The sequence below is a fragment of the Rutidosis leptorrhynchoides genome, chromosome 1 (assembly GCF_046630445.1).
Source record: "Rutidosis leptorrhynchoides isolate AG116_Rl617_1_P2 chromosome 1, CSIRO_AGI_Rlap_v1, whole genome shotgun sequence".
Classification (NCBI taxonomy): domain Eukaryota; kingdom Viridiplantae; phylum Streptophyta; class Magnoliopsida; order Asterales; family Asteraceae; genus Rutidosis; species Rutidosis leptorrhynchoides.
Genome location: NC_092333.1, coordinates 125,321,525 through 125,393,613, shown reverse-complemented (window position 1 = coordinate 125,393,613; position 72,089 = coordinate 125,321,525). Strand labels below are relative to the sequence as shown.

The 72,089-nt window shown below is 32.9% G+C and overlaps 1 protein-coding gene across 1 annotated transcript; it reads right to left on the bottom strand.

Annotated features, from left to right (window-relative positions):
- Positions 1-24,126: 24,126 nt before the first annotated feature.
- Positions 24,127-70,862, bottom strand: LOC139888838 (uncharacterized). Its single transcript, XM_071871823.1, has 4 exons — positions 70,758-70,862; positions 70,542-70,677; positions 69,209-70,086; positions 24,127-24,204 (listed from the first exon to the last, which is right to left on the bottom strand). The coding sequence occupies exons 1-4, from the start codon at positions 70,860-70,862 to the stop codon at positions 24,127-24,129; spliced, it is 1,197 nt and encodes a 398-aa protein (XP_071727924.1).
- Between the last annotated feature and the right edge of the window lie 1,227 nt (positions 70,863-72,089).

Below are 72,089 nucleotides of genomic sequence, written 5' to 3'. Positions count from 1 at the left end.
ACCTCCTCGACAAGTTCAATTTCAAATTGATTTAACTCCCGGTGCTGCTCCTATTGCTAAAGCTCCGTATCGTTTAGCACCCTCCGAGATGAAGGAATTATCCAACCAACTCCAAGAGCTATTGGATAAAGGTTTTATTCGTCCAAGCTCGTCCCCATGGGGAGCTCCTATTCTGTTTGTTAAGAAGAAAGATGGTACGTTAAGGATGTGCATTGATTATCGCGAACTTAACAAGCTTACTATCAAGAACCGTTACCCGTTGCCGCGTATTGATGATTTATTCGACCAACTCCAAGGGTCAAGCATCTATTCAAAGATTGATTTGAGATCTGGTTATCACCAACTCCAAGTCAAGGAATCCGATATTCCTAAGACTGCTTTTCGCACTCGCTATGGACACTATGAGTTTTGTGTTATACCTTTTGGTTTAACTAACGCCCCTGCAGTATTCATGGATCTTATGAATCATGTTTGCAAACCCTATCTTGATAAATTCGTCATTATTTTCATTGATGACATCTTGATCTACTCCAAGAGTGAGGAAGAACATGAGCAATATTTGCGCATGATTCTTGAACTCTTAAGAAAGGAACAACTCTATGCTAAGTTTTCTAAGTGCGAGTTTTAGCTCAAAACTGTACAATTCCTTGGACATGTTGTCGATAGAGATGGAATACATGTCGATTCAGCTAAGATTACTGCTATTCAGAACTGGAAGATACCAAAGACTGCGAAGTATATTTGTCAATTTTTAGGACTTGCCGGTTACTATCGGAGATTTATAAAAGATTTTTCTCTCATTGCTAAACCTCTTACAAAGCTAACTCAAAAAGGGAAGAAGTTTGAGTGGTCCGAAGAACAGGAATCTGCTTTCAAGATTCTGAAGGAGAAATTGACCACAGCCTTGTTTACTGCGATGCTTCAAAGCAAGGATTTTGTTGTGTTCTAATGCAATGAGAAAAAGTTATTGCCTACGCATCTAGGCAGTTGAAGAAACATGAAGATAACTATACCACACATGACTGTGAGTTAGGTGCTGTGGTATTTGCATTAAAGATATGGAGGCATTATCTGTATGGTACTTACTTTACGGTGTACACTGACCATAAAAGTCTTCGGCACATCTTTGATCAAAAACAGTTAAATATGAGGCAAGTCGATGACTCGAGTTATTGAACAATTATCACTGTGAGCTGAAATATCATCCTGGCAAGGTGAATGCAGTTGACGATGCCCTTAGTCGAAAGGAAGATGTTAAACGTGTTCGTGCTTTAAACCTGAAAATCGAATCTTATATCACGAATCTGTGAAGCTCAACTGGAAGCTATTAAACCGACACTTATCGAAGGTGAAGGACCTATTGGTTTTGAGAACCAACTTCAAGTGAAAGCTAATGGTACACGGTACTTTGGCAACAGTATTTGGGTTCCTCGTTTCGGTAATCTCCGTGAACTAGTCTTGGATGAAGCACATAAGACTAGAAATTCTATTCATCCCGGTTCCAGTAAGATGTATCACGATGTGAAGGAATTCTACTGGTGGCCTAACATGAAAGCCAACATTGCTACTTATGTTAGTAAGTGTCTCACTTGTTTGAAGGTCAAGGCCGAACATCAAAAGCCTTCTGGTCTGTTGACTCAACCCGGTATTCCGCAGTGGAAGTGGGAGTGCATCACTGTGGACTTCGTTACTAAGTTACCTAAGACTGCAAACGGTAACGATACTATTTAGGTCGTAGTTGATCGCCTTACTAAATCTGCGCATTTCATACCGATTAAGGAAACCGACAAGATGGAGCGATTATCATAGCTTTATATTAAAGAAATTATCTCACGTCATGGTGTTCCTATCTCGATTATTTCTGATCGCGACAGTCGATTTGTTTCTCGATTCTGGAAAACTTTACAATCTGCTCTTGGAACTCAACTCGACGTGAGTACAGCATATCATCCGCAAACTGATAGTCAAAGTGAATGAACTATTCAAACCATGGAAGATATGCTACGTGCTTGTGCAATCAATTTCGGCAAAGGATGGGATAGACATCTACCTTTAGTTGAATTTTCTTACAACAACAATTATCACTCCAGCATTAAAGCTGCACCTTTTGAAGCTTTATATGGACGGAAGTGTAGATCTCATTTGTGTTGGGACGAACTCGAGGACAGACATTTAACTGGTCCTGAAATCATTCACTAAACTATCGAAAAGATCGTTCAGATTCGGCAACGATTAGAAACTGCTCGTAGCCGACAAAAGAGCTATGCCGACAAGAAACGAAAGGATATAGAATTCCAAGTTGGAGATAAAGTCATGTTGAAAGTATCCCCTTGGAAAGGTGTTGTCCGTTTCGGTAAACGAAGCAAACTCAGTCCACGATATATTGGACCTTTCACAGTCACTCAAAGAGTCGGTCTCGTGGCGTACCGATTAGAACCACCAACCAAACTCAGTCAAGTACATGATGTGTTTCATGTCTCAAATCTTAAATGGTGTCTTGTTGATGACACACTGGTTATTCCTTTGGATGATGTCCGCATTGATGAACAAATGCACTTCGTTGAAGAACCTATAGAAATTATGGAAGGAGAGGTCAAGCAAATGCGTAAAAGCAACATACCTATCGTTAAAGTCCGTTGGAATTCGCGTAGAGGCCCCGAATATACCTGGGAATGCAAAGACCACATGAAACGGAAACATCCCCATCTCTTCTCAACTGCTGATGCAAACGAGGAATCTACCTAAAAACTTCTAGACGAAGTTTTCAATAACGGGGAAGTACTATAACGACCCTCATTTTTCCATTCTATATTTCTCATTTTTTTTCATTCAATACTTTTCCTTATTAAATGCCCAACTAAATAATTAAACTTAACAATTAAGACTTTATTTAACGATTGTTAAGAATAATAATAATTAACTTTGTAAACGACAAGTTAATACAAGATAAAAATAATAAGCTTATTAACTTTTGTGAATAAATAAATAACTTTAAAACTTGTGTATTAAAAATAATTAAACTATGATAATTAAGGAATCATTTAAGCTAAATTAAAGTATAGGGACTTAAGTGAAAAAGATAAACCCTAAACCCCTAAAACCCTAGCCAATTTTTAGAGGGTAAAATTACCCTATTGCCCCTAAAATTTTCAGCCAAATCCATCCCCCATAACCCCCTCTTCAAGCTAACTTGTTCCCTAAGTAATTCCTAATTAAACTCTAATTATAGAATAATCCTATCCTCCCTATAAATAGAGACCTAGGCTAACCCATTCTATATACCACATCACAATTACAACTCTCTCCCAAAAATCTCTCTCCCCTCTCTTGTTTTCGGTCAAAACCGAACCCCAACACCATCATCACCATCGAAATCTTCAAGGGATTTCAAAGTGATCTTCAAGTGTTCTTCGCGTTCTTCGTGTTCTTAAAGAATCTTCAAGGAGTTCTTCAAGTTTATCAAGGCTTTGATCTTCAATCTTCATCGTGTTCATCACTTCTTTGTTAGTCACCTTGAATCTTCAAAGGTATAACATAAACCCTAAACTATTTACATAAACTTGATCTTTGTTAATTCATATTCATAATATAAACTTGTTTATTCATAAGTATATACATACACACACCTAGATCATATACATTTATATTGATCATGTAAAAAAATAAATATACATATACATACATACATGTCGACTTTAAAAAAAAAGGAAAAAGGAAGTTTGATCTTTAAAAGCTAGGAGATTAGATAAAGATTTGTTTATGGTTAATTTAGGAAACAAAATAAATATATATATACATATACATATATATCGACATATACATATATATACATGTAAAAAATATATTTATATATATATATATATATATATATATATATATATATATATATATATATATATATATATATATATATATATATGTGACGACCCAAAAATTTCTGACCAAATTTAAACTTTATCTTTAAGATGATTTAATGTTTTCGACACGATAAGCAAATTCTGTAATGATGAGTCTCAAGTTTTGGAACTATATTCATGTAATCAATTATTCTTTGACTATTCTCGAAGATGCACGAACAATATATATATATAACTTAATGTGCATATATATATATATATATATATATATATATATATATATATATATATATATATGTATATATATATATATATATATATATATATATATATATATATATATATATATATATATATATATATATGATTTCAAGTTATTTAGTAAACGATAGTAACATTCGATTATTGATTCGATTGATATTTAGATAAGTTAACTAAAACGTTTAAGATGAACCAGTAAAACACTAATTTGCTACAGTATTTTTGAATTTCTACAGTACCCGAAAAGCTACAGTGTTTTCGAAAATCACTATTTGCTACAGTAAAAAAATGTAATTGATTGTATATGTATATACTACGAGACGATAATTTATAGAAACACTATTTTAAAATGAAAATGTATATATGTATATGTATATACTACGAGACGATGATTTATAGAAGCAAATAACCAAAACACTTAATTGATTGAAGCTACACTTCGAGTATCAATGATTAAGTTTAATTTTTGACAAAGGTACGAGTCACGAAACGTAAAGTGCGAGTTTTCTCAGCGTACGAAGGGACGTTCGAAAAACCGGAACCGGGACATAAGTCGAGGGACGACGTACGAGTCATCGGAACGAAAATTACAAGTCAACTATGCACATGAATTTAATATAATATATAATTAATTATATAAATTATATATTATATTTATATTATAAAATCATGTCGACGAGAATAAAAATAAAGGATTGTGAGCTGCAAAAGGCATCCATGCGATCGCATGGAATTTGCCTTACTGAACCATGCGATCACATGGCTGAGGAAATGAGGCCATGTCTTTAAATTCGAACGTTTTCGTTTCATTTGTGCACACACATATACATCCGATATATATTACTCCCTCTGCTCTCAATATTTTTATTATTTATATTATTATTATTATTATTATTATTATTATTATTATTATTATTATTATTAAGATTCATATTATTATTATTAGTAGTGTTATTATTATTAGTATTATTATTAGTATTATTATATAAAATACTACGACGAGGTTTTGCTCGCATGTTTTCAAAATGGGTTTTATGAGCGGGATAGAGCTAAGGAAATTATGGGTTATAGCTATGGAGGTTATGGGTAATGTACGTGGGTATTATTGGCAAGTCAAACCTAGTGTTTATCATCTCTGTTGCGTCTACGTACTTCCCTGCAATATTGAATCACGATATTGATACGTGAGCATTCATATTTTATCTTTTATATATTAATTGTGTATCCATGTCTAGTGCTCGAGTATATATATATTTATGCATGCTTGTATGCTAAATTTCGTCGTTAAACAGTTTATATTGAATCACGAATTAAATACATATATTACTAGTAAAAGGTATATGATATACATGTTTTTGGAAAGCTGGCGAAAAATCAATAACTTTTCATTTAGAAATCGCGTAATTTCGATGAACGAATCAAAAGATATGATCAACTGAATTATAATTGATGTTAATTAGAATTGCTTTTGAATCTGCAATTAATATTTAAACAACTTATTTGTAAGACTGATAAATTGGATTTTTGAATATTACCAAACAAGTAAATGAATCCTTATATAAGGTACGTCTCGTTTTGTTGAACTATTGTCAAAATTGACTTTTTGAAACGACTTTGGATAACTTTTGTATGTCGATCTCGAGCATTAGGATTGTGATACACTATGACCTGACCTAGCTTGATAGACCTTTATTGAACAACATATGTTCTCTAGGTTGAGATCTACAGTTATTTGGTAATCCGAGTTTCGATCACATTTTGGTGAACGACTTTATATGCTGCTAAGGTGAGTTTTATTTGCTCCCTTTTTAAATGCTATTGCAATATATATTTTTGGGCTGAGAATGCGTGCACTTTATTTTAAACACAATGGATACAAGTACATATTAAATTCTACACTGAGTTTGAACCGAAAATCCCTTAGCTTTGGTAACTAGTAACTGCCAGTTATAAGAACTGGTGAGCGCGAGTAGTAATATATGGATCCATAGGGCTTGATATCCCCATCCGAGCTAGAGCGCTAGCCTTTTAACGGACGTATGCTATTTGAGAAGCGTACACATTGGTTTGCGTGTATTATTAAGATGATTATACAAAGGGTAAAAATTATAATACGTTAAGTTTAGTTACCAGGGTGCTCAATCTTGTAGAATATTTTGATAAACGTTTCTGGATGAAACAACTGAAATCTTGTGATCCACCTTTATGTACAGATTATGCAAAACATTAAAACTATGAACTCACCAACCTTTGTGTTGACACTTGTTAGCATGTTTATTCTCAGGTTCCCTAGAAGTCTTCCGCTGTTTGCTTATATGTTAGACAAGCTATGTGCATGGAGTCTTACATGGCATATTTTTCAAGGAAACGTTGCATTCACCAAATCATCACCATGTATCTTATTTTGACTGCATTGTCAACGGAAGTACTATTGTAAACTATTATTTACGGTGATTGTCCATATGTAGAAATCATCAGATATCGAAAACCTTTAATTTAAATATTCATTTATGGTGAGCCTTTTCAAAAGAATGCAATGTTTACAAAACGTATCATATAGAGGTCAAATACCTCGCAATGAAATCGATGAATGACGTGTTCGTCCATATAGATTTGGAGAAATCATCACAGTTGGTATCAGAGCATTGGTCCTAGCGAACCAGGTCTTGCATGAGTGTGTCTAACTGATAGTTGTTAAGATGCATTAGTAAGTCTGGACTTTGACCGTGTCTGCATGTTAAAAGTTTTGCTTATCATTTCTTGTCAGAAATTACATGCTTATCATTCTTAAGTCTAGACACATTTTCCTGCATTTATTGCATAAATAATTTATAGACAAAAATTCATATCTTAGCGTATCTGTTACTGTAAACTTTTCCTGACATCTTCCGAAAATTTCTCCGTGATTTAGGGAATTTGGTATTATATATACATATGTAAATTATGTATTGAAGAATACCAAACTAAATTCTATAATCTAATTCATATCAAAAATCATCTCCCTAATTATACAAGATGGATCCCGTATCTAGTTCAAATTCCTTAAACTCTGACAGCTATTCCGATATGGATATTCACCTGAATTCCGAAGACAGTGTAACCGGAATGGATCAACCAATCAGCCATCACCTATTCTGGATGAATTGGGGATGGGTTCGTAGCCTGCTTAGTCATTGGAGACAAGAAGAAGGTGATCCCTTCCATCCACCACATTGCCCTCTTGGCGAAGAACCTGAAGCACTTACCGGCGAACCTATTCGAGACACCATTTTCTCTCTCATTTCCAAAGTGTCTCGTCACGATTAAATATTATCTCAAATTCTAGATCTTATTCGTCCACTCGTCCGAACCGACAATCACCCCGGTGTAATAGAAGAAGTCAACGAGCGCGGAGAATGTGGTACAAAGGTTACAAGCACCAGCAGCAGCACCGGCAGCAACAGTACCACCATCAGCAACACCAACAGTACCATCACCACCGCCAACAACAACATCCGCATCCCACACCTCAACATCACAATCTGTACCTCGAACATCAACATCATATGCACCATAGATACCAAGGAATACCAACAACAATAAACGATGAAGTATTGATTCATAACTTCGTCGAAGAAATATTTTGCAGAGAATATGTAGTTTCTAAAAGTTTTAGAGATTATATATTCTAGTCCTAGTCGAAAACCAGATGAGATTAATATTATGTTAACTCATTAAATCCATGATTACATCTAAGGAAAATATATATGTAGGTATATTTTCAAAAAGATTGTAATTAAGAAAAATCTTTTGTACAAACTGTTAATGGTGAGAATATTTTAACGGGTAGGTAATACCCGAGAGATATATAAATTCACAATTAATATGTTACATTCTTCAATTCTGATTCAAAAAATCATCAACTATACTCACTACTTTCACAACAATAAATATTCTTTTATAAAAATCAAAGCAACCATCCTCATCTAAATTTGAATACATATTTTGATTTTGACAAATCAAAATCCAAGTCAAGATTTAACAAAAGACATCATTCTTAGATTCCTACATCTTTCGAAGCTATACTTCGACTTCAAAACTGTGCTAGAACATCATAGAACCCAGAAAAGTATTTGTATCATTCAAATTCCTAGAACATCATATGAATATTAACGATTACAATCTATGTTCAAATCCCTCGAAATTCCTGAAGACACTTCAAATAATGAATCATCGAGATGATGATCCAACCACATGTTACCGCAGTCTTGTACCAGAAAAACCCTCGAAATCAAAGTCATAGTTTAACACGTATCCGTGTCAGACCCTTTGGCATTTATTAGCTAAAATAACTTTTCAATCCCTTTTCAAAATAGACAGTTTTGTCACCACTCTAGCAAAATCACCTTCAATTGTTCATTCGAATAAGCCTTATTATAATGATTACCCCTTCATCATTGTTACCAGGGAACCTTTCATGTTCCACCACATTAGCAGTAAACTTATCAACAACTTCATTGATCATTAAGCCTCTCCGAAAAATCACGATAATTATTCATTGAAACTCTATCAAGTACCCATATACAACTTGTAACAACAATTGTCATACCAACTACTAGGAATTAGCAAATCAGTATTTTGAATTTCGTAGCAATTTTTTTAGCCAACAGTTATATATATACATATAACGTTTACCTTCAAGACTTACAGACTTCGAATGTGAGGTTTCTGAAAAACACCCTAAACTACGAACTAGTTCTTGTAATCTTAAAAAATGCTGATGAAGCAGCAAAAATTGTAAACGACTTTAACAGTCGAAAGTTTGATGATAAAGAGTAGTGTGTTGGAAAAGTACAGAAAAAGAGAAAATTTGGTACTGGAAAACAAATTGAGCAAACCATGAAGGAGGCTGTGGACAAATCACAAAGACTAAAATTGCCTTCAAAGAATCCAAATGATTCAGTGTCTGCTGAAATCATTAACGAATACCTTGCTCCTGACTCTAAACTTTTAAGGGCAAAATCTTCTTCATCATCTTTCGATATTAGAAATTCTAAGATATCATCATATCTTTCATTATAAATATCTTCGATGTTTCTGAAGATATCTTCATAACTAATGTTATCCAAAATCATTTACTTCTTCGTGCTATCTGTGTAAAATCATAAAAGAAACTATTTTAGTTTCTAAATTCTGAAAACTTCGAGTTTAAAATATGAATGTTTCTGAATTAGTGTTGGGAATTGAAGCATGAGTTAGTATAATATAATGACACTTGATCAACGTGATTATATTACAGTAAGTCATGCTGAGCTTCTAATGGAACGTGATAAAGGTTCACAGATTATACCCTCATCATGAACCATGTTACATAACTCTTTCATTCTATTTAATCTCTAAATATATAAAGAAAATACTTTTCTTGATGATTCGGTCTTTCCAGATATTATGGTAATTTGACAAATCAAGATCGTGCCATTACAATTTCTTTCTTAGAACAATAACTATGTTCATTCCGAAATGTATAGCTACGAATTTTGGACCATTATTCGCTTGACTTGAAGTCTGGAAGGAAAAACGAAAGCATGGAGCTCCTAAATATAAGGGAAAATATAAAGCCTGACAACAATACATATATTACAAACCATGTATATCAATGCGTATAGCAATATAAAGACACGGGAGAATGAAAAATACTATAACCCCAAGGTAATAGTAGAAGAAAATAACTTCCTCTGGTGGCAGATGAAAAAGAAGAATGAAGGATACGATAGCCAAGAAAATATCAAGAATCAGAACTGGATTAAGCATTTCACAATCTTTTGGAAGTATGAAATAAGGAAGAAGATGTAGGAGTGGTGAAAATAATGAAACGGAAGTGGTTAATTTATAGCAAAATATCAGACATAGCAATCGAGGCAGATTACGCATTTAAAGGAAATCTTAATTTCCTTAAATTTCGAAGAATCAAATCTTATTTAGATTATGAAGATTTTCTATTCCTTAAATTCCGAAAATCAATCGTAACTACGTTAAAAGTAAAGACGAATCTCTATTCTTTCATTTCACTCTTTTACGATAACTTCTCTCATACGCTTCAAGAAATCGGATTGTTTTATCCATATTATTCAACGGTGATAAAATTCTATTTACCAACTCATATTCGTCATGAAAACATTTTTATTGTTAGCCATGACGACCTCACTCAAATTTCGGGACGAAATTTCTTTAACGGGTAGGTACTGTGACGACCCAGAAATTTCTGACCAAATTTAAACTTTATCTTTAAAATGATTTAATGTTTTCGACACGATAAGCAAAGTCTGTAATGATGAGTCTCAAGTTTTGGAACTATATTCATGTAATCAATTATTCTTTGACTGTTCTCGAAGATGCACGAACAATATATATATAACTTAATGTGCATATATATATATATATATATATATATATATATATATATATATATATATATATATATATATATATATATATATATATGATTTCAAGTTATTTAGTAAACGATAGTAACATTCGATTATTGATTCGATTGATATTTAGATAATTTAACTAAAACGTTTAAGATGAACCAGTAAAACACTAATTTGCTACAGTATTTTCGAATTTCTACAGTACCCGAAAAGCTACAGTGTTTTCGAAAATCACTATTTGCTACAGTAAAAAAAACTTTGCTACTATAACTTTGCTACAGTAAAACACTATTTTAAAATGAAAATGTATATATGTATATGTATATGTATATACTACGAGACGATAATTTATATAAGCAAATAACCAAAACACTTAATTGATTGAAGCTACACTTCGAGTGACATAGTTTATCAATGACTAAGTTTAATTTTTGACAAAGGTACGAGTCGCGAAACGTAAAGTGCGAGTTTTATCAGTGTACGAAGGGACGTTCGAAAAACTGAAACCGGGACATAAGTCGAGGGATGACGTACGATTCATCGGAACAAAAATTACAAGTCAACTATGCACATTAATTTAATATAATATATAATTAATTATATAAATTATATATTATATTTATATTATAAAATCATGTAGACGAGAATAAAAACAAAGGATTGTGAGCTGGAAAAGGCATCCATGCGATCGCATAGAATTTGCCTTACTGAACCATGCGATCGCATAGCTGAGGAAATGAGGCCATGTCTTTAAATTCGAACGTTTTCGTTTCATTTTTGCACACACATATACATCCGATATATATTACTCCCTCTGCTCTCAATATTTTTATTATTATTTTTATTATTATTATTATTATTATTATTATTATTATTATTATTATTATTATCATCATCATCATCATTATTATTATTATTATTATTATTATTATTATTATTATTATTATTATTATTATTATTATTATTATTATTATTATTATTATTATTATTATTATTATTATTAAGATTCATATTCATATTATTATTATTAGTAGTGTTATTATTATTAGTATTATTATTAGTATTATTACATAAAATACTACGACGAGGTTCTGCTCGCATGTTTTCAAAAAGGGTTTTATGAGCGGGATATAGCTAAGGAAATTATGGGTTATAGCTATGGAGTTTATGGATAATGTACGTGGGTATTATTGGCAAGTCAAACCTAGTGTTTATCATCTCTGTTGCGTCTACGTACTTCCCTGCAATATTGAATCACGATATTGATACGTGAACATTCATATTTTATCTTTTATATATTAATTGTGTATCCATGTCTAGTGCTCGAGTATATATATTTATGCATGCTTGTATGCTAAATTTTGTCGTTAAACAGTTTATATTGAATCACGAATTAAATACATATATTACTAGTAAAAGGTATATGATATACATGTTTTTGGAAAGCTGGCGAAAAATCAATAACTTTTCATTTAGAAATCGCGTAATTTCGATGAACGAATCAAAAGATATGATCAACTGAATTATGATTGACGTTAATTAGAATTGCTTTTGAATCTGCAATTAATATTTAAACAACTTATTTGTAAGATTGATAAATTGAATTTTTGAATATTACCAACCGAGTAAATGAATCCTTATATAAGATACGTCTCGTTTTGTTGAACTATTGTCAAAATTGACTTTTTAAAACGACTTTGGATAACTTTTGTATGTCGATCTCGAGCATTAGGATTGTGATACACTATGACCTGACCTAGCTTGATATACATTTATTGACCAACATATGTTCTCTAGGTTGAGATCTACGGTTATTTGGTAATCCGAGTTTCGGTCACATTTTAGTGAACGACTTTATATGCTATTAAGGTGAGTTTCATTTGCTCCCTTTTTAAATGCTTTTGCAATATATATTTTTGGGCTGAGAATACATGCACTTTATTTTAAACACAATGGATACAAGTACATACTAAATTCTACACTGAGTTTGAACCGAAAATCCCTTAGCTTTGGTAACTAGTAACTGCCAGTTATAAGAACTGGTGGGAGCGAGTAGTAATATATGGATCCATAGGGCTTGATATCCCCGTCCGAGCTAGAGCGCTAGCCTTTTAATGGACGTATGCTATTTGAGAAGCGTACACGTTGGTTTGCGTGTATTATTAAGATGATTATACAAAGGGTAAAAATTATAATACGTTAAGTTTAGTTACCAGGGTGCTCAATCTTGTAGAATATTTTGATAAACGTTTCTGGATGAAACAACTGAAATCTTGTGATCCACCTTTATGTACAGATTATGCAAAACATTAAAACTATGAACTCACCAACCTTTGTGTTGACACTTATTAGCATGTTTATTCTCAGGTTCCCTAGAAGTCTTCCGCTGTTTGCTTATATGTTAGACAAGCTATGTGCATGGAGTCTTACATGGCATATTTTTCAAGGAAACGTTGCATTCACCAAATCATCACCATGTATCTTATTTTGACTGCATTGTCAACGGAAGTACTATTGTAAACTATTATTTACGGTGATTGTCTATATGTAGAAATCATCAGATATCGAAAACCTTTGATTTAAATATTCATTTATGGTGAGCCTTTTCAAAAGAATGTAATGTTTACAAAACGTATCATATAGAGGTCAAATACCTCGCAATGAAATCGATGAATGACGTGTTCGTCCATATGGATTTGGAGCGATCGTCACAATATACATATATACGAATTACATATACATATATATATAAAACCCTAATTACTTAAAATCCTAATTCATTAAACCTAACCCTAATTATTTAATACCACTTTAATTATTAAAACCCTAATCATTACTACATTAAATAAAACCCTAATTTACTAAACCCTAATTTATTAAACCCTAGGACATTAATTACTAAACCCTAGTTATTAAATACTACTTTAATTAACTAACCCTAATTAATGAAACCCTAATACTACTTATACTATTAATTAACATGTATACACTATTACTATTACTAACACCTATAACCTACTACTTATATTATAACACATAAAGATATTTTGGGATATGTATTAAAGATGTATAGATCTTCGAACTTTCTTGACGAATGGTTTCTACAAAACTCTAGGCGGAAGGGTTTGGATTTTCGATTTAAAGGGTCCTATAGCTCAAGCCCCTAGACCTGAAATGGCCATTCGAAGGGAAAGAGGTGATTGGAAGCTTATCTAATACGGCTAGTATCCTAAAATGGAAAACACTCTTAAAAGTAGAAACTTTCTAATTATAGAAACTTACTAAAATAAGAACCCTACTAAAAGTGAAAACTTTCTAAAAATGAAAATTTACTAGGAAGAAAACTTAGTAAAACGAACTATACTTAAAACACTATCAAACCTAAACATTTACTTAAATATGGGCAAAAATACTTACTACTCTTAAATGTTAATAGGTTGACTTTCTGCTCACTCATCCAACTTTCTATTCCAAGGAATAATCGTCATCTCTCTCTGCTTACTAAGGTGAACTCATAGCCTCACTCTTTATTGCTAGCAAACTTACTTACTTTTATTGGGGTTAGACACATGCTGATTTTACATTTTACACTTTAGACACAAGTACCAACTGCTAAAACTATGCTATACCCGGCTATGTCCGACTAAGTCCCTACAGTGATATTTTTAATTGCTCGTTGATTGCATGCTTAATTATTGGGGGTAGGCCTATCGGGAGTAACGTCCCCGAAACATTTGACTAAGTCTTTGTATTACTTGATAATGAAATTAAACCGACAAGGACAGACACAACTTGTCATTGGGGCAAACTTGAACGTTTAGTCAAAATATCACGCCTTGGCATAACTTTTTGATCCTGCGGGAGATCAACTTTATAAACTAAATCTTGTGGTCTAAAACAACGGTCAAACTTATTTGTTAAACCTATGAACTTCACTCAACCTTTTTGGTTGACACTTTAGCATGTTTTGTCTCAGGTGCTGTTTGATCAAGTTATTTATCTACTGCTTATGTGATGCTACTTGGACATAGGATCAAGAGATATCGCATTTATTATTATTGCATTTTAACATTTACTTTATTCCTTTGTAACGACATTTCATTTTCCGCTGCGTGCTCTCAATAAAGTTTAAATTTTATCATTTAGTATTGTTCTCGTTTATTATAATATGTTGGTTTGTTTGGTATTAAGTCACATTTCGCCCAGGTCCTAACTGGGGTGTGATAATCAAACACCTAAAATGCATATTAAACAATCCACATCCAATCATAAGAGATGATATTGGTTATCATTTTATTTTAAAAGTGTAAATTAAAATATAAATTTAGAATTAGTTTCCTTCTGCATAGCTTTTATATCTTCCCGTACTCAATTCAAAATAATTAATTAAAATAATCCAAAATTATTTAATTTTAATAATTAAAATAATTATTAATAAGATTTAATAATAATAATTAATTAATAAGATTTAATTTTAATTCAAAATTATTTAGATTAATGACATCACCCACCATGCTTAGATTTTTTTCCTTTTCTTTTTGATTTTTTCTTAACAAAAGAATTAGCTTAATAATGAAATCATCATTTTAGCATTTTAATATTAACTATAGATGTGATTGAGTTTTACAATCACATGTGATTAGATTTGACATGCTAAATTTTAAAAAAAATTAAAAAAAAATATTTTTTTTCAATCATATGCGATTGTCGCGTCACATGTCGCGCTCTGATTGATCTGTTATATTTCGAACAAATTGTTGGATTCAAGGGATTAAAACTCATGTATAATAATATATAAAATGTATTCATCCATATATATAAAATGTATATTTTATGTTTATTAATAAATATACTAGAGTATATGTTAATTTCTTAACTTCTTAATTAATATTATTTTGACTAAATTACGTCAATCATTCCTAAAGTTTATCTTTTATTTCGTCCTGAACTTTAAAGTTTATTTTTTTCATGGTAACCCTTAATGCTTTCATCTAGTTTCAATTTGATCCCTAGAACTAATGGTCGTTATGTCATATTCGTTAGTTTGTCACATTTCACCATCTGTTTTCATCTTTATAACCCAATTAAGTTTAATGTTTTAATAAACAGTTGATATACATCTAATTTCGTATTATATCATACGTAGATGTAATCATTATAATTATATTTTTGTATAAAATATTTGTATTTTTCCAAACGTTTTATATATACAAGTCAACCTATGTCTATGTTAGAACTATTTTGTAATTGTAGTAAGAACAAGTTTTTTTTTTCCTTTTGTTTTTTGTTAAGTGTTATACCAAAATAAATTAATGTTGGAGCTTCAACTCAGAATTTACGTAAATGACATATAAGTACGTGATAGGTAACTATATTATGGTTAGGTTATTTATATAATTTTTATTTTTTAAGTTCATAGTTTATTTTTATAACTATTTCAACTAGTTTCTTTTTTGATATATATTTTCCCTATAAACTATCAAAATCTAACAACAATAGAAATTAAACTTTATGAAAAATGTTAGTGCATATTTGTAATGCCTAGTTCTATGAACGTTGTTGTATATATCAACATGTAATATTGAATGTTGTATTTTCGTGACTATTGAATGTTTAATATTGTGCGTGAACATATTAATCAATAGTTAAACTGATCAGACAGTCGATCGACTGTAAGAGACGCTCAACTGATTGAAATCACTGTCGGTCGACAGTGTAAGGTCGGTGTAAGTTTATCATTGATCGACTGACCACGACAATTGACCGATTGACTGCGTCAGTCAACCGACTGTCACTGCAGACAGTATATATACAGGTTTTGGGTTTCATTGATATTTTACACACCTTACACACCTTAATCGTGCCCAACTGGTCTGCAATCGTCTCCTACCTCCAACCCATCGAATAACACATTCTAGGTGTCGTTCTTATCTAGCTTTAGGTCAAGGTTCGACTAATTCGGTCCCGTGAACAACCCGTTATTCGATTAAGCCTAGGTTTATTGTTTTCCGCCTTTAGATCGAGTTAGACTGATTCTAAGATCCGTTTTATAGCGTCTACAAATAAATATTTAACTTAAGCTTCTATAATCACCAAATACACCATTACCCAACAACGTTCGCTTTTGACTACACTGTTTATTTTCCCTAAAATAATACAGGAGTACTAGAAATATTTTTTGTTTAATCAACCATTAACTATAAATTATTAGATTTCAATGATTAATTATTCTTATTTTAATGGCAAACGCACACACCTAACATGTTTACTACACGAATATGTACACAAAGTCCTCAATAATATCTTTATAACTAGTATGTAAAGCATGTGACACAAACTAACAAAGATAACACAACGACAGTTACTTCTAGGAATGAATTTAAAATCAAAATAAAACATTAAGGGTTAGCATGAAAAAAAAAGAAAAAAAATAGCATGAAAAAAATAAGCTTTAAGGTGCATAATGAAATAAAAGATAAACTCTAGGGACGATTGTCGTAAAATATAATGCGGTAATTGTCAAAATAATTTAATAACATTGTCATGTATAGCCATATAATAATTGCTTTTTTTGAAAGAAAAAAAAAAAGGCCATATATCAATCAACTACTAGTATGAAAGGAAATCAGTATTACTCCGTATAAAATAAAGTACTCAAAAATTAGTTATTTTTTGAGTTTTCTTTCGAGCTCGAATTTTCAATTCGCTTTGTAATAATAGTTCAAGTTGCGTGAGCGTGTGACAATTAGATATTTGGGTCATGTACAAGTTTGCATCATGGATTTTATTCTGATTCCCAATTATTAAACGGATGCACGTGACCTACGCACATCAGTTTCTTATCAATAGCCACGACACTTTTTACTTTTCGATTTTATGGAATTTAGTTTTCTTGTCTAAATATAGCAATTTCATTTTGATCTCCATTTCTATTTCGTACGTCGAATCATTGTTTCATCTGTTTTGGATTATGCACTCATGAAATATTATTTACGTTTATGCTTATGTTCATAATTATACCACTACTATATCTCTTTTTACCCGAAAATCCCTATTAAGGGGCATTTGACCATTTTTAGCTTCACACACATCATAAACGTCCGTCTGTTTCTCCCATAGTGTATGGTCTAAGAGGGGTAACTAATATATCTTTTTCACATATTTTGCAATTGATTTACTCCGTACTAACTCATGTGGAGATTCAAATAACAAGAGACTTAAACAGGCTAGTAAAATTATATTTGCAACAAAAGTGTTCGGGTCACTTTGTGCATTTTAGTTTATTGCTACGGTATGTATTTTGGTGACGTAATAACTTATAACGTTAGAATAAGTCACTTAGACACTTGACATACAAATAAACATATCAAACCAGAAAAATAAAAAACAAGTTTAACACATGTTAGACCTCTCCTATCAATGGCGGAAAAACATTCGCCATGTTTCTCGCCAATCACCACACCGATGCCACAGCCTCGCGGTTCCTTCGTGGTGGTCGCATATATATTCTTATAAAATCTGCATTATTAATTATACATTGATTTAATTAGATAATACAGTGATATCGTCTAGATTTTATGTAAAAGCTGCGATTACGGTGTTAGATACGAGTTAGGTTTTATGTATATGTTAGATTTAGGTTTGGTGGTTCGTTCGTTTGTACTGTATCATTCAAGATTTCATTTTCAATCACTTTCAATGTGCTCGCTCTCTTCCAATGATATCGTCAATAGTTTGTAAGACGATTAGAGCGAGACCTTTCAATTAATTATCGTTTGTGCATACCGCCGGATCTTTATGATCTTATATATATATATATATATATATATATATATATATATATATATATATATATATATATATATATATAATATATTTTTGCCGGGAAAAAAAAATACAGTGAGTTCATTTGACGGTAAAAAAGTGTGTAATGAATGACACCGATAGCGATAGCGATAGCGATAGCGATAGCGATATGTGATGGGTGAGTTATGCATGAAAAAAGTTTGATGTGACATTGACGCGACCTTGATATGACAACGTGTAATGATGAAAAAGTGTAATAATTTATAAAAAAATTTTGTTTATTTACAAATATCTCAAACATTATCAAATATAAATAATAAAAAATAATAAGGAAAAAGAAATAACCACCTCTATTTATTTAAGGCTACTTGTTAAGCAAGAATAGTGAATTGCAACCTCAAAGGGTCCAAGTGGCCAAAGAGAGCACTACTTTTGCTAGGAGAAAATCAACTTTTCCCATGTCAGGTTTGTCTTCTATATATATAAATACTTTATTTATGTAAATTTTATTTCAGATATGCAAATTTATTTCACGGTTCTGGTATAAAAATGTAGATATTTTTTTCAAGAATTTGTAAATAACATGAGGATTGTATTTGTGCATTCCTAATGCTAATATGAAAATATTCTTTCTCAGTTTCTTATGCATGTGGCCAATAGTGATATATACACTCGCCATGTTAAATGGTTCAAATACACATTATATTCTATATAGGTTTCAAAGCATATACTCTTGTTTAGACCATCACCTTCTTTATATTGATATTTATATTTAATAATATTGGTTGTATAATTATTTTTTTAGTCCATCCAATTAACATATATTTTTTTGTATTTTAATATTTTGGTTAGGTTCGGATAACATGGATGATTGCAACAACATTTTTGTTGGTAATATATTACTCCCTCCGTCCCACCAGAAGTGTCCACTTTGACTTTTGACAGTCTTACTTATTCAACTTTGACTTTAGATATTTTTGTTGGTGTTATATAATATTTGATGAAAGTTTTACCAATGAAAACACAGTTAAAACTCAATCCATTCATATAATTTTCATCAAATATTATATAATACGAACATAAATATTTATAGTCAAAGTTGACAAATAAAGACTGTCAAAAGTCAAAGTGGACACTTCTGGTGGGACGGAGGTAGTACGTCTGTATAAAGTTGTGACTGAACAGTGGCTTATAGAACTCTAAATCTCATATATTTATCTATGTTTTGTAGTCACTAACAACATATATTTATTTATTATTTTATTTCTTTACTGATCAAATAACTAGGAAACGTGAATTCGTGTAAGCTGGATAGTTTACAAAACGAACACGACATGAAAATGGAGAAGATCAAGACGCTCAAGAATCAAATTAAAGACGTGAAGCTTCGACTAGATGAAATCAAGAACAATATCCCGAATGATAAAATTGAAGTCACAAGGAAGTTAAGTGAAAAATATAATAAATTAAGAGAGGACTATAATTTGTTACTTACTCAGGAATCTGCTAGCAATAAGCAAGTGTGAACTGATTAGGGAATTTAATAGATTAACTGCAACGTTCAATTAGTAGTCAAAATTATGCATGGGAAATATAAGTGTTGTAATTTGCATGTTTTGCATGAAAGTTAGCTTAATTAGGTGAATAAAAGTGTCTAGTGCATTTTTATCATAAATTTGCATTTATGTGTTTGTTTTTTAAAAAGTTCTTTTTTTTTTGGTTGAAACTATTTGTACGGAAGAAATACAGTATGGTCTAAAAATATAAAATATGTATACTAAAAATTGAACAGTGTATTATTTATGTAAGTTAAAATGGTTCAAGTATGAGTTATTTGTTATATTTATTGATTCAAAATGTTTAAATATTGTAAAAGTGTATTTGATGAGAGTAATTTTTGAGAGGGAATATTTTGATGGGAAGTTTTGGTGGGAATTGTTTTGGAGGGAGTTTTGTGGAAGGAGTTTTGTAGGGTGGATTTTGGAGGGAAACTTGGTGGAGTTTTAGTATAAATATATGTAGTAGTATGTAGAGAAAAGTGGAGGAGTTAAAGATAAAAATAAAGAGTTTATGAGAGTCGTTTAACTCCGTCCTGAGTGGTGGTCTCGATGATTCAATAACGATGGGAGCGAATTCCGTTATTGTAATCTACCGTTTGTGAGAGGTGTTGAGAAATACGTGATAATATTCAAGAGTGTTGTGAGGAGCGTTCATTCTTGTAATATTGTTCGTATATAGTGAAATTTAAGTGGCTTACGAGTCCCGTGGTTTTTACTCTCCCTTGAGAGGTTTTCCACGCAAAATGTTGTTCGTGTATTATTATTGACTTATACATGGTTGTGTGGTTCTTAATGTGATGGGGATCGATCTTGAAAGTGATATGTGTGCGGGTTCGATCCCAACAAACTGGTATCAGAGCAGGGTTCATGGAGAAGAATCGCATAACCGGGATGAAGTCAATTTGTGAAGAAAAAAAAATGTTCGGTTCGTCATATTCTGCGCAGCGACAATAGAATTGATGGTACGGGTTCGTTAACTGTTGGATCGGTGTGAAATTTGGACTGTAGGGTCATAAGAGGTAGATACAAGATCTGACCGTTGGGATCTTTGATTAGAGCTGTCGTTCGAGAGATATTATAATCTGAAGTGTGCTGCAGAAAAAAATTCGTCATTTCAGCGCAGTTGCAAAGAAACGGGTGCTGCAGATTCGTTAGCCGTTGGATCATCGTGATTTTTTGACAACGGGTTCAGAACACTTTGATTTATGCTGTGACCGATTTTTGTGGTGATCAGAAGAGTACTTTGGGAGACACATGTGTCTGAAGTTGTTGCTGAAATCGTACGAAATGAAGGAGTTGTTGAAGAGAGGTTAAAAGATGAAGAGGCTCGGTGGAGAGTTGATCATGGAGAGTTCCTTGTGTCGAAAGTCTTCCTAACAATGAGATTGTTTGGCGGCGTGTTCCGGTTGAGATAAAGTCGGCGGCAACAAGATGAAGATCAATAATCCACGTTCGAGATCGGGATATAAAGAATTTGAATCAAGGGAGGATGTGTTATATTTATTGATTCAAAATGTTTAAATATTGTAAAAGTGTATTTGGTGGGAGTAATTTTTGAGAGGGAATATTTTAGTGGGAAGTTTTGGTGGGAATTGTTTTGGAGGGAGTTTTGTGGAGGGAGTTTTGTAGGGTGGATTTTGGAGGGAAACTTGGTGGAGTTTTAGTATAAATATATGTAGTAGTATGTAGAGAAAAGTGGAGGAGTTAAAGATAAAAATGAAGAGTTTATGAGAGTCGTTTAACTCCGTCCTGAGTGGTGGTCTCGGTGATTCAATAACGATGGGAGCGAATTCCGTTATTGTAATCTACCGTTTGTGAGAGGTGTTGAGAAATACGTGATAATATTCAAATAGTGTTGTGATGAGCGTTCATTCTTGTAATATTGTTCGTATATAGTGGAATTTAAGTGGCTTACGAGTCCCGTGGTTTTTACTCTCCTTTGAGAGGTTTTCCATGCAAAATGTTATTCGTGTATTATTATTGACTTATACATGGTTGTGTGGTTCTTAATGTGATGAGGATCGATCTTGAAAGTGATATGTGTGCGGGTTCGATCAACATTATTGTTATTTTTATTTCTTATTTAAAGATATAGATTGTTAAATTTTAAAAGTAATAACAAAACTTTTGAGCTAGAACTACAATTACTTTATTAATTAACTCTTCAAGTTAACACTTACAATTTTATAATGTACTAGTGAAATGACCCGTAAAATCACGGGTTTGTTTAAACGAAACAGTTCAATGATATGTTTTAGGTATTAAGTGGACGTAAATACTAAAGTCATTTAGTTTAATGACCCGGAAAAACACATATTCCGACTAAAAAATTTGTCATTGTTTTTACAAACATATTGATATACTTAACTTAGTCAGAATATATGAACTACATTAATTCTCCCACATTATTTTTCTTGTCATAAAAGATATATTACAACATTTTATTGAGACATGTATTTCACATACATATGTAACGTAATTAATCTTGTAAAGAAAATCTATAATAATAATAATAATAATAATAATAATAATAATAATAATAATAATAATAATAATAATAATAATAATAATAATAATAATAATATAATACTCCATCCGTCCCACTACAAGTGTCCACTTACTTTTTACACAAAGAATTAAGAAATTCCACTAACTTCATTCTCCACCAATCAGAAATCTTCTCTCTCGAGAATAACCTCTTCTGATTGGTTGAAACATCAAGTGGATACTTGAAATGAGACAACCCAAAATAGAAAGGTGGACACTTAAGATGGGACAAATGTAGTAATAAAGTTTGCTTTAAAATTGAGTATTTATATTTTTAATAATTATTATTAGTAATAATAAATATCACTTTAATTTGTTTTTTTAAACTAAAACACGATTATTATATGAAGGTTGTAAAATATGATTCAAAGTTTGTACATGTGTTCATGATGTATTTTATAAAAGATTGTACAATTTGTTTTAAAGTTTGTACATATGATTATAGGGGTGTTTTACCATAAGGTTGTACATAATGCTTCAAATATTGTACATACAATCATATATAGGTTATTTTATCATAAGGTTACATAATGTTTCATATATTATACATTATATATAATTAACATGTTAATATTTTTATTAAAAATAATTAATTATTTTAATAATCATGAGGGACTAAGTGAAATTCAATTAACTTAAATAAATAAATAAAATATTTAATTAATGTTAATAACATCATCAAGATGACTTAGATTTTTTTCTTTTTATTTTTTATTTTTTCTTAACAAAGGAATTAGTCTAATAATGAAATCATCATTATAGGATTTTAATAAAAACTATAGATTAAAATAATACTACGTATAACTTTTAAGAAAAACACCTATACAAATTTTATAAAACAGTTATATTTGTTAATACATATATTTTCAATCAAATAATTAATCCAAGTTTCCTACTAATCTTCTAATATTTTAACATATATGATATTCCAAATATTGAACATATATTTATATGATTCAACACAAATCTTATAAGTTTTGTATATTCATGATACTAACCTTTTAAATTTTATATATGCTTTGAACAATAAATTTCATACTAACTTCAAAATTTCGATAATAATAATAGTTATTGTAGTGATAATAATAATAGAACATATATTTAATAAATTTTTAAAAATTATTTGTCTTTATATATTGTCTGAACCAATAGGAAATTTATTTATAAGTTTACGCATTTGTAGATAAAAATGTTATTTTATCTTAAATATTCAGAAAAAAATAAAACAAACTACACTAAAAATGTCTGGCAGTTTACAATATCATAAAACTTGTTAATGACAGCCCTGAGAGTTTTCGTTAGTAAAATCTTAAAGGCTAAGACCACTCTTAACCATGACAGTCCGTCATTGGATCACTGACTGTCACATCAGCGCCACATCAGCACCTTCTTCCCATCACTAACTGCTAACATCCATGACGTACCCATCACTTGGTCTTGCCTCTATTTTTTATATTAAACTTTTATTTTATTAACTTATATATAACATTTAAAATTCTAAAAATTAAAATTTTATTAATAAAATAAATATTACAAATTCCTAAAAAAATACATTACAAATTCATAAAAATAAAAATAAACATTACAAATTCCAAAAATACAATAAAAAAACATTACAAAGTCCTAAAATAAAATAAAAAAGATTACAAAGTCCTAAAAAATAAAACAAAATATTACAAAATCAAACTACTCATCGTCTTCATCTTCGTCTTCGTCTTCGTCCTCCTTCTTCCTCTTCGTCTTGGTTATTAGTTCCCGAAGGTCCTGCTTTATAACAACCCGAAATTTTTTGATAAAATTTAAACAAATTTTTGAGCTGTTTCAATTATTTTTGATCAATTCTGACGATTCACGAACAAATAATTTTAAATGAATATATAAACTTGAAATATAATACGACTTAATTGTTATAATTAAAAATGTAAAACTTTATACAAGATAATATTGTTGTTATATTATTACTTTTATTATTATATTTAACAATATTATCATTATCATTTACAATTATCATTATCAGTATTGTCAAAAATAATACTATTATTAATATTGTTATTATTATTATCAAAATTATTATTATCATTATTTATCATCTATTATGATGGTTAGTAATATCACTAACATAATATATCATTAACATTATTATTAGTATTATTGTTAATGTTAATACTTAACATGAACATTAATATAATAAAATATCATTATCATTAATATCAATATTATTATCATTATAAAAATAATACAATCTTTTATTATTATTATTATTATTATTATTATTATTATTAATATTATTATCATTTTTATAATTATAATTATCATAATTATTATTATTATCTTTATCTATTATTATAGTTAATGGTATTATTATTAATAAAAGTATTATTATTATTATTATTAATATAATTATTATTAATATATTTTTTTATCAATAATATTTAAAAAAATTATACAGACCTAATACCTAAATTAGGTCAAGATCCCTAATGCGTTTGAATTTTTTTTAATCAATCGTGACTCAGCTTAATTTTTTTTTTTTAGTTTATCTCCTGAATATTTTTAATCCCCTACTGGTTCTGATTTTGTCCACTGTTGAATCCATAAACCATTATATATAACAATCGATCACCTATTGATAAAAGCAGTCGACTTCCTCTCATCAATTATCAATTTTAACAAATATATATATATATATATATATATATATATATATATATATATATATATATATATATATATATATATATATATATATATATATATATATATATATATATATATATATATATATATATATATATATATATATATATATATATATATATATATTATTTTTAAACATCGGTCCCTCTGTTCTTGGTCCATTTTAGCCAAACCTCGATTTCGATTTTTATTTCAAAATCTAATAATGCAGTGTTGTTAGGAATATTTTGTTCAAACTATCTGGAAAATCTTAGCTTCCAATTCTTTCTAACGAATTCAAATTTTGGAGTCAAAGTTCCAAAGTAAAAAGTCAACAGATTTGTTCATCAAGAAATTCGAGTTCTAAATGATGTTTCTGATGAAATTGAGGATTCACAAAGTTTATAAGAACTATTTAAAACCTTTTTCTTGAAGAAACAATAGCCTAAAAACATCTAGAGATCGAAATTAATTATTGAGTTGTTATTTTTTTTACGACACAGCAGGCCTTTAATTTTTTTTTCCTTTCCTAGCAATCATTATAAACCATAGACGTTTGTATCTGTTTCAAGTGCCAACCAAATTCATACTCCTAAAGTCACGGTTAGAATTGATTGTTGTTTGGGGCTGTCGACTTGAATAGAGTTGAAGAAGAAGAGAAACAGAAAACATAAACTAAATAAAATTAGGATACGTATAATAACAGAAAAGCAGGGATGGAGGGATGTTTTGAGAGTGTTTGTGAGTGAATGAGAGGTCTCGGGTTCGAGCCCGGCTTGTGGCAACTTTTTTTTAGCATCTTTGAGGTAGTTTTTCAAAACCAAAAATCTTTCTTATTATTATTATTGTTATTGTTATTATTACTAAAATATAAATTATTATCATTAATATTATCATGATTTTGATTATTATTTTTATTATTAGTATTAGTATTATTATTACTAAGTATTATCATTTAGTATTATTATTATTATTATTAACATATAACATTTTATTATTATTAAAACTATATTATTATTATTATTATTATTATATTATTATTATTATTATTATTATTATTATTATCATTTGTACTATTATTATTATTATTATTATTATTATTATTATTATTATTATTATTATTATTATTATTGTTATAATTATCATTATTATCAGTATTTCTATTACCATTATAAACAAATACAACTTTTGATTACCAATATTTATATTATTTTACTAAATAAATATTATGTATATAAAAACATATTTATAAGTAATATTACATATAAGTATGTATCAACCGTATTAGCAACTTCTATATGAATATTCATAGGTATTGTAATATATTACTAATCAAAAGTAAATTAATGTAACTATATAAATATTTATCATTTTAAATACATATACACAAATTAAATATATAATATATAATATACGTTATAATATGTGAAATTTTTCAATTACGATTACATGTTTTAATATATATAAAACTTATATAGGTTCGTGAATCCGAGGACAACTCCGCACTTGTTCAGTGCCATCATACACATATTTACTACAAACTATCGTATAGTATCGTGAGTTCATTTGCTCCCTTTTTATCTATATTTTTGGGCTGAGAATACATGCACTATTTTTATAACTGTTTTACACGTTAGACACAAGTACTCAAACTTTTATGCTATATACGTGCTTTGTCATGCTAAATCCCCACCGTAATGTCGTTAATTGCTGAGGTATAAGATGCAAACTTAGTTATTGTGAGTAGAGCTACTGAGAGTGACGTCTCTAACTATTTGACTGATGGTCTTTAGTTACATAATAATGATTCAACGACACGAATAACAAGTGTCACGGGGTAACTTTTGTTTAGTCGCGATATTACAAACAACAACTCTTTCGATTGATATATTTGGTATCAATCAACTTTAAACTTAAATCTTGTGGTCTAATGCTATAATGAACTATTGATTTATGATAAACCTATGAACTCACTCAACCTCGTGTTGACTTTTTAAAGCATGTTTATTCTCAAGTACTTAAATATTGCTTCCGCTGTATATCTGCTTGTAAGGACCCCGATTTCGTTTACCAAAAATGTAGCACTATATTTTTTTATATAAGTTAGGTCCCATTCATACGTTCATATTACATAACATTTCGATACGTTTAACAATTTATAACAACCATTGGTATACAAATGACGCATTACAAAAGTATTTGTAACAATGACCCAATCATACAAAAATATGGGTTAATACTCAGTAACCCATATTTTTGTATGATTGGGTCATTGTTACAAATACTTTTGTAATGCGTCATTTGTATACCAAGGGTCGTTATAAATTATTAAACGTATCGAAATGTTATGTAATATGAACGTATGAATGGGACCTAACTTATATAAAAAAAATATAGTGCTACGTTTTTGGTAAACAGAATCGGGGTCCTTACAAGTGGTATCAGAGCATAGTTTAAGGGAATTAGGTGACCTTGGAATAGATGCCTAGTCTTAGACTTATTGACAGTGGTGTGTTATTTGCGGGACTTGTAGGAATACGGGTCGGATTGAGATTTGTTAGTGCCTTAGAGTAGGTGACTAACTAGGACTTGTGCTTATCCAATGTGTGATTATGTGGGGCCTTATTTCATGTATAAATTAGTGCCTTAGACTGCTAGTGCCTAATGTAAGTAGGCGAACTTGAACGTTGTTTTAGTGATAGTCACCTAGTGTGACGACCCGGAAATTTCCGACCAAATTTAAACTTAACCTTTATATGGGTAAGAAATGGGTCAAATGGGTAATGATTGACCTAATTGGGTGAAATGGTTATGAAATACCCTAAGTTGGTGTTAGTTGGTATTAGTAGACTCTAATCACTAGCTTTTAGTGATTAATAATGAGTCTCGACCTTTGATGAGCGGTTTTGGTGTAAATGGGTCATTTAATGCATTTGGGTCATCAAATGCTCAAGAGTTAAGTAATGTGGTTAGTTCCACTAGTTGTGTATTGAATGTGTGCTTATGTATTAGGTACTTTTCTCGAAGCATACGGAAGCATTAAATCACCACCGAAGTGTTAAGGTGAGTGGAATAATTATATGCGTGCATATATGATGTATTTATTTTTGAAGTATGAGTTGTGAAGTGTCGATCTGTTAAGACACCACTTCTCAAGTGGCGAGTGAAGTGTCGATGTGTTAAGACACCACTCGGGAGTGAAGCATCGATGTGTTAAGATGCCACTTCTAGAGATGTAGCGAGTGAAGTGTCGATGTGCTAAGACACCACTCGGGGTGAAGTGTCGAAGTGTTAAGGCACCACTCGGGGTGAAGTGTCGAAGTGTTAAGGCACCACCCGGGGTGAAGTATCGATGTGTTAAGATGCCACCCGTGGGGTTATTGTACGAGGTGTTAAGTGCACTAATGGTTGTTATGAACTCCGACAGTCCTTTAAATACCATTCCCTCGTTTGATTGGTTAACCATGGTTGTGTGTGGATTGTAGCATATTATATTGTTTAAACTATATGCTATTGTTATGCTAGCTAGTATGGTGGAAGGTTTTGTATCATACTTGTGATGGTATGATTATTTATATTGCTAGCATGCATGTGGTAAATGCGTAAGTGATTGCAAGTAAATAGGTTGTATATGTAATCTTATAATTGTTGCACTCACTAAGCATTAGCTTACCCCTCTCGTTATTTATCTTTTTAGATGCAGGTGCGGACAAAGGGAAGGGGGTTATTGGATACTAGTTCCCCGTGTTGGATTAATGTGAAGCTTTTGAAGTTGGCCTAGCGTTTTGGGTAGTTTAGCCCCAAACCATGCTCGAAGCGTTGTTTGGATTAAAACTATCATTTTTGAATGGGTCAAACTTGTATTACATTTGTTGATGGCCTTCGTACCTTGTGTAAAACGTTAAACTTGTTGTATATTCTAACGAAACGTGGGGAATGGTTTACATCATTTAATTGGCGCGTAAATGTGTATTATAAAAAAATTATCGTATGGAATACGGGTTGGGTTGTTTCAAGTGGTATCAGAGCATGGTCTAAGGGATTTAGGCAACTTGAGATAGGTGCCTAGATGTAGACTTTATTGTGTGTGCGCTTTATGCGGGACTTGTAGGGCTTCGGGTCGGATCAGGAATTGTTAGTGCATAGGTTTATGTGAACTAACCTTGCGCTATTTGTTTGGTGTTGTATTTGCAATCATCAAGCGAGATAGACATTGTACTAGTGAGTTAATGCGATGTGCTCGCGTAGTAATGACTAGCTACCATAGCGATGTACGACGATTGTTGAGAAAGATGGGGCGGTACGATGTATACGTTTATATATGTGTCAGGTCTTTTGTTTCGTTGTTTAATCTCTTCTGTTTTATAGCATGAAGATGAGAAACGGACATGACACCGAAAATGGGGGGCACGAGCGAGGACCCCGAATTCACGGCCAAAGTTGAGGCCATTTTGAAAAGTCATCATGCGTCTTTCCTTGAAGATGTTAAGAAAATATTTTTAGATACGATTAACGAGAAATTAGTCAACGTAGTAAAGGAGCAAATTAAAGTTGTCCTTCAAGGGGACAATGTCAGGAGATGAGACTTTTTCTATAAGAATTTTAAAGATGCTCAACCTCCTACTTTTGAGGGCGAAAGAGAACCGTTAAAGAGTGCTCGGTGGATCTCCGATATGGAGGGGGCTTTTCGAACTTGTGAATGCCCTCTTGATAAAAAGGTGAGGTATGGTAGTAGCATGTTAAGAGGTGACGCTAAATTGTGGTGGGATGCAAAAATCCAACTTTATGGTGAAGAACAATGTATGGATTTTACTTGGGAAGAGTTTAAGGCGGAGTTTTTCCAAGAGTACCGAACTTTGGCCGATCTTACTAGACTTAAGGACGAGTTGCGTTCCTTGAGGCAAGGGTCGATGGATTTGAACACTCTTAAATCCGTTTTCTTGTCAAAAACCCAGTTTTGCCCGGAGTATGTCAGGAATGATAAAATGCTGAAGGAAGCCTTCTATCGAATCTTGAATGACAATTACCAAGAGAAGATTAGTGTGAACGTGGTGAAGAGTTTTGATGAGTTGTTTGATATGGCCAAAGGTTTCGAGTCGCTCATCTTGAGAAAGAGTGGATTTACCTTAGGCAAAAAGAAGTTTGAAGCCACTAGTCATTCCAACTTTTCTAACAAGAAGCACAAGAAGGGCTCCGAGAGTGTTGGTAGTGTGAGGAAGGGTGTTTTCAGTGACTTTACTTATGCTTGCTACAATTGTGGGCAAAGGGGGCACATGGCTCGTGAGTGCCCAAAACCATCATCCACAACCAAGCTCACTTGTTTTAATTGCGGTAAAGAAGGGCATAAGAAGCCGGAGTGTCCCGATTTATGGGGTGATCATGTTAAGAGGTTAGAGAAGGCGGCGGGCACGGCAAAGGGGCGAAATTATTTGATGACGAATGACGAAGCCAAACAATCTAATGAAGTCGTCTCAGGTACTTTCATGGTTAACTCTAGTCCGGCACGTATGCTTTTTGATAGTGGTGCTAACTTGTCGTTTGTGTCTCCAAGATTTGTGCCTAAGTTAAATAAACCGCTAGCTAAGTTAAGTCATTCGGTAGAAATCGAAATAGCGAATGGTAAGACGGTGCTAGGGGTTGATGTTTGTAATGATTGTAATGTTGTGTTTAGTACCGAAACGTTTAAGATCGATCTCATTCCGATGACTTTGGGTGATTTCTATATTGTTGTTGGTATGGATTGGCTCGATCGTTATAGAGCCGATATTGCATGCCATGATAAATTCATTCGTGTGAAGACCCCAAGTGGGGGAGAGTTAATTATTCATGGTGATAAGCGAACAAGACTTGTGCCGATATGCACTTATGCACGGGCACGTCGTTTCTTTGTTGGTGGCGGCATGACTTTTTCTTGCCCATGTTGTTGATACTCATGATGAGCCACCATCCATTCGTGAAATTCCGGTGGTTAATGAATTTGAAGACGTTTTTTCCGGATGAGTTACCTGGTGTTCCGGCAGAAAGACAAGTTGAATTTCGCATTGAGTTGGTTCAGGGGGCTACTCCCATTGCTAAAACTCCTTATCGTTTAGCGCTGACAGAAATGCAAGAATTGTTAAATCAAACCCAAGAGTTACTTGAAAAGGGTTTCATTCGACCGAGTTCCTCGCCATGGGGTGCTCCGGTTTTATTCGTGAAAAAGAAGGATGGTAGTATGCGGATGTGCATCGACTATCGGGAGTTGAACAAAGTGACGATCAAGAATCGTTATCCATTTCCTCAGATTGACGATTTGTTTGACCAACTCCAAGGTGCAACATATTTTTCTAAGATTGACTTACGGTCCGGCTATCATCAAGTACGGGTCCGTGAGGAAGACATAGAGAAAACGGATTTTCGAACGTGATATGGGCATTTTGAGTTCGTAGTTATGCCTTTTGGTCTTACGAACACACCGGCGGCATTCATGGATCTTATGAACCGAGTGTGCCAACCTATATTGGACAAGTCGGTAATCATGTTCATTGACGACATACTTGTCTATTCTAAGAGTATGAAGGAACATGATGTAACGACCCGGATTTTTCCGATCGTTTTATACATATAAGATTAATATTTACATAAATTAAACATTATCAACATAATAAGCAATCTAAATTGTTAAGACTTATGTTTTTGAAAAGAGTTTTACACAACGTTTGACCGTCCAATTTGACTGATGATATCACGAACTATATAACATACGATAATTATACGTTTGTGTATATATATGTATTTATATATATTTACCATTATCTAAGGATGGTTTAACATCTCATTGTGTACCAATAACAATGAGTTATAAGTATACTTTGAGACTACTAACTTAAGTTTTCAAAACGGTAACTATACGTAACGTTCTTTGACATATATACCTATAACCTATAATGCTTATACAAGTATCATATAAATACGTATTTAATCACTTTTAAAGGGCTTTTATACATAAAACAATATAAGTATATTTACAAAAGATAGCTATATTTGAATCCTCGTTCCGTTTTCTCAAGATTTCTATACGTATATCTAGGGTATATGTACCCGTATCATACCCAGCTTCTATACGTATTTACTATTAGTATATACATATCAAATCAACATCCTAATCAACATTATTATTGCCCTAGATATGAGGTAATTAGGTATTGGAAGTTAGCATAGATTTTTATACAAAATAACAAACTAAAAACTTGTCTTTGTCCCCTCCCATTCACGTTTTTAATGGCTTCCCCCACCTCATTTTTAGTTCACAATTTTTACTTCCAATTACCCTCTAACTCACATACTTGAAAGCCTTAAGGAACCTACTTCAATTCAGCAAGCTACCATGAAGATCTAGCTTCAAAAACAAGCCTTAATCATCATAAGAAAACCAAACAAGAACACTACAAGATACCACTTTCATTTCAAGTTTATATTCTAAGTTTACTTCCAACCTTTCAATTCCACTTCACCACTCTTTTGATTCCAAGATTATTTCCTATCTTTTCAGTAATTTTATCCAAGTAACTTGAGGTAGTAACCTTGTCCATAATCTTTTTCGATTCATATTTATATAGCTATCTTATTTTGTGTTATAAAATTTTAACAACAAGAACATAGTTTGAATAATTTCAAACTTGTTCGCAAACTAAATAGATCCTTCTAACTTAACTTTTAAAACACTTCAAGACCTGTAATATATCATAATGATATGCTAACTTAACAAGATACAACTTGATTTTACAAAGAACACCTTAAAACTGAATCTACATCGTTGGAGTGCAACCGGGGGCTGTTTTGGGTTGGATAATTAAAAACCATCTTAAACTTTGAATTGAAAGTTTATATTCTGGAAAAATGATATTTCTTATGAATATGTTAATATATAAAAATCTCATGGTGTAACTCAAAGTGTAAGTATTTTTGTAAAAATGATCATCTAGATGTTGTTTTTACAACGGAAATGATCACTTTCATAAGATTCACCAAAGTTTGACCTATAACCTGTGATTTCGAATGCAAACTAAGGTATTTACAGTTCGTATTCATAAATAATGACTCGAACCAAGAAAGTGGCAAGTTGAACCAACAAAAACGGAGTTATATTGAAGAAACTACGGCTAAAATAAAATTGGGTATCCAAAGCTAGTTTAGCTACAAAATTAATTGGAGTAAAACTAAACTAATCATATCTTTGCTAATTAATATGATATTTTATATATATTTACTTATGATTTGATTTTATATATTTCAGGACAACCCGTAAACAACACGAGAAGATTAATTATAAGACCTCATGATTGTACGCAACACGTCATTTGATAACACGGTACTTTATGTACGCAACACGTCATTTGACAACATGGTACCATGGGTCGAGATTAATTCTGATCAATACGAATACGATGGGATCTTTATTTATTTATTGAGCAACTAATTGTGGACCACTAACATCGGACTGCTAACTACGGACTAATAGATATTAAAAGTATTATAAGTATATATGTAACGATTATTTGAAAAGAAAATATGTTAATATATTATATATATGGTTAGGTTCGTGATATCTATCGGAGATCAAGTTGTGTTAAATATCTTCAAAGCAAAAGTGAGTATATAGTCCCACTTTTAAACTCTAAATATTTCGGGATGAGAATACATGCATTTTATGATTTACGTTATGGACACAAGTATTAAAAATATATATTCTACGTTGAGTTGTACCACTGGCATATTTCCCTGTAACTTGGTAACTACTATTTACATGAGTTATTGTAAACACAAATCCTGTTGATAGATCTATCGGGCCTGACAACCCCAACCGGACTGGACGACCAGTATTCAACGGTTGCACAGTACTTCGTTTCAGTGACTACACTTGGTACGGTGTAGTGAGATTTCATAATAAAGGGAATATGTGACGTTGATTAAATGTTAAGTATGGTTATCAAGTGCTCAACCACTTAGAATATTTTTATTAAAACGTTTATGTATATTAAATCTTGTGGTCTATATTTATAACGCTGCTAGCATTAAACCTATATCTCACCAACTTTATGTTGACGTTTTAAGCATGTTTATTCTCGGGTGATAATTAAAAGCTTCCGCTGCATTATGCCGAATTTAAGCAGGATTTGGAATATGCATATTTGTGTCAAAAATAAAACTGCATATCGGAAGATTTGTAATGTGAAATATGTTGGAAATCGTATTGTTATTATCAAATGTAAAGTTTGTAAAACTAAGATTATCGCTAAATGATAATCATTATTATGCTGTTTGAACCTTTGATTATAATAAAGGTTATGGTTTGTATTATAAAAATGTATGCAGATTTTGAAAAATGTCACATATAGAGGTCAATACCTCGCAATGACACTAATGAGTACGTGACGTTTATATTCGATATGAACGGGACGCTTCACATAAACACCATTTGCATGAAGTGTTGAAGACATTGCTTCTCCTTTGACGAAGTTGACAAGGAAGAACGTAAGGTTCAACTGGGAAAACGAGCAAGAAATTGCTTTCCAATTACTAAAAGAGAAGTTGTGTCAAGCTCCGGTGTTAGTGTTTCCAGAAGGGGTAGAAGACATGACGGTTTATTGTGATGCTTCTTTAAATGGGCTCGGGTGTGTTCTAATGCAAAGGGGTAAAGTCATCGCTTACGCCTCTCAACAATTAAAGGAACACGAAAAGATATACCCGACTCATGATCTTGAATTGGCGGCGGTGGTACATGCGTTGAAAATTTGGCACCACTACTTATATGTTGTCAAGTGTATGATTTATTCGGATCATAAGAGTTTGAAACATCTCTTTGATCAACGAGATTTGAATTATCGTCAACGTAGGTGGATGGATGTGGTAAAGGATTATGATTGTGAAATACTTTATCATCCAGGGAAGGCGAACGTGGTCGTGAATGCGCTAAGTCGAAAGAGTCAACATCCGGCAATACGAGTAGGATCGTTACTCATGATCATTACTAACGATTTCATTGTAAAGCTTGGTGAGATTCAAATAGAAGCGTATGTTCACAACAAGCGTGAGGAACGAATCGTGGGGCAAACGGAGTTCATTACTTTAGGCCCGCATGGTTTGTTGTCTTTTCAAGGAAGAGTGTAGGTGCCTAAGATGGGTGATTACCGACGGGTGCTGCTTGACGAAGCACATAAGTCAAAGTATTCCATTCATCCGGGCACGACGAAAATGTACCTTGATTTAAAGAAGGAGTATTGGTGGCCGGGCATGAAACATGATATTGTTAAGTATGTTGAACAATGCGTCACATGTTTGCAAGTTAAAGCCGAACACCAAAAGCCGTACGGTAAGTTACAACCATTGGAAGTCCCGAAATGGAAATGGGAGCACATTACCATGGACTTCATTACAAAGTTACCAAAGACGGCGAGAACCCAATATGATACGATTTGGGTGATAGTTGATCGATTGACGAAGAGTATTTTGTTTCTTCCCATTCAGGAAACGATATCGTCGGAGACTTTGTCAAAGTTGTTTATCAAGGAGGTGATATCGAGACATGGGGTTCCTATATCTATTGTTTCGGATCGAGATACTCGTTTCACTTCTCGGTTTTGGAATAAGTTTCATGAAGATATGGGTACTCAATTGAAAATGAGCACGGCGTATCATCCTCAAACGGACGGTTAAACCGAACGTATAAATCAAACGTTGGAGGATATGTTAAGGGCGTGTGTTATTGATTTCGGTGGTAGTTGGGATGAGCACTTACCATTGGTGAAATTCTCGTACAATAATAGTTACCACACTAGTATTGGAATGCCACCTTATGAGATGCTTTATGGGCGTAGGTGTCGAACTCCCATTTGTTGGGGTGAAGTGGGACAACGAGAAATCGGCAGTACCGATTTGGTCCTAGAGACGAATAGTAAGATTGCGATGATTCGGGCTCGACTTAAGGCGGCGCAAGATAGACAAAAGTCTTATGCCGATAAAGGGAGGCGAACGATTGAGTTTCAAGAAGGCGACATGGTGATGCTTAAAGTTTTGCCATGGAAAGGAGTTATTCGGTTTCGAAAACGAGGAAAGTTAGCTCCTCGGTTTATTGGTCCTTTCAAGGTTTTGGCACGTGTTGGTGAGGTTGCTTATAGACTAGAGTTACCCGAAGAGATTGCGGGGATTCATAATACGTTTCATGTTTCCCATCTCCGTAGGTGTCTTGCGGATGACTCGACTTGGGTGCCGTTAGATGAGATTACGTTGAATAATAAGTTAGAGTATGCCGAAGAGCCGATTGCAATCCTTGATGAGAAGGTTAAAATGTTGCGGAACAAAGAAGTTAGAACTTTCAAGGTGCAATGGCGACATCGAAAGGGTTCCGAGTTTACATGGGAATCCGAAGAGTTCGTTTTGGTTTATTTTCCGGCTTGTCATGCGGCTTGGATTGTGAAGACGCGCTCCGATTCAAGTGGGGGAGAGTTGTAACATCCCGTTTTCCTCGAATATGACTCAAGGTGCATATTTAACCTCGTGTACATTTAATATTGCATCTATGATCGTTTGTTTATAGCTTAAATGTTAGAAAATGTTGAAAATGGTGTGATCAGGCCTCCTGTCGCGTCTGGGCACTATGTATCGCGTTTCAGCTCGTTGCGATACGCGACAGGTGAAGCTGGAACGCGACAGGTTAAAATCCTTCAACCTGTCCACTTTGTCGCATTCTGGTGAGGATTGTCGCGTTCTGATTGTCGCGTAACGCGACAGATTGTCGCGAAACGCGACAGATGTCGCTGTTTTACTTTTTTGTCCATTTTAAATGGAATCTTTTGGGGGTGTTTAGGTCTTTTTACTTATGTCCAGTTTTAGAGACTTAAAGGCTGGTTCAAGCTTATCCTAAAACATTAAACACTTTCTCAACCACATCCCATTCAATTTTAGAGAGAGAGAGCTAGGGTTTAGTGAGAGAAAGCTCATTTGGAGAATAAGAAGACCGAATCTCGCCCGAACCCAAGTTTTAAAGTTGTTCCTTACGTCTCTAGCTACACTTTGATAGTCTTGGTAAGTCTTAACTCTATGTTTTGAGTTTTAATTAGTTTATGCTAGGGTTTGGTTCATTTGGAACATGTATGACCCATTTGGAGGTTAAATGGGTGGGTTTTGGGTTAGATTGATGAAAGTAAACCCTAATAGCCATAATCTAGGGTTTGGTCTCATGAATTGAGATTTGTAAGGGTTAATTGTGTTGTTAGGCATTAAAACACTTGTTTAATGTTGAAAGAGTTGTAAATGGGTCATGTTTGACCAAGTTTGTGGGTATAAGTGTTGAAATAGGTCAAATGGGTAATGATTGACCTAATTGGGTGAAATGGGTATGAAATACCCTAAGTTGGTGTTAGTAGACTCTAATCACTAGCTTTTAGTGATTAATAATGAGTCTCGGCCTTTGATGGGCGGTTTTGGTGTAAATGGGTCATTTAATGCATTTGGATCATCAAATGCTCAAGAGTTAAGTAATGTGGTTAGTTCCACTAGTTGTATGTTCTAACTTGTTGTATGTTCTAACGAAATGTGGGGAATGGTTTACATCATTTAATTGGCGCGTAAATGTGTATTATAAAAAAAAAATTATCGTATGGAATACGGGTTGGGTTGTTTCATAAGGTGAGTGAGAAAACTCACGAGTTTGGTGCGTGCTTAGTCACCCTAAGTAGTGGGTGCACTGTTGAGATTGTAATTGGTTGTAGTTACCCATCATAACTTGAACAATCGATTAACGTGTGCGTGTGTGTGTCGAGGACTTGAATTCCAGAATAGGATGCAACAAGTCTAATGATTGTGGTATTGGGTTACACTCGGTAGAGTGTGTATGGTTAGGGAATCGTGTAAGGATTCTAGTTGTGAGTCGCCTTGGAATTGGCGAGTCGAGGAGTCTTCAGGTCGTTAAACTCATGTGAGTGAGACCCGTATGGCGATGATTGTGTTAGTGAGTTGTGGATTATAGGGTAACATTCCTAACGGAATATCCCATGTAGTTGTGGTTGTGCCGTGATGTGCGTAGGGGTGTATACGAAATAGCTTATATTTTTCTAGGAAATACTATTAAATACGATACAATTTTACACAAGTTATTTATTTATTTATAGAGTGGATATACTTAAACCTTGCTACAACACTTATAGGCAGTGTACCTAATCGTACAGTAGTGTAGTTTTTAGTAAGTTCGGTTCGTTTCACATGGATCTAGCCAAGTTTAACACTATATTTTTAAAACTATATTTGTATATAAATATACATATATATATATATATATAAGTAGTATTATTATTATAAAAGGGGGTTTTTACCGTTTAATGACCGGTTTGTCGATTTTAAAACTTTAGTCGCAGTTAAAACCTAATGTAAAATATTAAAAATAAATATAACTTAATTTAAAGCGTAAAGTAAATGACAATAATTAAAGTGCGATAAATTAAAGTGCGATAAATAAAATGACGGTAAATAAAATTTTGATAATTAAAAAGTACGATAATTAAAAGTGCGATAAATAAAATGACAGTAAATAAAAGTGTGATGAGATATGAAATAAAGAAATTATGCTTATTTAAACTTCCATAATCATGATGTTTGACGTGTTGATTTTAGTTTAGTACTATGGGTTAATTGTCCTTTGTCCTAGATTATTCGATATGTCCATCCGGTTTTTGTCTATAACAGTCCATCAGTCATAAATATAAAGTGCGAGTGTCCTCGTCAAATTATCCTTGTATCCGAAGTCAAATATTCCAACTAATTGGGGACTTAAACTATAATTACATCAATTTTCCTTGTATGTAATTCACTATTGTTTTAATAAGTCCATTAACTATTAATCCATTCTCGTGTCCGGTTAAATGAACGATTATTAGTACTTATAAATATCCCACCCATCGTGTCTGATCGAGTGTATATGGTTATTTATAGGTACGTCCAATTGTAAATCTTTATATTAAATTAATGAACTATCATTCAATTAAACAAATATAAAGCCCATTAATAGCCCATAGTCCAATTTTCACAAGTGTCGTTCTTTTGTCCAAACCCCAATTATGGTACAAAGCCCAATTACCCAATTTTAATATTTAGCCCAACATCACGATTACTTTGGCTTAAATAAGCATAATAATAACTTAGCTACGAGACATTAATTTAAAAAGGTTGAACATAACTTACAATGATTAATAATAGCGTAGCGTTACACGGACAGAATTTCAACTTACACACTTACAACATTCGCTAACATACCTTTATTATTAATCTTAAATTATAATTAAAATTAAAATATTATATATATATATATATATATATATATATATATATATATATATATATATATATATATATATATATATTTGTGTGAGAGAGATTGATGAATGGTATATGAAATTCGGCCAGAACTCGTTCCAATTTATAGATGTGGCCAGACATTTGCTCCCATGCGATCGCATGAAAAACCTTCTTCCTGGCCATGCGATCGCATGGCCACTTTTTACAGCTCAGGATCTTTTGTTTTTTTATTTGCCGACGGTTTTATTAAATAATATAATATATATATAATTTTAAGAATTAATTATATATTATATTATATTCATGTGTATAGTTGACTTGTAATTTTTAGTCCGTTGCGTCGAGCGTTGAGAGTTGACTCTGGTCACGGTTTCAGATTTTCGAACGTCTTTGCGTACTATTTAATATCTTGTACTTTGCATTTCGCGGCTCGTACTCTTGTAATTTTTAGACGTTTCTCATCAATAATTTGAACCACTTTGATTGTACTTTGCACTTTTTAGCTTTTTGGTCATTTGCGTCTTCAATTCGTCGAATCTGTCTTTTGTCTTCACCTTTTATTATTTAAACGAATATCACTTGTAAATAGAACAATTGCAACCAAAAGCTTGTCTTTCATTAGGGATAATGCTATGAAATATATGTTCGTTTTTAGCATTATCATGCCGATATGTGGAAGGGTACAAGACTTGGTGTTTCCAAGCATCTCTTTAGTGTTAGATGAAAGGTTTCGTGAGGCTATATCGTTTGGCCTTGTGGAATTGCGGGTAGCGCGTGATCGCTAGGAACTTTCGATAAGACAATAAACTGTCAGGTTTGTCAGGTAGGAATGACTTCGGGTCATTATTGTGGAGAAATGGGTGACATCGGGCGTATGGAACCCAAAGGTCGAGTTTCTAAATCTCGGTAGAATGCGGTGGGAGTCTGCATGACACTGCGTCAGGTGCCCCTTTATACCTGCAAAATGTGATGTTCAACTCCGGTGATGGTGTGATCATTTTGTACTTAGGGTGGCCGTGAGATACCCTTGGAAGCATCGGAGATTATAATAGTGATCGACGGGTGATAGTAATTCGACGGTGGCGAAAGTCGAAGTTTAAGAGCATTGCGGCCAATACTTCTTATGAAGCGACGGATGAGCGAATCTTTTTGCTCTTAAGTGATAGACGGGTAAAGATAATTGGTGAGCCGGTGACAGACTTAATGGTCGGTTAGACCGAAGGTTATGATGAAGTGTCGATATTGCGGTCGATGCAATTACTATATCGGATTGGTCACTCTTCTCCATGAGAGTGAGCAATTGTCGATAAAGGTCCGTTGAGTGGAAGGTCAGGTGATCTCGACTCAGAAACATGACTAGTTAAACGGAGTGGCATATACCTAGGCTTAGAGGTGTATGTAGGACTTTGGTGAAGTTCGCTTTGAGAACATTTAAGGCAGTTGATTGTGATTGTGGTATGAAGGTACGATGTCGTCGCATCTACGACATTTCAATTGAATGTGTATGTCAGCTCTGAGAGCCTGAAGTGAATTCGTGGTGATTTGGAGTGTATGACCAACAATGAGAATGGTCATATGTTTCGTGAAATAACAATTCCGCAGGAGGTTATCATCTTGGCAGTGAGAAGGTGGAGTTGAATCCTAAGTGGGGGAGTTTTTACTGTCGTCCGAGGAAGCATCAGTGGTGTTATGTATAGTGATGTGGCAGAGTGTACCGTGCTAAACCTCAATAGGTATTCGGAGTTCCTAACGAGGAAGAGTGGAGGGTTGTTGATGTCGACTCAAAATCGTGCATTACGATTGTGAGTTACAATTACGGAACGTTACGTGTGAAGATTGTAAAGATGGAGATCGAAGGAAGTGTAAGTCTTCTTATGTAAGGTGGTCGTGTAGTACCAATGTTCGGCATGAGACCAAATGTGAAGTTTGAGAACTCGGAGTGAGAGAATGAAGTCGTCATTGCAGGTGCTCTCAATATGAAAATCTGGGTTGTCGTGAAACTCATATAGTATTATTGAATGGGTACGAGTTCGATATCACGAAGGATACTGTATTTTCCCTGTCGGGAAACGTTATCGTGGAAATTGTCAGTGGATTATTCCACTTTATTAATGATTGTGAGGCGGGGAGTGCCGGTTCTGATTGTCTCACATAGAGACACGCGGTTGTTATTTGTTGCGTGAGTGTGTTACCTAGTGATGTGACCCGTTAGTTGCATCGAAATGTCGAGGCCATCGTTAACGGACGGTCTAGGTGGGAGGATTCACCAGGCGTTGGTGGATATTAATGTGGGTCGTGCGGTGAATTGCGAATTTGTTGTGATGATAATTCGTTGTTGATGGGATTCTTGTACACGAATAGTTTCCATGCTAGTACTAGGAAGCCGTAATTGTAAGGATGTGTTGGAGGGTTTAGGGGAGAAACCCTGTATCGAGTGTTGGTGTTTCGTCTAACTGGTGGTATATTATTGTCGTCTTGAATTAATTCAGTGACGAATGATCGTTGGCGGAGCAAATGATGGGAAAGTTGTGTTCCTAGTATGAGTAGTTAGTGATACCGAAATTTCTTCGTTGAGGGAATAACCCATTTGTGGCAACGGGGGGAAGTTGGTTCCTGAATCAGAGAACATTCATGAATGACCGGTTGAGTAGTACGTTTATGAACCGATGAAGTACGAAGTTTTAATGAGGCATGGATCCTTCTCGATTTGGATTAATGCAAGACTTGGTTCACAGCGTAGTGGACCTAGTAGATCGCGTTGAGTGATATAGTTATGGATGCAGCTTGTTGTGAGTTTTAGTCGAGAGAACTTGAAGGGATAATGGTGTTTTTCGTATTTTGACATTGAGTGTACGAGATACCGCTGGTTGCGGTAATGCACGCTAGTGATTATTAGCATGTGGTGAAATTTTGGGATTAACGGAAGATATTATGGATGTCGAGCCTGGTTGTGTTTCGTAGGATCGTAGGGCGTGGTCCCTCCTATTGTATGTAAGGGTTAAGGCAATGTACTATTTACCTCTTGGTAAACGATAAGGATCACGGGGACGTGATGCATTATAAGTGGGGGAGAGTTGTAACACCCCATTTTTCCTTTGGCATGCTGCTTTGGTCGACGTACGAAGTCCAAAGGTGCGTATTCGATATTTATTGTGTTTGACTTTAGCCACGTTTGTTTAATCTAGTCATAAAACGAAAAAGGGCCTGAAAACCAAAAATTACGGCCGCAATTTATGACCTTACGGCCGCAACTTTTGAACAGGGAGACATGTTTCTGAAAACAGCCAAATTACGGCCGCAATATTGGGGATTACGGTCGCAATTTTGTGGATTACGGCCGTAATATTGGTGCAGGCAGGTTACGAATTTAACCTTTAATTTGGGGTTTTTAAGGGGTGTTTTGGTCCTTTCACTTAGGGGTCGGGTTTTTGGCCACAAAACTGACCCAAGGCTCATCTAGAGCTCATTTCTTATCCATTCAAACACTCCCAATCTTAGAGAGAGAGAAGGATTTCTAGAGAGAAGAAGCTTGAGTGGGTGAAGATGGTGGTGATTCTTGCCCAAATTGGAGTGGATCTTGGTACATCTTGATGTTTCTAACTACTAGGATTCGTTTTGATGCTAAGGTAAACCCTAATCAGAATTGTAAGTGTTTAATTCTTGTTTTGAGTTAGGGTTTGAGTTAGTGTTGGGTTATAAACCCCTTTTCTCATGAAATTGAGGGTTTTATTGTATGTATTGTGTAAGTAAACCCAATTATTGTGGATTTAGGGTTTGATGATGAATTTGGAAGTATTTGTCATGGTTTGGGTGTTAAATCACTAAGTTGTAAGTGTGTTGGTGTTTTGATGTTCTTAAGAACATGTTTGCTAGTCAAAATGGGTGTTGACTTGGTTTGTTGTCAAAATGAGTTTTGAGTCAAGTTTTGGTGAATTAAGTACATAAATACTTGATTTAGGTGTTAATTGGTGTTTTGGAAATATAATCACTAGCCGTTAGTGATTTTGGGCATTTTGGGGACTTATGTCAAAATGGGTTGACTTTGATTGGATCGAATTTGGTAATGACACTAATTTTGAATTAAATGGATGTTAAACACTTTTGTTAAGTATTAAATGGCGAATTTGAATGAAAGTAATCGTGGGAAGTGATTTTGGGTTAAAATGGCATTTTAACAAAAGTCAAAGGTAGTCAAAGCAATATGGGTGAATATTACAAGTGTTATGATTTTGGTGAACATGGCGTTTGAAATGGTCACTACCTAAGTAGTAACCTAGTGTCGGGACCTAGGTTGGTCTAATTTGGTGTTAAGTATAATTTGGATTAAATTGTACTTTGTAGTGTGGGTTTGAATTACCACCCGTAATGGTAATTGGTGGAGTCCACTTTAGGTGTCTAAATGGGCGGATTGTGGAGGTAGGTATAAAACCTTGGTTAAGGGTGTTGGCGTCGAATTCTCTTGTAGAGAATGTATGTTGATTATGTGTATACCTATATGCGTATTATAGGTAAAAGCTTGCTCGGTTGCGTTTGGTGGAGATTTCGCGCATGGTTTGTAATGCTCGAGTTCATGAGGTGAGTGGAATAATTATGCGTGTACGTATATAATGTATTTATTTGTGTAGCGTGAGATGTGAAGTGTCGATGTGTTAAGACACCACGTTTCACGTGACGAGTGAAGTGTCGATGTGCTAAGACACCACTCCGGGAATTATGAAGAGTGAAGTATCGACGTGTTAAGATGTCACTCTAAGAAATGTAACGGGGTGAAGTATCGATGTGTTAAGATGCCACCCGGGGTTAAGTATAGATGTGTTAAGATGCCACTCCAAGTAATATGACAAGTGAAGTGTCGACGTGTTAAGACACCACTCGGGGTGAAGTGTCGACGTGTTAAGACACCACCCGGGGTGAAGTATCGACGTGTTAAGATGCCACCCGTGGGGTTAGTGTACGACGTGTTAAATGCACTAACGGTTGTTACGAACACCGATGGTCTTTCGCGAGTACCATTCCCTCGTACGATTAGTTAACCATGGTTATGTGTTGTAGTGTAGCATATTATGTTGTTCGAGTAATATGCTATTGTTTGTGCTAGCTTGCGTATTGGAGATTTAGCGTTATACTTTGTGATGATATGCTAATTATATTGCTAGCGTGTATGCGGTAATTGTGTAAGTGATTGCAAGTAAGTAGATTATATATGTATATGTATAATTATTTCATTCACTGAGCTTTATGCTTACCCATCTCGTTGTTTACCTTTTTACAGGTATTGTGTTGTGAAGCTAACTAGTTGATAGGCTAGATGCGTAGGAGCACTTGGGCTCGATAGGTTAGCTTTTGGAGATATGGACGTGGATTGGGGATTTGGTAGTCCCCGGGATTATGCTCTTGGTATTGGGTTGGGTTATCGAGTAATAATCCGTAGTTCGTGGTGTAAACACTTTCATTTAACGTTTTATTGATGTAAAACTTGAGTTGGTTGTTACAAAATGTTTGGTTGTGGATTTGAAGTGTTAAAATTTGTTTTGGGAAGAAGAGTGCAGGTCAGGTCTGCTGGACGCCGTCCCAGTCTTCTGGACGCCGTACAGTATAACGTGGGTTGGGGTTTTTCTGTCTCAGAACATTTTAGTTCAATTGGACGCCGTCCCATTTTCTGGACGCCGTCCTGGTCTTTGTAACTAGACGCCGTCCAAGAGTCTAGACGCCGTCCAGATGTACTGTACTTATATATAAAAAAATTTAAGACGTGTTTTTGGTAAAACGAAGTTGGGTCGTTACACTGCTGCTTTGATGATGATTGCTTGCTATGCTTGGAGTCTTCATTACATATCATATCAATTAAAGACATTTAATGTTCTAAATACAATGTAATCTATTTATCTTCCGCTGCAAAACTCAATAAAACGTCTCATATAGAGTCGTTCTCATTTATACAACTGTGATTTGATATAATTAGTCACAAATACCCCAGGCCCTATTTGGGGGTGTGACAGATTGGTATCAGAGCAGGCTGTTGTAGAGAACCAGGATTGTATTTTATGTGTGCCTTATACAATTAGGTACCTTAGCAATGTAGGACTACAACTTTCCTTGACCATAGTGCCTTTAATTGTTAAATGCTACACTATACCTTAGAAACTATGCTTATTAAATTCTTTAATCTTCCTTAGAATGCCAACTAAGAACTCTGCTCACTCTCCTAAGTACTATCCAATTACGCCACCACATTTAAATGCGACACCATTCTCGACATTCCTTTGTCATCTATCATGGTTTTGTGTATTACATATGTATTACATGAAATGTTATCCATGATTCTTAAAATCTCTACTATTCATATTCATTACTTCCAAAATCTTTGATTTCTCGTTATTTTTTATCATTGAATTTTCTTGACGAGTGACATCTACGAAACTCTAGAATGGAAGGGTCTGGATTACCGATTTAAAGGATCCTATAGCTCAAGCCCGTAGACCTGAATAGGCCATTGCGAATTGAAAGTCATTAATCGAAAGTTTATCTGATTACATAATTATCATTTTTAAGTCTCGACACGTCATACTGCCATTATTGCATAAACGGAGTATAGACACATCATATCTTATCATATCTATCCCAATAGACTTTGTTTAACACTTTTCCTAAATTTCCTCCGTAAATTACGAAAATCTTTTTGCTATATATACGTATTCAAGGAGACGAATATATCATTCAGTATCCAGCACCCAATTCATATTAAACCCTATCCCAAACACATAATATGGATTCCTCGAACTCCTCGAGCTCCAATTGCAGCGTAACCGGAACAAATGAACCAATCAGCCATCATCTATTTTGGATGAATTGGGGATGGGTTCGTAGTCGACTTAATCAATGGAAACAAGAAGAAGGTGATTGATAATGCTAAAAACGAACATATATTTCATAGCATTATTCCTCAAGAAAGACAAGCTTTTAGTTGCAATTGTTCTATTTACAAGTGATATTCGTTTAAATAATAAAAGGTGAAGACAAAAGACAGATTCGACGAATTGAAGACGCAAACGACCAAAGAGCTAAAAAGTACAAGATACAACTAAAAAGGTTCAAAATATTGATGAGGAACGTCTCAAAATGACAAGAGTACAAGTTACAAGACGCAAAGTACACGATATAAAATAATACGCGAAGACGTCCGAAAATCCGGAACCGGGACCTGAGCCAAGAAGAAACGCCCGACGCAACGGACCAAAAATATCTAGTCTACTATGCACAAGAATATAATATAATATATATATAATTATATATAATTATATATTATATTATATATTATTATTATATTACGTCGGCAAGAAGAAAACAAAGCAATTTGGCTGGATCCAGGGTGGCCATGCGACTCGCATGGCCAGAAGCAAAAATCCATGCGAGTCGCATGGAGTGAAATTGCTGGTCAGGTCCTATATAAAGCCAGTTTTCTGCCGAGTTTTAATCATCCTTTTCTTCCTCTTCATACGTAAAACTTATATATATATATATAATTTATATTTTAATTTTAATTTTAATTCTAATAATAAGGGTATGTTAGCGAATGTTGTAAGGGTGTAAGTCGAAATTCTGTCCGTGTAACGCTACGCTATTTTTAATCATTGTAAGTTATGTTCAACCTTTTTACATTAATGTCTCGTAGCTAAGTTATTATTATGCTTATTTAAAACGAAGTAATCATGATGTTGGGCTAATTACTAAAATTGGGTAATTGGGCTTTGTACCATAATTGGGGTTTGGACAAAAGAACGACACTTGTGGAAATTAGACTATGGGCTATTAATGGGCTTTATATTTGTTTAACTAAATGAAAGTTTGTTAATGTTAATATAAAGATTTACAATTGGGCGTCCCTATAAATTACCATATACACTCGATCGGACACGATGGGCGGGGTATTTATATGTACGAATAATCGTTCATTTAACCGGACACGGGAATGGATTAATAGCCACTAGAATAATTAAAACAAGGGTGAAATTACATTCAAGGGTAATTGGTGTAATTGTTAACAAAGTAGTAAAACCTTGGTTTACACGCAGTCGATAACCTGGTGTATTCATTAAACAAAGTATTAAAACCTTGTTACAATTCGAATCCCCAATTAGTTGGAATATTTAACTTCGGGTATAATAATAATTTGACAAGGACACTTGCAATTTATATTTATGATTGATGGACTGTTATGGACAAAAACCAGACGGACATATTGAATAATCCAGGACAAAGGACAATTAACCCATGGGCATAAAACTAAAATCAACACGTCAAACATCATGATTACGGAAGTTTAAATAAGCATAATTCTTTTATTTCATATTTAATTTCCTTTATTTTATATTTAATTGCACTTCTAATTATCGCACTTTTATTTATTTTATTTTATCGCACTTTTAATTATTCGCAATTTCATTATCGTTATTTACTTTACGCTTTAATTTAAGTCTTGTATTTATTTTATATTTTACATTAGGTTTTAACTGCGACTAAAGTTTTAAAATCGACAAACCGGTCATTAAACGGTAAAAACCCCCCTTTATAATAATAATATTACTTATATATATATTTCTATAAAAGTAAACTAATATAGCGTTGAGCTTTGTTTAAAGATTTCCCTGTGGAACGAACCGGACTTACTAAAAACTACACTACTGTACGATTAGGTACACTGCCTATAAGTGTTGTAGCAAGGTTTAAGTATATCCATTCTATAAATAAATAAATATCTTGTGTAAAATTGTATCGTATTTAATAGTATTTCCTACAAAAATTTAATAGTATTTTATACCCCTCTGCTTTGACATCAAGTATTTTTTGGCGCCGCTGCCGGGGAATACCGAAGCGAAACGTCAAAATAATAAAAAAAAAAAAAAAAGTATTTTAAGTATATTTTTAAGTTTTTCTTTTATGTTTACAAAATTATAAAGTATTTTAAGTTTATTTTTAAGTTTTTATTTTAATTATATATATATATTTTATTTAAATTTAAAACAGAAAATAAAATATTAAATATTACGTGACCTGTCAAATTGAACCTGTCAATTGAACCAGTCCAGTTCAGTCATGCGACTCGCATGACCCACCGGCTTATTTCATGCGACTCGCATGAGGGGTCTGACAAGGCCACATCCGAACCCTAAAAACGCATTTATTACGGATATTAATTTATTATTATTAATTAAACCCTAAAACTATTATTATTATTATAATTAAGTTTTTAATTTATTTAGTTATTTTTACTTTTGTTTAGTTTTATTATTTATTTACTTAATACTATAATATAAAAAAAATATAAAAAAAATATTTTTATAAAATCTAATATTTTTATAACTTTTTATAACTTTTAAATTTTGTCCCTTTTTAATCGTTGTAGCGTAATATTTGTATTTTTTAGCTCATATTTAATTTTAAACTTAGTTTTTGCTATAGTTATTTTTACTCCTAGATTTTTAGGCTTTGCTGTAGAATTCCTTAAGTGCTTTTTCTTTAGACTAAGATTTAGGTGCTTTAGAATTTTGCGACGCCTTTTTAAGTTTTAGTTTCTTTTTAAGTTATTTCCATTTGGGATTTAGTTTCTCCTGTAAGCCTTAATATTTTTAGACACCTTTTACTATGTATCAATTATCATTTCAATTAGTAATCTCAATTTGCGATTATAATTTTAAGTTAGTTGTAGTAATAAGGTTAGGTTAGTAAAGTATTTTTAAGTTTTTATAAGTTTCTTTTATTTTTCCGTCACCTTTTATTTTTCAACCATTTTTTCTTTTTCGACCTTTTTCGACGAACTCTTTTTCTCTCTTATTTCTCGCCATTCTAGTTTTTAGGACTTAGAATTTTTTCTACTTCTTATCTAAATTTCTTAAAATTACGAAAATTTATTTTAAGTGGTTAAATTAATAGACATCAAAATTTTCTGGTTCGTAGTAATAGTTGGATTTGTACGTGGACTGGGTTATTGGAGCCAAACAGTCCTCAATTATATTGAGACCAAACGAATCCTGCCCCTCTGCTGCATCTTTTGGCTATTCGAAACGTGGGCAAAATCAGAAAAGTCTATTGATTGGATAACTTATTATAATTTTTCTTTCCTTTTAAAAACTAATAGGATATTCAGTGAATGCACCGAGCAAGACGTTCATCACCTTTTGTACGTTCACCACCTGTAACTCGATCAAGACATCGTTTAACAAATATAACCGCCGTTGATTTTTCTTTAGAATCGTCATCCAGTCGACCAAGTACTTCAGTTCAAATTTCCGATAATCCATTTTTTGAACCCAACCTCACAATTGAGAATCCGGAAAATATTCAGGAACGGTTCGTAGATCCTGAACCATTAAACTTTCCTCCGGAACCACCAATCATTCAAACAGAGATTGTTGAGGAACGAACCATTAAATCAGAATCATCTAGTGATACCGATTCAACAAATTCAATTATGGAGAATCTGGAACCTTTAAGTATGGAAGACCGAATGAGAGCTAAACGCACTGGCCAAGGTCACGCAATTACTCATCCAGACATTAATGCGCCAGATTATGAAATCAAAGGACAAATTCTACACATGGTGACTAATCAATGCCAATTTAGTGGTGCGCCGAAGGAAGATCCAAATGAACATCTACGTACCTTTAATAGGATCTGCACACTATTTAAAATACGAGAAGTGGAGGATGAACAGATATATCTCATGTTATTTCCCTGGACTTTAAAGGGAGAAGCCAAAGATTGGTTGGAATCGTTACCTGAAGGGGCGATTGATACATGGGACGTTTTAATTGACAAATTTCTTAAACAATTCTTTCCTGCATCTAAAGCCGTAAGACTTCAAGCAGAAATTGTTACATTCACACAAAAACCAAATGAAACTCTATATGAGGCGTGGACAAGATATGGAAAGTTATTAAGAGGATGTCCGCAACATGGTTTAGACACCTGTCAAATAGTACAAATATTTTACCGAGGATGCGACATCACTACAAGAAAAGACATAGATATAGCAGCTGGTGGTTCTATTATGAAGAAAACCGAAACTGATGCTTACAAAATTATTGATAATACTGCTTCCCACTCGCATGAGTGGCACCAAGAAAAAGATATCATTAGATCATCTAAAGCAGCTAGAGCCGATTCTAGCCATGACTTAGATTCCATTTCCGCAAAGATAGATGCTTTCGAGAGACGAATGGAAAAGATGACTAAAGATATTCATGCTATACGAATTAGTTGTGAGCAGTGTGGAGGACCACATTTGACAAAAGATTGTCTCAGTATTGAATTAACAATGGAACAAAGAGAGAATATTTCATACATAAACCAAAGGCCTGGAAATAATTATCAGAATAATTATCAACCGCCAAGACCGATTTACAATCAAAACCAGAATTATAACCGAAATATTCCATACAACAACCAACAAGGTCCTAGCAATCAACAAGTATCCAACAATACTTACAATCAGCAAAGACCGAATTTTCAAAACAAACCACCGCAACAAACCGATGATAAAAAGCCGAATTTAGAAGATATGATGACGAAGCTAGTTGAAACTCAAACGCAGTTTTTCACATCTCAGAAACAAACCAATGAACAAAATGCTCAAGCATTTAGAAATCAACAAGCTTCTATTCAAAATCTGGAACAAGAAGTGAGTAACCTAGCAAGGTTAATAGGTGAAAGAAAACCGGGAAGTCTACCTAGCAATACAAATGCTAACCCCCGGAATGAAACAGCTAAAGCTATTACCACAAGAAGTGGTACAACACTTAAACCACCTGAAATACCTGTAACTTCTGATGAAACTATTCCTACTCCACAAGAACCACTACCTGATCAAGATAAGGAAAAAGAACCGGTAGTTGAAAAGGTTAATAAAGATAACACAGTTAAGGATAAACCTTATGTTAAACCATACCAACCACCACTTCCTTACCCGAGTAAAATGAAGAAAGAGAAACTTGAAGCCGAGCAATCCAAATTCTTGGATATGTTTAAACAGATAAATGTAAATCTTCCTTTCATTGATGTGATTTCAGGAATGCCAAGGTATGCTAAATTCTTGAAAGATCTAATCACGAATAGAAAGAAAATGGAAGAACTCTCGGCTGTTACTATGAATGCTAATTGTTCAGCAGTGCTGTTGAATAAGATACCAGAAAAACTATCTGATCCAGGAAGTTTCACAATTCCATGTTTTCTGGGTAGTCTTAGTTCAATAGAAGCATTGGCAGACTTAGGTGCTAGTATAAATCTAATGCCGTATTCACTATACGCTAAACTAGACCTTGGAGAATTGAAACCAACCAGAATAAGCATACAACTAGCCGATAGATCAATAAAATATCCTAGAGGGATAATGGAGAACATGCTAGTTAAAGTTGGTACTTTAGTATTTCCAGTAGATTTTGTTGTTTTGGACATGGAAGAAGATTCTCAAGTTCCTCTCATATTAGGAAGACCATTCTTAAACACGGCTAAAGCAATGATAGACGTGTTCGGTAAGAAACTGACCCTAAGTATAGAGGATGAGAGTGTTACCTTTTCAGTGGATAGAGCCATGCAACAACCACAATCTGCAGATGATACATGTTATTATATTCAAACTATAGATGCACATGCAGAATTATTAGAAGAATTTCCAGAATTACAAGGAACAGGAGAATGTTCTTTAGGAGAAGGTAATGAACCAATTGATGAAGCTGAAATGTTAGCTACACTTATAGCTAATGGATATGAACCAACAACAGAAGAAATTCAAATGCTAAAAGAAGAAGACAGATATCGATATAAATCATCGATAGAAGAACCTCCGAAATTAGAGTTAAAGCCACTTCCAAACCATTTGGAATACGCTTATTTACATGGTGAATCTGAATTACCTGTAATAATATCGTCTTCTCTTACTGAAAATGAAAAATCACAACTCATTTCTGTGTTGAAAGCTCATAAACCAGCCATTGCATGGAAGATTCATGATATTAAAGGAATAAGTCCTTCGTATTGCACACATAAAATCCTTATGGAAGAAGGTCATAAAACGTATGTGCAACGCCAACGAAGACTAAATCCTAATATGCAAGATGTAGTTAAGAAAGAGATTATTAAACTGCTAGATGCAGGTTTGATATATCCAATTTTTGATAGTCCATGGGTAAGCCCAGTTCAATGCGTGCCTAAGAAGGGTGGCATGACTGTCATTACAAATGAGAAAAATGAGCTTATTCCTACTAGGACTGTAACAGGATGGCGTGTATGTATTGATTATAGAAAATTAAATGACGCCACCAGAAAAGATCACTTTCCCTTACCTTTCATAGATCAAATGTTGGAAAGATTAGCCGGAAATAGTTACTATTGTTTTCTAGATGGATTTTCCGGATATTTTCAAATTCCAATAGCACCCGAAGATGAAGAGAAAACCACATTCACGTGCCCTTATGGTACTTTTGCTTACAAACGCATGCCATTTGGACTTTGTAACGCCCCTGCAACCTTTCAAAGGTGTATGATGGCGATTTTTCACGATATGATAGAAGAATGCATGGAAGTATTCATGGATGACTTTTCAGTCTTCGGTGATACATTTAAATCATGTCTAGTTAATCTGGAACGAATGCTAATTAGATGCGAAAAATCAAATCTAGTACTTAATTGGGAGAAATGCCATTTCATGGTTAAAGAAGGCATCGTTCTTGGACATAAAATTTCAAAAGAAGGAATTGAAGTGGATAGAGCTAAAGTAGATGTAATTGCTAAACTTTCACATCCCACCAATGTTAGAGGAGTTAGGAGTTTTCTAGGGCATGCCGGTTTTTACCGACGTTTCATAAAAGATTTTTCTAAAATTGCCACTCCTATGAATAAACTCCTAGAAAAGGATGCGCCATTCATCTTTTCAGATGAGTGTATCAAATCTTTTAATATTCTTAAAGAGAAACTCACTCATGCACCGATCATGATAACACCAAATTGGAATCTACCATTTGAACTAATGTGCGATGCAAGTGATTTTGCAATGGGAGCCGTTTTAGGACAAAGGATTGAAAAACGATTTCAACCTATATATTATGCTAGTAAGACGTTACAAGGAGCACAAACGAACTATACAACTACTGAAAAAGAACTCCTTGCTATTGTCTTTGCTTTTGACAAATTTCGATCATATCTCGTTCTAGCAAAAACGGTGGTCTATACAGACCATTCTGCTCTTAGATACCTATTTTCAAAACAAGATGCTAAACCAAGATTAATCCGTTGGATTTTACTCTTACAAGAGTTTGATATTGAAATCCGAGATAAAAGAGGAGCAGAAAATCTCGCCGCTGATCATCTTTCTCGTCTTGAAAATCCCGAATTAGAAGTTCTAAATGAATCAGCCATACAAGACAACTTTCCTGATGAATATCTATTGAAGATAGATTATAAAGAAATCTCATGGTTTGCAGACTATGCAAACTACTTAGTTTGTGGATTCCTTGAAAAAGGATTATCGTACCAAAGACGAAAGAAATTCTTCAGTGATATAAAACACTATTTCTGGGAAGATCCACATCTGTTTAAAAGTTGTCCCGATGGAATAATACGCCGATGTGTATTTGGAGATGAAGCTAGTAAAATTTTAAACCATTGTCACACAGGACCAACAGGAGGGCATTATGGGCCTCAACTAACAGCAAGAAAAGTTTATGAAGCTGGATTCTATTAGCCTACAATTTACAAAGACGCACACCTTCTTTGCAAATCCTGTGATGCATGTCAAAGGGCCGGAAAAATAAGTCAACGTGATGAAATGCCACAAAATGTCATCCAAGTATGTGAAGTATTTGACATTTGGGGTATTGACTTTATGGGTCCATTTCCAAAATCTCATAATAATCTATATATACTCGTAGCCATTGATTATGTATCTAAATGGGCGGAAGCACAAGCTCTCCCAACTAACGATGCACGAGTTGTAGTCAACTTTTTAAAACGTCTTTTTGCAAGGTTTGGAACACCGAAAGCTTTAATAAGTGATCGGGGTACTCATTTTTGTAATAATCAACTTGAGAAAGTTCTTAAAAGATATGGAGTAACTCATAAAATCTCCACCGCATATCATCCACAAACAAGTGGACAAGTTGAAAATACCAACCGAGCTTTAAAACGTATTCTAGAGAAAACCGTAGGATCAAATCCGAAGGAATGGTCCATTAAATTGGAGGATGCACTCTGGGCTTTTAGAACAGCCTACAAAACTCCAATTGGAACCACACCTTTTAGACTTGTTTATGGAAAAGCATGTCATCTTCCAGTAGAAATTGAACACAAAGCATTTTGGGCTTTGAAAACATGTAATCTTGATTTACATGAAGCCGGACGTCTACGATTAAGTCAACTAAACGAATTAGAAAAATTAAGACATGAAGCATACGAAAATTCGTTAATCTATAAAGAAAGAACGAAGAAATGGCATGATAAAAGAATCAGAAGTTCAAAAGAATTCAAAGAAGGAGACAGAGTTCTTCTTTTCAATTCACGATTCAAGCTATTTCCTGGAAAATTGAAATCAAGATGGTCTGGACCATTCATAGTCAAAAGAGTTTTCCCATACGGAACGATAGAATTAATAAATTCAAATGGGATTGAATTTAAAGTTAATGGTCACAGAGTTAAACATTACATACATGGTCCGATGGAAGTCGACAACGAAGTTAATCACAATTTCGATACCACAGCTAACTAAGTGTGGGGAGAATCAAGTCTTTAAAGGATAATATGTATTTCTGTTAGAGTTAGATTGTCTGTTTTCGTGTAGTTCTCGAAAATGGAACACGTATGGTCTTTCCCTAGCAGACCCTAAAGAACTAGTCTTCTCCCCCCATTCTGAATTTTTATTTTTTTTTAGGTTTTTACAAAATGAAGACTGCCTGTGAACTAAACCATGGTCTAATGCTACACGCTTTGATCACTAAACGTAATAATGACATACTACCGAGCGAATTAGTATCAGTAATCAGAGAAAGAATGGACGGAGTTAGAAAAGGATCCAGATGCGAAGATAATAAGTTACAATTTGGTAAAGGGAAATCAAAATCCGCAGCGAAAAGAAGAGCACGACACCTAGAACGATGTCACAAATGCGGAAAATGGTCACATGGAGGTAAATGTTCAAATAATCAAACCTATTCAAATACCGAATTTGTTACTTTATGCAGAGACGGACCGTTCATATGTTTAGAAGAAAAGACAATGAATGCTCGAGGTTACGCCTATGCAGCCATGGAAAACCAATTAAACCGACTATCTTATGAATATAATAGATCATATAACTAAGAAATTGCTTTACCCGAGGGAGGGACGAGAACTTTTATTATCATTATTTTTAATCTTTTTGATTTAAAGTATGCCAAAAAAATTAAAAAAAATCCAAAAATCTAAGCTTTTAAAACAATCGCTTGAAAATGACAAAATTTTAAAATTTTGTCGAGGGACGGACTAGGGCATCTTCCCGAAACGACCTCGTCTTAAAAAGAAACAAAATTTTTAAAATTTTTATGTTTTAAAAGTATAAGGTTATTATAAAATAAAAAAAAAAATAAAAAAAAAACCTGGAAAATACCCCCATGCGACTCGCATGGGGGAAAGGCTTATACCATGCGAGTCGCATAGCAGCCAAAAACTGGACAGGATCAATTTATCCAGCGAATCTGCTTCTGTCTCTCACAATACACACACAAACACATACGAAAACCTCCCAAACTCTCTCAATTTTTCACCAATTTTCACCAAATTTCTTGCAAAAATTTCACAATAATCATGCCTAGATTCAGTAGTCTCAACCCCTTCAGGAGAAAGGTAAAGATTTCACCCCTAATCTCTTTAAATTCGAATTTTTGTGTTCTTGAGCTAGAAATTTTATATTTTGATTTTGTTAAATTTAGGTGTAATTAGAGCTAAATTGTTGTTATATTATGCATGTATATCCTAGATAGAAGCTATTTAACATGAATTGAAGCTAAAAACTTCAAATTTTTAAGAATCTAGGGTTTGTGTTCTTGAGCAATTTGGGGCTTTTTGATATAAACAGGTTATGGCCGATTTTTGTCATGAATTGTTGCTAAATTAAGTAGTGTAACATGTTTAGGTAGTTAATTGATCCAAACTTTGAGCCTAAACATGTTTTTGAGAATTAAAGTGGACTTTTTAAGTCTAAAAATTCATGAACTTGGATAATTTGATATAAAGGCCATTTGAAACTTGTTTCATTGCTAGTAGTGATTATTTTGGCATGTTATTTGAGATAAATGCTTATGAACTTGATGTACATTTTTCGTATATGCTTATTTGACAAAGTGTAGACTTGACAAAAATGTGAAAATGAGCACTAGTTTGATTTGAATGCCATGTAACAAGTGTTTAATTGCTATAATGATTATTGTTGACATATTTAAGAGTTTAAATGTGATAAAACATTGTATACATTTTCGTATGTAAAAGTGTAGAATTGTTATTGTTAAGAAAATGTGTATAAAATGTGTTATGAATTGAACATGTCATCATAATTGTTTCAAGTTATTATTTTGCTAACACTAATGCATATTTGGATGCACAAATTTTGTGTTTAATGTGTTTTGCAGAGAAATACAGATACGGACGGTGCATCATCGTCCAGACAACCAGAGCCCGAACCGGAAATGTTTTATGAACAAGAACAACATATGCAACAAGAAGAAGAAGAACATGAAGAGCAACATATTCCATATTACGATCAAGATCAATTATTCGTGAATCAGTTTCGTCAATTCGCTCCACATCAAATGATTCTGAGCTTAGACATTAATGAAGATCAGTTACACCCAAATCTGAGATTTGATCGATGTTGGATAGAGTATCCAGATTATCAAAAGAACATGCACATTCTCTACTTTAAGGTTGTTGAAATGCCAAGGGCAATTGACTGGGTACCTTTGGAAACAGTTGACCTTGCCGAGCCGATTCGGGAATTATTGGTGCAAAGGTATGGTAATTCTCAGTTTAACGATTGGATGCGCCTATTTTCCATTCGTAGAACCATATATAGGGAATGGTGTATAGAATTACTTAGTACTATTAAGTTAAACAGTGATGTTAGGAGAATAGATGATAGAAGCTTTATTAGATTTCTGTTAGGTGGACGCATGTACAGAATGTCCATGATAGATTTAGCCAGGGCCTTACAGATTTACACCCCTGCTGAACTTTTGAGCCCCGACTGTAATAGCCTGATTGCCCAAGGAGAAAGGATAGATAGGGAATTTGATATTAACGCCGTCTGGAGGCGTATGTCCCACTTTAATGAATTTCACGCCAGTGGAAATCATACATACTTAGATATAGACAGAGCTGAACTCCGGGTGATTCATAAATTCTTAGCAAACACAATTACACAAAGGGGTAAGAATAAAGAGAAATTGACCGTAAACGATTTGTTCTACCTCAAGTGTATTAGAGACTCGAGGAGTTTCGTTAACATTCCCTATTGTGTTGGTTATTATCTCGCTAATGTAGTTTCGGGGATGAAATCGGGGAGTATTATAGGTGGTGGTATTTTCATTACTCTCATTGGAGAGTATTTAGGTGTGGATAAGCACCAAGGGGGTCCAATGAACGAAATAGAGGACGAAGGTGAAACTATAAGTTCAAACCTTTATCACGGTGCAAGGGTATTATTGATGAGACGTGGTCGGGTATATCGATACGAGGGACCTCAGCGACAGGTAGAAAGAGGTTCGGATGACGAGATGGAGGAGGCGAACAACATTATAGGAGTTGTTCGGGAGACTGCTCTTGATTTAGGCATTCGTATGGAGGATGAATACATGACGAACTATGATAGGCATATGCAGTACGAGGCATGGCAATGTCGGAATGACTACGAGCATTCCCGGCAACGAGAGCATGGCCGATGGGATTATCATCAGCGCCAAATTATAAGCCAGTTGCAGCCTGGCGAGATGTATTATCCGACCCGACCCGCATACTATCCCGCACATCAGCCAGAAATGAGACCACCCTATGATTCATATGATTATGACGCAGCATACCAGTTCACCTATAATCAGCCATGGAACCCGGACGCGAACATGAATTGGGATCCATATCCTAATTTTCCTCCTAACCCACCTCCTGATCAGTAGAGATAAGTTGGTAATTTTTATTTTTATTTTAAACACTTAACATTTTATTACGTTTATGTAATGTTTGATATTCTTATTATTATTGTGTACTAATATTTTTCTTATAGTTTGAAAGTGGGATGCCAAAGTTCCATTTCAAATTGCATGTATGATTATATTTGTATTGTATGTATTCTCTTTTATGCACAAAACAGGGTAAAACAACGCATTTTCAAAGACTGGCATTAAGTTCAGCAAAAGCAACAAATTTTGACGACAAGATGAAAAATATATGTGAAATAGCAACAAGACGGAATGAACAAATGATGTGCACCATTTATCATTCAGCAAACAAACGCCAATATATTTGGAAACTTTGGTAAAAATTTAATCATTTTCACACAAATCACCCTCAATAATTTAAATTGTTACTGATTTCTTGCAAATGAGGGCATTGCGAGATCTTAAGTGTGGGAAGGGGTTAAATTCTTTCGGATTTTAAAATTTTTATATTAAACACTTGGTTACCATTAAAAATACTAGTAAAGCAGTAGTTGTATTAGAATCTAGTGCTCTCTGATAAAAAAGAACAGCCCTAGTCTTATATACTGACTACCCAATTCTAGTAAAATTTTTCAAAATTTTCAATTAAATGAATTCAAAATCATGTTTATACATATTTATGAACGATAAAACTAGGTTTTAACACCGAAATTATTGTTACCTCGGAAAGGACATAAATTGAGAAACAAACTAAAATGTTAAAATTCATTTAAAATGGAATAGAGGACGATAAAAAGGAAAATAAAAGCCAAGTGTGGGAAAATTTACCAAGTTATTTTAAACATATGTCACATATATCTGTAACAAATAACTGAAAATACTTTTGCTTTGGACTAAACTAAACTGTTTTACCCGATGAAAGAAAAGAAGAGATGGATCTACACGATGAATCAATTCCATCATTAAAAGGAAGTAAAGTCTTCCGAAAAAGACACGCGCTTCTTGATTTAGGTCATGAAGTTGTCGTCCAGACCAGCTGTAGGTTGACGAAAAATCTAGAAAAGTCATCACTAAAATCAGCAGGAAATCCACGGACCTCAGCATTAAACAGGGTCACCAAGTGGTCAGATTTATCCTAACCATGAGAAGGATTTATCTCGTACAATGGGGAGGCACCATGCAAATTAGCTGGATAAGACTAATGAATCAGATTCCCAGAAAGGATAATCTCCTTAAAGATTAAAAATCAGCTTTTAAGACTGATATTACTCAATCCTAGAGATTGACCTTAAAGATTGAGAATTACAAACTCATGGAATTCGATGATATCTAAGCTCGAGCTTAAACGAGAAAATATTTTGATCAAAATTATAAACCGATTTGTTTTCTGAAAACCCTATTTTCAATGCGTTCATTACCATTGAACGTAAAATCCTAGGAATTCACCTGGAATTCATTAGGTCACCTGAACTAAATCGGGTGTCAACCGTAAGAACGGTGGTTGCATAACATGGTCGGAGACAGGACCTTGTGCCAGACCGAAAAAATTATAAGGGTGAGCTTTACTATTGCTCCTACCAAGGATAGTAATTGCGTCCGACACGTTATAGACCATAATCAAAAGCATGTCACGGGACATTGCCTTAAACAGTTGCTTGTTCAACGCTTTCCTTTACAACCGGACGGTAGTTTACCGAAAGGTAATATACGGAACAAGTAAACTGGACGTGTTGCTTTCCAAATACAAGGTTAGCAAGTGGGTGACACAAAACAGTAAGTTTTGAGCTAAAATTTTCAAATCTAAAACCCACCAAACCCACAAAAATATTTTGCAAACACCGGTAAAGGGTTATTCCGGAAAACTTATCTAGGGTAAAAACTAGATTTCAAAAGACCAAATGTTTTCATAAAGATCCAATTTCCTTAATGGATCTAAATTTTTATAGTCATGTGGGACTGTAAACCATATCGTTACTACCATTGTTTATATCGCCGTATAGAAATCACTGATGTACAAAGTGTGAAGAATAAAGAAGTGATTCTAGTATTTCAAGACGATATTGCTTGAGGACAAGCAACGCTCAAGTGTGGGAATATTTGATAATGCTAAAAACGAACATATATTTCATAGCATTATTCCTCAAGAAAGACAAGCTTTTAGTTGCAATTGTTCTATTTACAAGTGATATTCGTTTAAATAATAAAAGGTGAAGACAAAAGACAGATTCGACGAATTGAAGACGCAAACGACCAAAGAGCTAAAAAGTACAAGATACAACTAAAAAGGTTCAAAATATTGATGAGGAACGTCTCAAAATGACAAGAGTACAAGTTACAAGACGCAAAGTACACGATATAAAATAATAAGCGAAGACGTCCGAAAATCCGGAACCGGGACCTGAGCCAAGAAGAAACGCCCGACGCAACGGACCAAAAATATCTAGTCTACTATGCACAAGAATATAATATAATATATATATAATTATATATAATTATATATATAATTATATATTATTATTATATTACGTCGGCAAGAAGAAAACAAAGCAATTTGGCTGGATCCAGGGTGGCCATGCGACTCGCATGGCCAGAAGCACAAATCCATGCGAGTCGCATGGAGTGAAATTGCTGGTCAGGTCCTATATAAAGCCAGTTTTCTGCCGAGTTTTAATCATCCTTTTCTTCCTCTTCATACGTAAAACTTATATATATATATATAATTTATATTTTAATTTTAATTTTAATTCTAATAATAAGGGTATGTTAGCGAATGTTGTAAGGGTGTAAGTCGAAATTCTGTCCGTGTAACGCTACGCTATTTTTAATCATTGTAAGTTATGTTCAACCTTTTTACATTAATGTCTCGTAGCTAAGTTATTATTATGCTTATTTAAAACGAAGTAATCATGATGTTGGGCTAATTACTAAAATTGGGTAATTGGGCTTTGTACCATAATTGGGGTTTGGACAAAAGAACGACACTTGTGGAAATTAGACTATGGGCTATTAATGGGCTTTATATTTGTTTAACTAAATGAAAGTTTGTTAATGTTAATATAAAGATTTACAATTGGGCGTCCCTATAAATTACCATATACACTCGATCGGACACGATGGGCGGGGTATTTATATGTACGAATAATTGTTCATTTAACCGGACACGGGAATGGATTAATAGCCACTAGAATAATTAAAACAGGGGTGAAATTACATTCAAGGGTAATTGGTGTAATTGTTAACAAAGTAGTAAAACCTTGGTTTACACGCAGTCGATAACCTGGTGTATTCATTAAACAAAGTATTAAAACCTTGTTACAATTCGAATCCCCAATTAGTTGGAATATTTAACTTCGGGTATAATAATAATTTGACAAGGACACTTGCAATTTATATTTATGATTGATGGACTGTTATGGACAAAAACCAGACGGACATATTGAATAATCCAGGACAAAGGACAATTAACCCATGGGCATAAAACTAAAATCAACACGTCAAACATCATGATTACGGAAGTTTAAATAAGCATAATTCTTTTATTTCATATTTAATTTCCTTTATTTTATATTTAATTGCACTTCTAATTATCGCACTTTTATTTATTTTATTTTATCGCACTTTTAATTATTCGCAATTTCATTATCGTTATTTACTTTACGCTTTAATTTAAGTCTTGTATTTATTTTATATTTTACATTAGGTTTTAACTGCGACTAAAGTTTTAAAATCGACAAACCGGTCATTAAACGGTAAAAACCCCCCTTTATAATAATAATATTACTTATATATATATTTCTATAAAAGTAAACTAATATAGCGTTGAGCTTTGTTTAAAGATTTCCCTGTGGAACGAACCGGACTTACTAAAAACTACACTACTGTACGATTAGGTACACTGCCTATAAGTGTTGTAGCAAGGTTTAAGTATATCCATTCTATAAATAAATAAATATCTTGTGTAAAATTGTATCGTATTTAATAGTATTTCCTACAAAAATTTAATAGTATTTTATACCCCTCTGCTTTGACATCAGTGATCCCTTCCACCAACCGAATTCACCTCTTGGTGAAGAACCTGAAGCGCTTACCGGCGAACCAGTCCGAAACACTATTTTCTCTCTTCTTTTCAGGGTATCCCGTCACGATTATATAATATCAAAGATTTTAGATCTTTTTCATCCCATTGTTCCGACCGCCAATCATCCCGGAATAGTAAAGAAGTCAATGAGCTTCGCGCTCGAGTGGTGGCTCTGGAGAATATGATGCGAATTCTACAAGCATCAGCAGCACCAGCAGCATAACCAGCACCACCAGTACCCGCAATACCACCAACATCACCAAAACCGCAAGCACTGAAAGCACCAGCAGCATCACAAGCTCCGCAAACTCCAAAAATACTGAAGACAGCAACACCATAGATATCAAGGAATATTAGTAATAATGAGTTAAGATGTATTGACTCATTCTTCCTGAAGAATTATATATGTATACTTTATATATATATATATATATATATACATATATATATATATATATATATATATATATATATATATATATATATATATATATATATATATATATATATATATATATATATATATATATATATATATGGTTTGGAACAATAATAAATCTTTTCGTACTAAGCTATTACGTGTGAATCTTAACTAGTATGTACTACTTGGTTAATTCATATCACTAATATGCTATGATGTACATCCTTCGTTAATGACTAAGCAATCGTTAATCACTGCTTCAACACAATAAACTCCATTTCATAATAAATCAAGTGTAACGACGAATGTATTGATTCATAACTTCATTAGCAAAATATTTCGCGACAATTATGAAATCTCTGAGGTGTTGAAGATTATATACTCTCGTTTCAACCGTAAATCAAATGAGCTTAATATTATATTAACTCATTAAATCCATGATTACATCTGAAGGAAAATGTATATGTACGTATATTTTCATAAAGATTGTAATAGAAAATTCTTTTGTACAAACTGTTGATTGTGAAAATATTTTAACGGGTAGGTAATACCCGAGAAATATTTATATCTCACATTAATATGTTACATTGTACATTCTTAAATTCTGATTCAATAAGTCAGTAACTATACTACTTACATTCACAAGATATATGTATCCGTTCACTAAAGAACAACCACTACATATTTTGACATATCAGAATCCAATCAAAGCTTTAGCAGGTGTTATCTTCCTAAAGATCACTACATTCCTGAATTATATTCATTTGTATTCTGTGATGAATTATCACATCAAACCACCAAACTTACCATTCATTACTTTTGAAAATCACAACATTTCTTCGACAACCGTTAGATCCATTGATGGATACATCCTACGCATAAACACTTCAACTCCAAATTCTTGAAAACACCTCAGAACTATAACCAATGATTCAGATTCGTTAACCTTGAGAATACTAATGAAGCGGCAAAAGCTATAGATGGTCTTAATGACCAGAAGCTTAATAATAAAGAATAGTGTGTTGAAAAAGTTCAGATTTAGAACTGAAAAATGGATTGAGCAAACCATGAAGGAAGCTGTGGACAAATCACAAGGATCAAATCTAAACCCAAAGAATCTAGATGATTAGATTTCTAATGGAAATTACAGAAGGCATATAATCTCCTTACACATTCTAAATCCTTATAGAAGAATTTCTTCATTATCCATCGATTTTAGAAATTCTAAGATATCATCGTATCTTTCGTTATAAATATCCTCTATATTTCTGAAGATATCTTCATAACGATTCTTGTCTGCAATTAATTATCTCTTGCGATATCTTTATTACATCATAAAGGAAACTGTTTTAGTTTCTATATTCTGTAAAAATTCAAGTTTAAATTATAAATGTTTTGAAGAAGTGTTGGGAATTGAAGCATGAGTTAGTATAATATAATGATGTCAGGCCAACGTGATTATATTACAGTAAGTCATGCTAAATTGTTATGGAAGATGATGATTAATAGACTTTATAATCATCATGTACCATGTTACACGACTCTTACATTCTACTTAACCTCTGAACATATCAAGAAAATATATTCTTGATAGTTCTATCCTTAGTGATTCTGGTAATTTAACAAATCAATCGTGATATTATGATTCCTTCCTCCTTAGAACACTAGGTTCATTTGAAACTTCATACCTACGAATTCTGGACCATTACTTGCTTTACAAAAGCATGAAGCTTCGACATATAAGGAAAAATATAAAGTCCGATAATGACACCGAAATTACAAACCGTGTATATCAATACGTATAGCAATATAAAGACACGGGAGAACTAAAAACACTATAAATCCAAGAGCATAGTAGAAGTAAACTGACTCTTCCGGCGACAGATGAAAAAGAAGAACGATGTATATAAAAGTCAGGACTATATCCAGAATTAGAACTGGATGGAGCATATTAATAAATCTTTTGGAAGTAGGAATTGAGGAAAGAAAGTATAGAAGTGGTGAAGATAATGAAACGGAAGAAGCTAATTTATAGCAAAATTCCAGGCACAACAATCGAGGCAATTCACCGCATTTAATCAAAGAAAATCTGAAATTTCTTAATTACCGGAGAATCAAATCTTATAAAGATTTCGAAGATTTCTTTAAATCCATTGAATTCCGGAAATCAACTTTAACCATATTAAAAGTTTAGGCGAACATTTAATTTCCTCATTTTAATCTTTTGTGATAGCTTCGTTTATACTCTTCCTATAATCGAATCGTTTTATCCATATTATTCAAAGGTGATAAAACTCTATTTTTCAACTCATATTCATCATTCTTGTTGTAAAGAATGACGATCTCTATCAAATTTCATGATTATGATTTTCATGAACTCCTCTCTATTTTGTCTACCCTAATATTGTGGCATAAACGCTCAAGGTTTAAATAAGCTCACTATTATTCATAACTCATTTCATGTATATTGAAATGCTTGTATAGCGTCATCATCTCTTTCTGAGAAAACCTAATCAAAGACACTCTGGTTAAATCCTTTAGATAACCTCCGCATTAATAATAAAATGCACTTTGTAGAATTTATGGTTTGTATGATTTAAACTCTTGAAAACAAAACAATATTCTATCCGTTGGAATTCATGCAAGGCCCCGAGTATACCTGGGAATATGAAAACTAAATAAAATGAAAATATCCTCATCTATTTACAAACAATGCTGACTGATAGCAACAACTAAATTTCGGGACGAAATTTATTTTAACGGGTAGGTACTATAACAACCCGGAAATTTCCAATAAAATTTAAACAAATTTTTGAGTTGTTTCAATTATCTTTGATCAATTCCGACGATTCACGAACAAATAATTTTAAATGAATATATAAACTTGAAATATAATACGACTTAATTGTTATAATTAAAAATGTAAAACTTTATACAAGATAATATTGTTGTTATATTATTACTTTTATTATTATATTTAACAATATTATCATTATCATTTACAATTATCATTATCAGTATTGTCAAAAACAATACTATTATTAATATTGTTATTATTATTATCAAAATTATTATTATCATTATTTATCATCTATTATGATGGTTAGTAATATCATTAACATAATATATCATTAACATTATTATTAGTATTATTGTTAATGTTAATACTTAACATGAACACTAATATAATAAAATATCATTATCATTAATATCAATATTATTATCATTATAAAAATAATACAATCTTTTATTATTATTATTATTAATAATAATAATATTATTATCATTTTTATAATTATAATTATCATTATCATTATTATTATTATCTTTATCTATTATTATTATAGTTAATGATATTATTATTAATAAAAGTATTATTATTATTATTAATATAATTATTATTAATATAATTTTTTTTATTTATCAATAATATTTAAAAAAATGATACATACCTAATACCTAAATTAGGTCAAGATCCCTAATGCGTTTGAATTTTTTTTAATCAATCGTGACTCAGCTTAATTTTTTTTTTTAGTTTATCTCCTGAATATTTTTAATCCCCTACTAGTTCTGATTTTGTCCTCTGTTGAATCTATAAACCATTATATATAACAATCGATCACCTATTAATAAAAGCAGTCGACTTCCTCTCATCAATTAACAATTTTAATAGATATATATATATATATATATATATATATATATATATATATATATATATATATATATATATATATATATATATATATATATATATATATATATATATATTATTTTTTTTAAACATCGGTCCCTATGTTCTTGGTCCATTTTAGCCAAACCTCGATTTTGATTTTTATTTCAAAATCTAATAATGCAGTGTTGTTAGGAATATTTTGTTCAAACTATCTGAAAAATCTTAGCTTCCAATTCTTTCTAACGAATTCGAATTTTGGAGTCAAAGTTCCAAAGTAAAAAGTCAACAGATTTGTTCATCAAGAAATTCGAGTTCTAAATGATGTTTCTGATGAAATTGAGGATTCACGAAGTTTATAAGAATGATTTAAAACCTTTTTCATGAAGAAACAATAGCCTAAAAACATCTAGAGATCAAAATTAATTATTGAGTTGTTATTATTTTTTTACGACACAGCAGGCCTTGAATTTTTTTTTCTTTCCTAGCAATCATTATAAACCATAGACGTTTGTATCTGGTTCAAGTGCCAACCAAATTCAAACTCCTAAAGTCACGGTTAGAGTTGATTGTTGTTTGGGGCTGTCGACTTGAATAGAGTTGAAGAAGAAGAGAAACTGAAAACATAAACTAAATAAAATTGGGATACGTATAATAACAGAAAAGTAGGGATGGAGGGATGGTTTAAGAGTGTTTGTGGGTGAATGAGAGGTCTCGGGTTCTAGCCCGGCTTGTGGCAACTTCTTTTTTTAGCATCTTTGAGGTAGTTTTTCAAAACCAAAAATCTTTCTTATTATTATTATTGTTATTATTACTAAAATATAAATTATTATCATTAATATTATCATGATTTTGATTATTATTTTTATTATTAGTATTAGTATTATTATTGTTAGTATTATTATGACTAAGTAATATCATTTAGTATTATTATTATTATTATTAACATATTACATTTTATTATTATTAAAACTATATTATTATTATTATTATTATTATTATTATTATTATTATTATTATTATTATTATTATTATTATTATTATCATTTGTACTATTATTATTATTATTATTATTATTATTATTATTAGTATTATTATTATTATTATTATTATTATTATTATTATTATTGTTGTTATAATTATCATTATTATCAGTATTTCTATTACCATTATAAACAAATACAACTTTTGATTACCAATATTTATATTATTTTACTAAATAAATATTATGTATATAAAAACATATTTATAAGTAATATTACATATAAGTATGTATCAACCGTATTAGCAACTTCTATACGAATATTCATAGGTATTGTAATATATTACTAATCAAAAGTATATTAATGTAACTATATAAATATTTATCATTTTAAATACATATACACAAATTAAATATATAATATATCATATACGTTATAATATGTGAAATTGTTCAATTATGATTACATGTTTTAATTAGGTTCGTGAATCCGAGGACAACTCCGCACTTGTTCAGTGCCATCATACACATATTTACTACAAACTATCGTATCGTATTGTGAGTTCATTTGCTCCCTTTTTATCTATATTTTTGGGATGAGAATACATGCACTATTTTTATAACTGTTTTACACGTTAGACACAAGTACTCAAACTTTTATGCTATATACGTGCTTTGTCATGCTAAATCCCCACCGTAATATCGTTAATTGCTGAGGTATAAGATGCAAACTTAGTTATTGTGAGTAGCGCTACTGAGAGTGACGTCTCTACTATTTGACTGATGGTCTTTGGTTACATAATAATGATTCAACGACACAAATAACAAGTGTTACGGGGTAACTTTTGTTTAGTCGCGATATTACAAACAGCAACTCTTTCGATTGATATATTTGGTATCAATCAACTTTAAACTTAAATCTTGTGGTCTAATGCTATACTGAACTATTGATTTATGATAAACCTATGAACTCACTCAACCTCGTGTTGACTTTTTAAAGCATGTTTATTCTCAGGTACTTAAATATTGCTTCCGCTGTATATCTGCTGCTTTGATGATGATTGCTTGCTATACTTGGAGTCTTCATTACATATCATATCAATTAAAAACATTTAATGTTCTAAATACAATGTAATCTATTTATCTTCCGCTGCAAAACTCAATAAAACGTATCATATAGAGTCGTTCTCATTTATACAACTGTGATTTGATATAATTAGTCACAAATACCCCAGGCCCTATTTGGGGGTGTGACATGCTTCATCATTGTCATTGACATACTCGGGAATTGCCGAATATGTCTAATACGTGCATTTGGTGGTAAACTCCAAATGTGTTCGATAAGGTTGTCTCGGAGGAAACGATGAATGGTAGAATAATGTCTTTGTCCATTCTCAAATGCGTATCGAACCTTTCTCTTATTAAATAATGAACGACGAACCGGTTGATAATCCTCCTCTAACCCACAAAAAGCTCGACCATTATCTTCAGTTATCATATTGTGTGAAATCACGCACGTATACATAATGCACTGGATTTTCTCGATATAGAATTGTCTTGCAGGACTTTTAATGATTGCAAAACGACCTTGAAGAATACCGAAAGCTCGTTCGATATCCTTTCTTGCTGACTCTTGGTACCTTTTGAATTTTGATGTTTTTGGTTCAACCGTACTTTTGAACGATTTAACAAATGTCGCCCAATCAGGATTAATTCCATCCTTTAAATAATAGCCTTTTGTAAAATGTTTCCCATTCACCGTATAGTTACACGGTGGAGCTCTATCTTCAAGTAACTCTTTGAATAAATCAGATTGGTTTAACACATTGATATCATTATTTGAACCAGTTGGTCCAAAGTAAGCCTGCCAAATCCACAATTTATACGAGGCGACCGCTTCCAACATTATTGTTGAGTGATCATGATCGCCTCGTGTGTATTGACCTTTCCAAGAGGCTGGGCAATTTTTCCAAGCCCAATGCATACAATCTAAACTACCGAGCATGCCCAGAAAACCATGTATTTGCTCATATTTTGTAATCAAACGTTGAACATCATGAGTATTAGGTTTTATTAAATATTCGGTTGAAAATAAATGTATAACACTTTTACAATAATTTTCTAAACAATGATATGATGTTGTTGCACCAAGATACAAATACTCATCAAAAATATCGGGAACAACACCGTATGCTAATTGTCGTATAGCGAATGTGATTTTTTGATAAATAGTAAACCCGAGTAAACCGGTTGCATCCCGTCTTTGATGAAAATATTTAAAGTATGAAGGAATAGGTTCCTGAGAATAACTGAGTATACCTGCGGATATACGGTTAAACAATCGACTGCTCATTAGAAACCTTCTTCGAAATTTATCTTCGGGGAAGGTTGGTATGTCGAAAAAGTAATCATTGCACAAGAGTGTAGCCCTTCCAGCCCGATCTATATGAAAATATCTTCTTGAATTTTTTGGAATAGGTTCTTGATTTTCTTCCTCTTCTTCGGCATCTAAAAAAATCAAGAATTTCGAGTTGTGGTTGCGGATCGTACGCACTTGTTACTTGCTCAATATCTTCGAAATCGTAATCGAAATTATTCATTTTGTGGATATTTTTGTATTTGTTGTGGAGTTGTGGAGTAATATAATGTGGATTGTGTATTTGTTGTGGAGTTGTGAGAATGTATATATATAGAATTAGAAATAAAAAGAAAATAAAATAAATAATATTTATATGATATAGCCGTTAAAAATAATTGAATTTTGTATCCGTTGCCCGTGAATTGAATTGTCATAGGTAAGCAAATTGGAGGGCGGGTGGTTGGAGGGCGGCCAACGGCGGCCTTGCTAGTATCGGTGCCCTCCAACGACGGGCTCAAGGGCGGAGCTGAAAACCAACCGATACGAGCGCTCTAATAAGGTTTGCAAAGTAAAAAGCAAACGCTGTTTAATAAACTCAAAATCAACTCCAAATGTGTATTGTGCTAGTTACTTTTAGAGAGGAAGTCCATTTGGAGCAGTATCGAAGCCTCAAATCTCTAGTTAGCCCTAGAATATCTCTCAATTTATATCCCAGGCCCAATGATGGGTTCCCCATTTTATGCCCATATAAAATGACTATCGGATTACCGATATTAGGCCAGTAAGTGATGAGTAAGCTATCGTGCTTGCCGCTACTTAGGTTTGATTACATTTGTTTTGTAAAAGAGTAAATTACACCAATGGCCCCTGTGGTTTATTGTAAATTACGTAGCTCGTCCCTATCTCTTAAAAATTACATGGTTCGTCCCTGTAGTTTTAAATGTCAACGGCACTGGTCCCTGTGGTTTATTGTAAATTACGTCGCTCATCCCAATCTTTTTAAAATTACATGGTTCATCCACGTGGTATTAAATATCAACGACGTTGGTCCCTGTGGATTAATTTTGTTATTATTATTATTATTATTATTATTATTATTATTATTATTATTATTATTATTATTATTATTATTATTATTATTATTATTATTATTATTAATTATTATTATTGTTATTATTACATAATTCTAATTGCATCTCTTATTTTCAATTAATTTGAAATTTTCTATTTTTTTTAATTCACAATCTTGCAACATAGATACATAATTCTCGTTTCTGATCAACGGATGTATTTTAATATATTAATCTATTATTTACGGTTCTATCATTTATCTATTTATTATATACTCAGTATTTTAGTATATATCTTTACACGTTAATGTAATCCTAAGTATGGTTAGTTTTGGTAAATCAATTGTAAATTTTTGGTTATTGCACTATTAGTCTAAATATTTTAAATGGATAGTTAAATTATGGGGTAGTGATTGCAATTAGTTATGTAATAATAACAATAACAATAATCATAAATAATAATAATAATAATAATAATAATAATAATAATAATAATAATAATAATAATAATAATAATAATAATAATAATAATAATAATAATAATAATAGTATAACAATAATAATAATAATATTAATCCACATGGACCAGCGCCGTTGATATTTAAAACCATAGGGACGAACCATATAATTTTAAAGAGATAGGGACGAGCGACATAATTTGCAACAAACCATAGGGACCAGCGCCGTTGATATTTAAAACCATAGGGATGAACCATGTAATTTTTAAGAGATAGGAACGAGCGACGTAAATTACAACAAACCACAGGGACCATTGGTGTAATTTACTCTTTGTAAAATTATGAAATGCCTGTTAGACTGTTAGTGATGGAATAATCTATCTATCTATAGTATCATAGAAAATCTTTAAATGATGATGTCATATATAAGGATCA

Bases quoted from the DNA above. Each gene is read 5' to 3' on its own strand.
- LOC139888838 (XM_071871823.1), bottom strand. From the start codon at position 70,862: ATGGGGAACCCATCATTGGGCCTGGGATATAAATTGAGAGATATTCTA. The intron at 70,678-70,757 runs GTAACTAGCACA...AAACCTTATTAG, and splicing joins AATGGACTTCCTCTCTAAAA to AGCGCTCGTATCGGTTGGTT. The intron at 24,205-69,208 runs GTTCGTCGTTCA...GTTATAAAGCAG, and splicing joins TAGAGGAGGATTATCAACCG to GACCTTCGGGAACTAATAAC.